The sequence below is a fragment of the Camellia sinensis genome, chromosome 12, assembly GCF_055761805.1.
Source record: "Camellia sinensis isolate YWXY chromosome 12, ASM5576180v1, whole genome shotgun sequence".
In the NCBI taxonomy this organism is placed as follows: domain Eukaryota; kingdom Viridiplantae; phylum Streptophyta; class Magnoliopsida; order Ericales; family Theaceae; genus Camellia; species Camellia sinensis.
This window is the reverse complement of record NC_138972.1, coordinates 130,189,516-130,261,604: the sequence shown is the minus strand read 5'-3', so window position 1 is coordinate 130,261,604 and position 72,089 is coordinate 130,189,516. Positions and strand designations below refer to the sequence as shown.

The window sequence follows — 72,089 nt, the reverse complement described above, 5'->3', positions numbered from 1 at the left end:
GACGACGATTTTTTCTGGGTGTCGGGCAATTACGAAACAGCCGAGGTCCCGGGCTGGTTTATAAACAAGGGCTTCGGTTCTTCGTGTAAGCCACTCAAACTTGCTCGGTTAGCTTAACGTTTTACCTTGTAACTAACCGGTTTTCTTGTTTCCTTTGCAGCAATCCAAGCCTTGCAAGCCAACTAGCAATTTCTCAACGTCGAAGCAATTCGGACCGTGCTTCGGTATCCTCGCCGAGATTACAACGAATTACTTGGCTACACACCGACGTACAGGTATTCTGCCCCGCGCCGGAGTAGAGTAACTGACTTCCTCCGCGCTCCTTCGCCGCCTCCAGATCCTTCCCTTCCTGACGTTCCCTTCATTCACCTGACCGAGGAACAATAAATGGCCAAGCGCAACAGAATCAAGAACCTGCTCACCGCCACATCCGCCGAGGTGCCGAGTGTAGTAACTCGGTCGCCAGCCGCCGGTCAATCTAGTGGCGCTGTGGTCGCCCTTGCCACTCAATCCGCCGGGCAATCCAGTCGAGAACCCTCTGTTCGACGTGCCGGTAAAAGAGCTCGGGCAGACCCATCCGCCGAGCTAATCACCGAGCTAACCACCGAGCATCCAACAGACGCCCCCGCCCCAGTGCCGGCCTGGCGCCCACATTTGAAGCACCGGGGTCAAGATATCCCGGCGACGGCTTCGATCAAGGCTGACAAAGAGCATCTGCTCGCCTTCGAGCTGTCCAAAGCCCTGCTACTACCGAGCGACGTGGTCAGCACTGACCACGTCCCCGACACTCGGTTGGTCAAATCGTCAGTGAAGTCTATGGCCAGGGTAAGTCGATGTTCCTTTGAAAATTTCTCAAGTGTTTGCTCGGTTCCTTTTTTGCTCGGTCTCCTATCTAATCAACGTTGCTTTTGTTTTTGCAGGCCATTCAAAAACAACACCTGGTCTTGGAGCGTATCCACAGACTTAGGCAGAAAGCCAACGACACAGCCAGCCAGGTTGAAAGCCTTCAAGCCGAGCTCGGCCGGGCTAAGTCTTCTCTTGAGATGGCCAACTCCGACAATAACAGACTGCTCGGCCAGCTGGATGCGGCCGAGAAAAAACAAAATGAGCTCGAGACCGAGGTGGCTACCTTGAAGAAATCGAAGAAGAAAGCTTGCCGGGCTGCAAACACCGCCGGCTTTAACGAGGCCGAGGAGAGCTACAAGAAGCAAGTCTTTGCAACGCAAGACATCTACTTCAAAGCAGGCTGGAAGTCTGCCTGCGAACACCTCGGCCAAGGCTCCGACACCGACGTATTTGCCAACTCTCCTCCAGCTTTGCTACCGGTCCACCTTGTGCCTTACGCAAACGACGTATTCAGCGCCCTGCAAGCGGAGGCCTAGGAAGGACTTGAAGATGGAGAGGATGACACAGATTCTGAGGCAGAGGAGGCCGAGGTGCAAGAGCAGCCCGGCAATGCTGAGCCCGGTGCCCAAGACGTCAGTCCTACCATCAACCTTGATGCTGGCGAGGACGAGTTCACCAATCTCTCCCCCTAGTTTAGTTCTCTTTTTCCTTGTTTTTGTATTTTTGCTTCCAACTCTTTTGATGTAACCGGGCTCTGTCCCCACTTTTTGTAATGATCTTCTTTTCAATGAGAAACTCAAATTTTTCTAAGTGTTTGCACGGTAGTAATCAATTCCATCTTCAACAAAATATCTCGGTATAACTCGTCGTTTGAACACTTTGTCGACCGGAATCCATAACACAGTCGAACCACTTCAGCATAACAAAACAAATTCATGAACCGAAATACCCATCTCGGTTGTAACAAAGTTGAACAAATCAACACTTCCAACCGGAGTACATCATCTCGGTTGGGAATCCTAAGTTGGACAAGACCCCAACTCTTCCAACCGGAGTACATCATCTCGGTTGGGAATCCTAAGTTGGACAAGACACCAACTCTTCTAACCGGAGTACATCATCTCGGTTGGGAATGCGAAGTTGGACAAGACACCAACTCTTCCAACTGGAGTACATCATCTCGGTTAGGAATCCTAAGTTGGACAAGACACCAACTCTTCCAACCGGAGTACATCATCTCGGTTGGGAATCCGAAGTTGGACAAGACACCAACTCTTCCAACCGGAGTACATCATCTCGGTTGGGAATCCAAAGTTGGACAAAACACCAACTGTTCCCACCGGAGCACATCATCACGGTCCGTAACATGAAAACAACAGTCCAAGTGCTAAAGCAAAATTACTTTTATAAATTGACAAAAAGAATTACATGCTGTGGTGCAAGCCAAAAAATTTCTTTGCACAAGAAAAGAAAGCAGAAGCTTAAAAATAATACAGTTTCAAGTTGGCCGCATTCCATGGCCGGGGTATTGCTCTTCCCTCTAAATCCTCCAAGTGGTAAGCCTCCTTGCCCGCCAGACCAGTGATCTTGTAGGGTCCTTCCCAATTTGCCCCTAGTTTGCCTTCTCCTGGCACCAGGGTGTTGCCCATAATCTTCCGCAAAACCCAATCACCAACTTTGAACGGTCTGGGGTGCACCGTCTTGTTATACTTCTTTTAGAGCTCCTGTTGGTAGGCGGCCACATGGATGAGGGCCTTCTCCCGACGCTCGTCCACTAGGTCCAGCTCCAAGGCAATAGCCTCGGTGTTCAGCTCGGGCTCAAAACTCTCGCTTCTGAGGGTGGGCATTTCAACTTCCAAGGGTATGACCGCCTCCATGCCGTAAGCCAAAGCAAATGGAGTTTCCCCGGTAGAACGTCGCGGGGTTGTTCGGTATGCCCAAAGGACGCTAGGTAATTCCTCAGCCCATTTGCCCTTGGCCTTTTCCAGCCGTTTTTTCAACCCATCCAGTATAGTCTTGTTCGATGCTTCGGTTTGACCATTGGACTGCGGGTAAGCCGGGGTGGAGTTGTAGAATTCTATCTTCAAATCTTCACAAAATCCTCTGAATAGGCGACCGTCAAACTGGGTGCCATTGTCAGAGATCAAAATCTTGGGGACGCCAAACCGCGTGACCACGTTCTGCCAGACAAATCGCTTCACGTCTTTCTCTTTAATGGTTGCCAAGGGCTCAGCTTCAACCCACTTTGTGAAGTAATCTGTGGCTGCGATGAAGAATTTCCCGTTGCCTGGTGCTGTTGGCAGTGGTCCCACTATATCTAGCCCCCACATGGCGAAGGGCCAAGGACTGGTGAGGGGAAGAAGTTCCCTGGCAGGCTGGTGGATCTGATGGGCGAATTTCTGGCATTTTTCACACTTGCGGACATATTTTTGTGCGTCGGCCTGCATGCACGGCCACCAGTAACCCTGCGAAATAGCACGGTAGGCCAAGGACCTGCCTCCTATGTGGCTGCCACAAATGCCTTCATAAATTTCGTACAAGAGGACCTCCACACTATTCGGGTGCACGCACTTTAAATAAGGACCAGTGAAGGACTTCTTATATAACGCGCCAGATGAAGAGAGCCAAAACCGCTCTGACTTCACCCGGATTTTGTGTGCTTCTTTCTTGTCAGTTGGAAGAGTCCGGTCTCTGAGGAACAAGATCAAGGGGTCCATCCAAGAGGGACCGAGCGTGGCGCAGAGTACATCTGTCTGCCCGGCGTGTTCAATGCTTGACCGCGGAAGAAAGTCAATCAAAAGAGGGTTTGGAAAAGTATTATCCACCATAGAAGCGAGACCGGCCAGTTCGTCAGCTCGGCTGTTTTCTTCCTGGCCAATCTGTTGGACTCTAATTGCCTCAAACTGCTTGATATGTGCCCTGACCAGAGCCTGGTACTTCGTCATCCTTTCGTTCTTTGCTTCATAAATCCCAGAAACTTGGTTAACCACAAGCTGGGAATCACTGTACACCAGGAGCTCGGCAGCCTTCATTTGAATTGCGCTCTTGAGCCCGGCAAGAAGTGCTTCGTACTCAGCCTCGTTGTTAGATGCCAGGAAGCCAAGCGTGATAGAATGTTCAATGGTTAGGCCATCCGGGGAGATAAGAACGATACCTAGGCCGGTACCATGGCGGTTGGACGCTCCATCAACAAAAAGCTTCCACATGTCCCCCACAAAAAGCTTCCAGCAGTCGGATGGGTCCTGAGAGTTGCGAAGGGCAGTGGGATCACAATTGCTCGGCTGTGCGGTGTCAAGTTCGGTGTTGACCGGTTCAAATTCAGTGCCCCTTGGTGATTCGACACCGGACTCAGCAAGTTGTTCTGTAATGCTCAAGTCCGTGGGCGAATCATCAGGTTGCGATGTGAAGCCGGCCGCAGGTTCTGAGCTGTGTGGAACCATTCCTTCCCACCTTGATGATTCGGCACCGGACTCAGCAAGTTGGTTCGGAATGCCCAAGTCCATAGGCGAATCATCAGGTTCTGAGCGGTGTGGTTCAATTTCTTCCCCCCTTGGTGATGCGGGACCGGACAGAGTGGATGGGCTGGTGATACACAACTCCGTCATCGCATCACCGGGTGGTATGACCGTGCAAACTGAGGGAACTTCGATGGTGCGCGCTAACTCCGCGGCGCTACCTCCTTCAATTGGTTGTACCTCGGTTGACATTGCGTGCATCTCATCATCTGCCTCGGTAATGTCGACCGGGCATACCGGATGAATGCCAGGTGAGAACTCGGCGACAAAATCTGCCAAGGTCTGGGCTTTTATAGCAGTGCGCGGCTGGAACTTGACATCAAACTGTCCCAACTCGACCGCCCACTTAAGAATTCGGCCTGAAAAGTCCACCCGTTCAAACAAGGCCTTGAGGGGAAATTCAGTTAGTACGACAATGGTATGGGCGTGGAAATAGTGCGCCAATTTTCTTGAAGCCATCATCAAGGCTAAAGCAAGCTTCTCCAGCGGCAAGTATCTCGACTCTGCCGGTAACAAAGTTTTGCTGACATAAAAAATTGGGAGGTGCTTGATTCCTTCAGCCCGGACCAGCACCGCACTGACTGCGTGCTGGGAGACGGCAAGGTAAAGGTAGAGTTCCTCACCCGATTTTGGTGTAACCAACAGTGGCGGAGAAGACAGATATTCCTTGAGCTCGGCCAAAGCTCGGTCACATTCGTCGTCCCATGAGAACTTTGACTTCAATGCTTGAAAGAAAGGGCGGCAGTGATCTGATGACCGGCTTATAAATCGATTAAGCGCGGCGGCCATACCTGCCAGATGCTGCACATCCTTAGCCGAGCTGGGCTGCTTCAACGCTTGCACGGCTCTGATCTCAGTAGGGTCTGCTTCGATGCCTCGGTTCGTGACTAGGAATCCCAAAAATTTTCTGGATCCCACGCCAAAGGCACACTTTGAGGCGTTCAAGCACAGCTTGTGCTTCTTTAGAATGGCAAACATCTCGGCTAAGTCGGACAAATGGTTTGCCTCATGTCGGCTTTTTACCACCATATCATCAATATAAGCTTCCATTGTCCGACCAAGCAAAGGAGCAAACATTTTGGTCACCATCCTCTGAAAGGTTGCCCCGGCGTTTTTCAAACCAAATGGCATGACTCGGTAGCAGAAGAGTCCCCTTGGAGTCGTGAAAGAGGTGATCTCTTGGTCAGGCCCATGCATGGCGATCTGGTGATAGCCGCGGTACGCATCCAAGAAACTGAGCCTATTGTGTCCAGCCGTCAAGTCCACTAGCTGGTCTATGCGCGGCAAAGGGAAGCTGTCTTTGGGACAAGCTCGGTTGACTGTCTTGTAGTCGACACAAACTCGCCACTTCCTATTCTTCTTAGGCACCACTACTGTGTTGGAAATCCACCGAGGATAGTGCACTTCCTGAATTGCTCGTGCCTCAAGCAGGTTCTTTACCTCCTCAGCAACTACCTCGGCATGATGCAACGCCGATCTCCTTATTCGCTGGATGACTGGCTTTGCTTCAGGGAAAACATTGAGGTGATGGCAGATAAAACTTGGGTCGAGGCCAGGCATGTCGTAAGGCGACCATGCAAAGACTTCGATGTTCGCCATCAAAAACTCAATCATCTCGGTCCTCTCTATGGCCGTGAGACTTGAACCGAGCAGGAAGAACTTGTCCGGCTGCTCGGTATCAATCCGCACTTCAACCAATTCTTCAACAGCCTTATCCTCGGCCTTGGTGCCCACATCATCCAAGACACCTTGGTCCTCCGGTCCCTCGATCATTTGAATGAATCCTTTGGCAGCCCGGCTTCCGTTGACCGCCACGAAGCACTGCTTGGACATGACCTGACCGCCCCAAATCTCCTCGATTGCCCCCATGGCCGAGGGGAATCTCATCACCTGGTGATAAGTCGATGCTACAGCTTGCATGGCGTGTAACCATCCCCTTCCAAGGATAAGGTTGTACGTCGAAGGCACCTATAGCACCCAAAACTCAACTTGTTTGACCACGGATCCCGCTTTGACCGGCAGGATAATCTTTCCCAAAGGCCACTCCGGTTGGGAGTTGAATCCAACTAGTGGCGAAGTTGCCGGAGCCAAGTCTGTCTCCCGGAGTTTAAGCTGCTTGAACGCATCATAGTACATGATTCCGACCGAGCTTCCCTGATCGATCAAGATCCGCTTAACATCAAAGTCCTTGACGCGTAGTGTTACCACTAGGGCGTCGTTGTGCGGCGTCTGGATGCGCTCAAGATCCCTTGAGGTGAAACTAATCACGTATTTTTCTTCAGTCTTCCCCCTTTTGATGGCAGGCTGCACCGACAAAACTTCCCTCATATGCTCTGCCTTTTTTATCATGCCCCGAAGTTCGCAAACTCGCTTCGGTTCCACGATGCCGTGGATGACATTAACAACTCCTTGTGGTGGTGCGTCTCGGTCATCCTGTCCCCTGGGATCGACCGGAGCCTGATTCGGATTTACTCGGCCATCAATGTAAAGGTCTAGATGCCCGGCTGCAACCAGCTCTTCCAAGTGCTGGCGCAATGGAAAACAATCCTCTGTTCGGTGGCAACTCTCCCGGTGGAATGTGCAGCGATACCGCGGATTATAGCCCTTTTGTCCATCGCCCAACTTAGCAGGAAACCGGACATACTCCTCGTCTCGGATTTCACTAAGTATGCGATAAATTGGAATCTTGAAGACTGTGGTGATGCCAGTCCTTGCCTTCATCCTTCTGTTTGCGTCTGCTACGTCATCTCGGGGGTAGTCATCTCAGTCATTCCGACGTCCTCTGCCCCGGTTTTTTCGATTTGAACCACGGTCCGATTCCTCTGCTCGGTCACTTGAGCGGCTGGACTTTTGCCCAACTGCGTGCACTTTGCCTGCTGTCTTCTTGTCTGTTGCTACCGGAGTGGCCTTCATGGTAGAAGCTGATGCGTCATCCTCTACTCGGATGTGTTCGTTGATGCGCTGCATGAGCTGGCCCATGGAGGTCGGCTGGTGCATAGTAAGCGAGTCCCGCAGTCTATGTCCGACCGGGATACCACGCTTGTATTGCGTGATTGCAAGGTTGACCGGGCAGTCCAAGATCTCGTTGAAGGCTTCCCAGTACCTTGAGTTGTATACCTTCAGTGTGTCGCTCGGTTCCATCTTGACACTTAGTAGATGATCAACTTCCTTTGGTGTTTTTGTGTTGGTTTTGAAGTGTGTAACAAACGCCTCGGCCAACTGATGCCACCTTTGTATGCTCCCTTCCGGTAACCGCTCGAACCACTTTAAGCCCAGCTCGCCCAAACTTGACGGGAAGATTAGGCACATAAGTCCGTCATTCCGCCTATGTCCGGCCATAACCTGTCGGAAGTGACTCACATGCATGTAAGGATCGGTTTTCCCATCGTAAAGTGTGAACTTAGGCTGGTGGAAGCCTACCGGAAGTGGTGTTGTTTCTATATCCAGGGAAAATGGGGTGGCGCTCAGCCTGGCCAAGTCCGTATCTTCAAAGAGCGGCACTGCTTGGCGGGGTGGAGGCATTCCGACCTCCTCACTGGCGTGTACCCCATAAGATAACCTCTGGAGCGCCGGTATTCTCTGTGCTTCGCGCCGGCGGGCCCGCTCCTTTAAGACCGCTCGTAAATCCTCTAACTGAGCAGAGTAAGAGTACCTCGACGTCGTCTCCGGACGTGAGGGTTTGTAGGTGCTGTCTTGCGCGCTAGACTTCCCTGCACCCACGTCGGAATCACCAACCTGGTAACTTCTGGTAATGGATATTGACTGAGTACGTCGCTGACTCTGACCGCCTGAACGGCGGGACGGGGTGCGCTCACTGTGGTCTCTTACTCCAACTACACCCTTCCCCTGGACATGCCGCTTGAGATCTTCCATCTCTGCCGCCATTCGCTGGATGACAGCATCTTGATCCCTCAACTTGCTTTCCAGTCGCCTGGCGTGCGAGTCTCTCCTCCGCCGGTGACCGTCTGGACTCCGTGAATGTCTGTGACTTCGTCCGCGCTTGTCTCGCGCGTCTCCAGACTGTCCGCCAGTGGGCGTCCCCAAGTCAGCCATTGGGTGGACAGCAGGAGGTCCCTTTCTCCTTCGGGTATACTCCGGGGTGGCTCCGTCGATGGCGGACAACGGAAACTCGTCGTTGTTCGCCATGGACGGCGATCAGATGAACCTGGAAGACAAGGTTTTGTCTGTCAAGCGTTCCCACAGACGGCGCCAATTGTATAGGGAGCAAATATTCTGGCAAGCCCGTACTCCTTTCTTCCGAGCTCCGTCGATGTCCGATCACCTGCGATCAAGCAACGGTGAGCTACCCGGCGGTGTGTGGCCGGAAAAACACTCCGACGATCAAGTTAGCACACACCTTAGGATGGATAGAGAGAAGGGAGAGAGTGTTTGAGTGTAAGAATTCCTTACAGAGATGTTCGTGTGTCGCATATGGGGGGCGCAGACATGCTTATATTCCTTCTGAGCCCCATATCCACTCCCAGTCATCTCTTAACACGTGGCTCTGCTATCCCATCTGTCAGCGTAAACTTTGCCGATCATCACTTAATCTCAACTGCCAGACTTCACAACTGGAGCTCGGCAGCCGAGCTGCTCTACCACGGCCATGCCATGCTTCATACCCAAGCGCCTAACCGGATAAACACATGGAGGACCGGGCTAGGCGGCATCCCGGCAGTGCCTAGCCGGGGCACCTCCTTTGGTCGGCCTTTCTGCCGGTCAAACAGTCTCCTCGGTCGACCACGCCTTTCCGGGCGCTGGTCACTCAGCTTGTCTGGCTTCAGCCATCCCCTGATCAGGCAGCCCGGTCCAACCAGGCGCTATCTAGCCGAGCTCCATCTTGGGCCGGGGTGACTCACACTTGGCCCAAGTTCTTCCCAACTCAAGTTCTGGCAGCCCACTTCCCGGCGGATGGCCAGTCATCTCGGCCCCATGCACCGTTGGGCTCTCAATCTGCTCGGCCGTTACCTCGGCCCAACTCCTGATCATAAATCACCCTCTCATCATACTATGATAATTATATTATATGTTATTATATAATACATTATTTTCCATTTTCAAATATATTCTATATTGTATTTTGCCAATTCCAATACTATTTTTTTTTGTTTTTATATCACAAATAACAAATATCACTGTGTGTTCATATTAGTACAATTCAATTTCAATTTCTTATTTATCTTTTATAATATATATAACTAAAATTATTTACAATTTTAATAGTTTACTCATAACAAAAACATATTTTGACAAGTTGGCATTTGCGTTTTTGGCATTTGCATTTTTTGATATTTTGTCCAAAAAACATGGCTCTTTATTTTGTTTCCAAAATGGCATACATATATTAGGAAAATATATATATATATATATATTAGGAAAATGAGTAATAATTTCTTTTTGGAGATTCCACAACCTATATATATATATATGTATGCATGGGCTCTTTTGTTGATATATATATTCATCTCTCTCAAGTCTCACTTCACCACATTCATCTCTCTCAAGTCTCACTTCACCACTACGTTTTCTCTAGCACCATTGATTGATGGGCATAGCAGCAAAGTTTTTTCGGGGCCTCTTTGGCCTGAAAAAGGACCACTCGCCGTCGCAATCGGCGGCGAAGCCTCCGAAGAGAAGATGGAGCTTCGTCAAATCTTGTAGAGAAATGGACCGCACACCTACAAAAAACACCATCACCGACGACGCCGTTGATCCGAGCAAGCACGCCATCACGGCGGCGGAGAAGATAACGAGCAGCGGGAGGTCCAATGCCACTACCGCTACATCCGCGGCTTACGTTAGCGAATCAACAGTGATTACGATATAGGCGCACTTCCGTGGCCACCTGGTTTGTTTTGTATTTTCTGCTATTCTGTTACACTAGAGAGCATGAATCCGACACAGTTATTTTAAAAAAAATCAAATAATTAGTAAAGTTTATAAATATTAATAATTAAATTAATAAAATTGTCTAATGATCTATAAATATTTTATAAAAAATTATGTAAATTTTCCAAAAATTTAAGAACTCACTCAAATTTTCAATTAAAAAAAAAATTAACCATTGCCACATGTAAGCTTTTTAGATTAAAAATAAAAAATAATTATAAAACTCTGCCCAATAATTTGATCATCGTCAAGTGGGTGATTGTGATTATTTCTTTAGTAAATTATTTTCATATTTAGTAAATATTTTTTTTCATTTTAAAAAAATTGATACTTGTAAATTATATTTGACTAAGATGAGTTAGAAAAGTACAAAAGATATTGAAAAAAATCACTAAAAAAAATAAGAAGTAAAACATAGGGCTATTTTGGGAAGTTGGCTTTTAGCCACTTTTTTTGGTTTGTAGCAAAAGTCAAAAGTTGGCTTTTTTGTCTTTTTTTTTTTTCATTTGGAAAGTTGGTTTTTAGCTAATGGTGAAATTACAATTTTACCCTCATGGGTCAAAATGTGTTACATAGGTGAACTTGTAAATATTTTTAAAAAATGGGGGTAGTTGGCCATTTTATTATAATTTGACATCATAAACAAATATTAATAAAAAAAAGTCAAAAGTCACTTTTTACCAACTTCCCAAATCATTTGTCTAAAAAAGCCAAAAGCTTCGTTAAAAGCCAAAAAATCACTTTTTACCATCTTTCCAAAATAAGCCATAATTGATTTTTAAAAATATTTTAGCCTTTTAAAATTTTTTGTAATTGTGAAATTAATTTACATTAAATGGACCGAAAAAAGTATAAAAATTGTTAGACACAAGTTAAAGACAAATTTTTTTTTTTTTTAAAAAAAGACTTTTTAAAAATGTCGAACGAGGCTTAAGAATATGTAAATGTTGCGGGCCAACCCAAGCTAAGTGTGCCGAATACGAATTGAGTTATTTTGGGCCTATTTTGGTATGGACTTTTGGGCTAATTATTTGTCCGTATAAATGTGGGCTTGGGCTATGTACATTGGGGTTAACCTTGATAAAGCATCGTAATCCTAATAAATATTTATATTGAGACAAAAAATAATTATATTATATTATATGTTATTATATAATATATTCAGACAAAAAAAAATTATATTATATATTATTATATATTATATCATACTATGATAATTATATTATATGTTATTATATAATATATTATTTTCCATTTTCAAATATATTCTATATTGTATTTTGCCAATTCCAATACTATTTTTTTTTTATATCACAAATAACAAATATCACCATGTGTTCATATTAATATAATTCAATTTCAATTTATTATTTATCTTTTATAATATATATAACTAAAATTATTTATAATTTTAATAGTTTACTCATAACAAAAACATATTTTGACAAGTTGACATTTGCATTTTTTGATGTTTTGTCAAAAAATGTGGCTCTTTATTTTGTTCCCAAAACGGCATACATATATTAGGAAAAAATATATATATATATTAGGAAAATGAGAAATAATTTATTTTTGGAGATTCCACAACCTATATATATATATATATATATATATGTATTCATCTCTCTCAAGTCTCACTTCACCACATTCATCTCTCTCAAGTCTCACTTCACCACTACGTTTTCTTTGGCACCATTGATTGATGGGCAAAGCAACAAAGTTTTTTCGGGGCCTCTTTGGCTTGAAAAAGGACCACTCGCCGTCGCAATCGGTGGCGAAGCCTCCGAAGAGAAGATGGAGCTTCGTCAAATCTTGTAGAGAAAGGGACCGCACACCTACAAAAAACACCATCACCGACGACGCCGTTGATCCGAGCAAGCACGCCATCGCGGCGGCGGAGAAGATAACGAGCAGCCGGAGGTCCAATGCCACTATCGCTACATCCGCGGCTTACGTTAGCGAATTGGCAGTGATTGCGATACAGGCGCACTTCCGTGGCCACCTGGTTTGTTTTGTATTTTTTGCTATTCTGTTACACTAGAGAGTATGAATCCGACACAATTATTTTAAAAAAAATCAAATAATTAGTAAAGTTTATAAATATTAATAATTAAATTAATAACAAAAACATATTTTGACAAGTTGTTTATCAAATTTATGTTATTTAAAAATGTATTTCATTAAAAATATAAAATTCCGATCTTATGTATCAAACTTAAATTGTTAGGTGAAGTTTTATAAAAGCTTAAATTTAAATTTAAAAGTTATATTTTGAAACACAATATTAATAATTTTCACTTTTAATCTTACTAAACTACAAGATGTCATAAATCAAAAATAAATATTATTTCAAAAAATCACAAAGGAAAAATTTAAGATTTATCTGTAAATATATTTATTAACATTTTAAAAAATATTTGTACATTATAGACCTTCCTCGACTACATAAGAACTTGAAATTATATATTTTTAACATAAAAGGGTAATATCACTTATGTGTATAGTTTAAAAAATAGTACAAAATACATTATTTTTTTAGATGGTATAGACGTCCAAATGACATATTTTTTTAAAATTAAATAAGTTAAAATATATAAATTTATAAACTAGAGAATAAAAATAAAGTAATATTTAGAATTCATTTGAAAATTGTCTATTTTTATTAACTTAAAAAAAATATAAAAAAATAAAAAGAGTGATATGATAACTTGATTTTATTTTTTATGCCATGTTTGACAAATGATTTTTTTAGTTAAAAAGTTAAAAAATCATTAAAAAAATAAAAAAACCAATAATCTATACCAAAAAGGTAAAGATTCAATTTTTTTCTATATTTTTTACACATATTTTCTTAAAAAAAAAAACATTCCAAATATATTTTTTTACATTATATTTTAACAAAAAAATATTTAAAAATTATTTAAAAAAATATGTTCCCAAAGAGGCCTTTCCCTATCCAAAAAGCCGCTCTCTAAACAACCATAATCAACCCTAAATTTTATTAAAATTTTAAAAATAAATAAAAAGCGATTTTTGATTTTTTTTGGGTGTGTGTGGGGGTTATTACAAAGAGAGATAATTGCGGTTTTGATGAGCTGAAAGTCACATGGACCAGAAGCTTACAGAAGACGACCCCCACCACCTCTCTCTCTCTCTCTCCTCAAATTCTCTGTGCGCAGCATTCACAGCCAAAAAGTAGTTGAAAAAGAGAAAGCAGTAACTACTAACCTAAACCCACAAAACACATGTTTGGATACACCTAATTTTTTTTACTAAATTTTTTTTATTGAATTTTTAAATATTTTTTTAATTTTTAAATATATTTAATATAAATATACCTAAAAAATATAATATTTATAAAAAAATATTTAAAAAATTCACTAGATACAAAAAATATAAAAAAATAATACAAGAATTCAATATATTTTTCGTATTATTGTGTATTTATTATTTTTTAGATATATCTAAGTAAAATATATTAAAAAAAATTAAAAATATTTATTAAAAATAAAAAATATGAAAAACAAAAAATTTAGGTAGCGTTTGGTAGAGTTTTAGAATTTTGATTTTAGAATAGAGTTGTATTTTGAATTTGTAAGTTTTAGAATAATAATTTAAAAAATTTGTTTAGTTATGAATTTTGAATTAATATGATACTTGATTCAAGAACTTAAAACTCATAACTAAATACACAACATAAAATTCTATTTAAATTTCATAAGTAATTTTTAAAAAAAATTCTGAAATTTTTTTTATTTAAAATATAAAAATAACGTGTGTCAAAAAAGAAAAAAAATATTGTTCCAATCAATCTGTCAAACGTCTGAAGAAATGACCGAATAAATGAGTTTTCAAATGCAGGCGTAGAAATAATTTTTGAAAATTAAAATCAAACGTAACATTTAATTCAGCGGATGAAAAATTGATTACAAAACCCACCAAAAACAACGTTAATTTTTTAAAATTAAAACCAAAAACCCCCCATCATCCTACATACATTGCCACTATCTCTCTACCTAATCTGACCCCAAAAGCAATATACAGACAGAGTGAGAAACTAAAAAGAATGTAGAGAGAGAAAGTAAGAGAGAGAGAGTGGTAGCTCTGGTTGGTGCTTCTTCTCCATCTATCCATTCCGCAAAACCCTAGCCTTCCCAAATCAAACTCCACCCAGATCTCACTCACCTCGCTTTCCGATCTGTTTAGTCTATGTCTGATTCGGAGGACTCTTTTGTCTGAAATGTTTTCTGGGTTTCGCTTTGATTTTGATTTCACTTGGGTTGTTTCCAATTTCAATGTCGTAGTTTCTACAACCACATCGCTTGTGTTCTTGTCTCAAAATGTCGGCTTCTTTGCCTGAGCGCCCCCGAATCGGAGTTTCAAACACGGTCTGTTCTTCTCTCTTTCTGTTTCTTTGTGGGTAAGCTCTGTTTGGTTGCTGTGAAAATGGCGGAGAAATTGAGGAAAGTTTTGATCTTTTTGCTGAACTGAGGGAAGTAGTAGTGTCAGATTAGACTAGTTGAGTGGAAATCCGAGAATTTAAAACTGAACTTTCCCTCTTTGCCTGCATTTTTTTTTTTCAGAAACCAATTGGGAAGTAGTACTGTGAGTGTTGTTTTTCACGATTGATTGAAAGAAAGATCCTCAGTAGTAGTAGTCAATGCATTTTCCTTTTTGCACTACACTGGACTTTGCTGTTAGTGTATTTTTTTCATTAGATGATTTGGGTCTCTATGATTTTGTGTTTGTATTGTTTTGGAGATTTTCACACTAAATTTGGATGATGCTGGTTGGAATTTGTTTTTGTGGTCTCATATTTAATTATTTATCAACTATTTGGAGATACAATTGAAATTGAAACTGAGAGTTGGTTTCCCCTCAGCATAGCTGTAACTTATAAGTCTGTTTGGTTTCCGTGCAAATTGAAAGACAAAAAAGAAAAAAATGAAGAAAATTTTGGATCTTTTTGCTCAACTGGGTGACGGACTAGTGTTAGGTCAATTGAGTAGAAATCTGAGAATTCAAAATTCTGCTTTCCCTCTTTCCCTGCATTTTGTCAGGAACCTATTGGGAAGCACTGTCAGTATTGTTTTCATGATTGAAAGAAAAATCATCATTAGCCGCTACAATATGCTTTGCTGTTAATATGCTTTTGTTTATGGAATGTGACATTTGGTAATTTTTCACATGACGTTTAGGGTCTAAGATTTTGCATTCTTTTTGTTTTTGTGTTTATTGATGGGTTTTGAAGCTGGTTCAATGCTGCTTGTGTTTTTCCAAATTATTGAGAAATATCAATCTAATAGTTTTCTAAAACTCCAAATTATTTCATGACTTGAAATTCATGAAGTACAGTAACAGACCTCAAAAATGAAAAAATTAGGCTAAATTCTGTAATTTTGAGCTCAAATATTCAAAAGCAGATTTTTTTGCGCAATTCATACAGCTTTTAGTGGGTTGAAATGTGGGCATTTATGTTCTTAGGTAGGTCCAAACTAAAATAGATCAAAGAGGAAAAGCAGATAAGCAGGTTTTCTTTGTGAATCCAACTAAAAGCAGTCCGCTTGTAGTTCTCTTCCACCACCCTTGAGCTATAAGCTATATATTGAAGTTTTTTACACCAATGCTTGTGTTTTTTGAATTACTGAGAAGTATGATAGTACTCTATCTGCAAGTATTTGTACTAATATGTTTGTTTCATCCTTTATGCTTACTAATTATGCATTATTCATGGTTTTGACCTTCTGCGATAATTGACAGGTTTTCAAGAGTGGACCACTTTTTATATCTTCAAAAGGTCAGTGGACCTCTCTCTCTCTCTCTTAATTTTTATAGTAATATTTTACCTGTTGCCAAGGTCCTTCACCTTTTTTTTTTGTACATGCTAAGCTAGCTAATTAGGGATGACCATTGGCTCAATGGTAAAACTTTGACCTAATAACCTTGAGGCTAATTATGTATGCTAGGTCACTTCTCATTTTTCTTTCAGTGTAGGCTTTTTTTTACAATAGTTTGGGGCTTTGTGGTAATTTGCTGCTAAAGTTAATGGGGGTATTAAGTAGATGAAAAATCTATAATAGAGTTGAAGAGAAAACTATTGTCAGAAGCTATGTTACATGGACTCGAGTGTGGGTGTGTCAAAATGCCAAACCTTCCTAAACCTAAATATTAGTATGTATTCAAAAGTTGGGTACAAATAAGTATACACATCTTGAACATATAAATATATTGTATATTGTATGATTTTCTCACATAAGATGTAAATTATTAGTAATGTACTTCAAATTAAATGGGATTTAGGGAAAAAGAGAATTTAATATACTTTTCTTTTCTATTTAATATACAAAAAATGTATTTATACAAAATTCCTCAACTTGCTACTTCCATGCATGTACGAATTTTTGTTATTGTCTTTTGTATTCTTTTTGACAGTAGGAGGACATGTCTGCAATAAGTTTTTTAATTTTTTTTTTTCAGTATTAATAATAGAGAAAATAAAAGGTACAAAAAAAATTACAACTGGAAAAGAAGAAGTCCACCAAAACAAATGAAAATACAAAAAATTACATATTACATATGGCATTCCTATGTTGAGAAATCAAAATAAAGAAATCCATTTGAAAGATGGCAACACCTAAGCCCAAAAAGAAAAAGAAGCTAAGTAACTAACTTTGTCCCATAAACCCTGCCTGCTATGTCTTCAAATCTCTCCTCAGAGACTCTAGCATTTGTTTAGCATTCCTTTCCAACATATTAGTTTACGTCAAATATTATCCAATAAAATTAATTGCATGTGAAATTAATTCCAACCGATAAAATTATCTCAAATACAATTAATTGTAATATTTGAATAATTTTATATGTTCATTTGGCCTTAACTGGTGTTTGATCTTTGTCCCACTCATCAATTTTCTCTACTAAGAAAATGACGCCACTCTGTTTAATTTTCATATTTAAAATGAATTACCTTGTTATGCTTCTGCAGGATTAGGTTGGAAGTCTTGGAAAAAGCGTTGGTTTATCCTTACACGCACTTCATTGGTTTTTTTCAAAAATGATCCTGTAAGTACATCTCCATTGTTTCTCTTTCATTTTGAGCTATATTGATGTGGTATCTCTTCTTTTATTGTTCTTAGTATACTGTCAAACTTCATTTCTTAGTATTCCTATCATGAAAACATCCTCTGCTGTAATATTGTTTTCTCAAAATACAATACCAGTGACAGGTGGGATGGGTAAAAATGTTATTTTACTAGTTTTGCATTTGGTTTGCGATCATACTTCTGTATTTGGTTCTCAATCTCAAGTGATGTGTTGGGATAGTTGAAATTTTCATTTCTCGATCTTTGATTCCCCTAAGACACTCATAGCTGACACAATACATAGGTATGATTCCAGATGTAGTGTTTTATGGGATACATGTTGATTGTTTTTCACGCAGAGTGCACTTCCTCAGAGAGGTGGTGAAGTAAATATAACTTTGGGGGGTATTGACTTGAACAATTCAGGGAGGTATGCATGGTTTCTGCTACTCTTTGAAAAGTTCTAGCACACATGGCTTATTTCGTTTCAAGGCCAACACTAGTTGTTTTTTTTGTTATTGCAGTGTTGTTGTTAGAGAAGATAAAAAGCTTTTAACGGTACTGTTTCCTGATGGACGGGATGGACGGGCATTTACCCTTAAGGTGCTTCGTTGACTTAGTGGTTTCTCTCTCTCTCTCTCTTACACACACACACACGCGCGCACGCACACATTTTTTTTAAGTTTCTGTATGCCCTCTTTGAATGCAAGGGACAATTTGCTGTCTTTGTTTTCGAACTTATTGTACTTGAGATTCTGAAACTTTAGGGCCTACATTTTTACTTTTCTCAATTCAGGCGGAGACATCAGAGGACTTGTACGAGTGGAAGACTGCCCTAGAGCATGCTCTTGCACATGCACCAAGTGCTGCCCTTGTGATAGGACACAATGGAATTTTCCGTAATGATGCTAATGATACGATTGAAGCGTCTTTCCATCAATGTTTGTACTCCATATCGCATGCCAATTTCTTTTTGTCATTTTCTTCTATTAATCGTGTTAGATGATTTGTTTTGTGTTTGAGTATATCTGTACTGAAAAATGAACTTTGTTTTGTACTAATTTTTTTTAGATCTTGAATATTTAGGGATGGATAAACGTCCTGTTAAATCTATGGTGGTTGGACGACCAATTTTGCTAGCACTGGAAGATATAGATGGAGGCCCATCTTTCCTCGAGAAGGCTCTTCGATTTCTGGAGAAGTTTGGTAAGTTTTATTTCAATTGTGATTTAGATTCATTGGTCTTGAACATCATTTTCACCTGCAAGTTTTTGTAGATATCCTGAAGCATTGCCCCGTGTCCTACTCTTTGACATTCTTTTTGTTGTTTATTTTGCTTTGATTTTTGCATTGTATTTACTTCTGGCAATATCATATATATGATGTTTTATATGATTGCCAGATGGTGAATAGTTGGGTGTACCACCATTTGATTAGTTTTTCATTTTTTGGTCTTGTAAATGTTTGAATCGTGAAGCCTATAATGAGTTTCCTATTTGGTCTTCCACCAATTTTCTGTTAGTGAAGTTAGTATGTGCTTAAATAAAAAACAATGCCCAAATAATACACATTAATGTGTGTTTGGGAGGGAAAAGATTGAGTACCCACCTAACCTTTGGCATTATGCATAAAGTGGTGGCCTCAAGACTTGAACTCATAACCTCAAGGATATTAAGCCAAGTTTTAACCATTGAACCAATGGTTATTAGTGTGTGCTGTGAATAAATTATTTTATTCTTTTGATAAGTAAAAATGTATGTATTATAATTAAAAAGCAGCACCGACGGGGTGTGCTGCTCATGTACAAAACGCAAGAACAAAAACCTAAGATGCTTTACGAAGTACAAAATTTGATCTAGATGAACCCCATGTGAAAACCAACTATACAAGGTGGTCAAAATTCTACATATCAAAACAAAAAAGAGGGGTCTCCATAAATTCTCATATGGGCTCTCTTCAAATAGTCCACATGAACGCTAATGGGCCCATACCCCAACACCTCTTTCTACTCCATCCAACTCTGGCTCCCCTCCACGTATATAGCAACTCCAAGACAGAAGAAGGGATGACCCAAGGTATATTAGACAGAACAAGGAACACTTATATGAAAGGAAAAAAAGGGAATCCAACTAATAATATGAGAGATGAAAAGTTAGATTCTAGACTCAAAATTTGCCTTCTAGACTCAAAGTTTACCTTTGTGTTTTCTTACTTTAATATGATTTCGTCTTATTGTTTCTTGTCTTTGCAACAGGAACTAAAGTAGAAGGCATTTTGAGACAGGCTGCAGATGTCGAGGAGGTAGATCGCAGAGTTGAAGAATATGAACAAGGTTTGTTTTTCTTTCCACGAACTAAAAACATTATTTGTTGTTGAATTTCATTTCATCAAGTCCCACCCATCCTCTCTTCTCCTTCTTTCTTTCTAGATTAGGCCTTTTTTTCCCTTAAAACAAATGAGGCTGCTCTTTTACTTGGCTATAAATGGTACAAGTCTGAGCTTGGCTTTGTTTCCTGCTGTAGTTGCAGTTGACTCTTTTGCTTGTCTGTTGTCATGCCCGCTCATTTTGGGTGATGATTGATGAATGTGCTTGACAACAGATTAAGAAGACATTATTAGCTTTTGTTATGGTTATCGGGTGTTGTTTTGGTTTGTTTGGACATTTTGTTTTCTTTGTGTTCATGAACAAATACTGAAATGTACATGGCTTACAAATTGAGTTGATCTCTCATTTGTTTATAGGCAAGAATGAATTCGGTCCCGATGAGGATGCTCATGTTGTTGGTGACTGTGTTAAGGTACTTGTTGGTACTAGTGTAACTTTTGGCTATCAAATTATTTCATCTCTTTGATACTGTGTAGATCTGTATTCACTTGAGCTATTTTTTCTGTAGCATGTTCTTCGGGAGCTACCCTCATCTCCAGTTCCTGCATCTTGCTGCACTGCTTTATTGGAGGCATATAGTAAGTTATCTATTAATACATCCATAAAGGCCTATATTGCTGAGCCATACCATGGAATCATGGATATAGTAGGGCAATGGAAAGCTTATTTTCTTCTAATGAGCTTTCCTCATCTGGTGGCTAAGTTCAATTATTTCTTGCTTTTCACGTCATTTGCTTTTTGCGTCATTTTTGGTTTTCTTGTTTTTTGTCCCTCTTTTTGGTTCTTTATGTTATGCAGACTTGGGTAGAACTCAAACTGAAAAGTTAGTTGTTGAGGTGAGGGTACCCTCACACTTATGTACTGCACATTACTTTTGTACCCAGGCAATGTAGGACTTCACTTCACACCCATCTCTCACACGCAGTGCGACATGTCCTACCCATCCTTGGGTACTTCTGGCTTTGATACTGTATAACACAGTCTTGGGTAGAACTGAACACCAAATGCTATTTATTAAGGTGGTGGGGGTGGCCTCACGCTTATATATTGTACCTTACTTTCATACTCAGGTGATGTGGGACTTTGCTTCACACTTTAGAGACTTGAAATAATGAAGTATTGTACATATCTAAACTGAAGTGGTGTACATTGTATGTCTCTAAGCTTGTATGCAGCATTTATTTTGGGGGTTTTCCTTTTTCATTGGGTTTTAGAACTAACATACTTAATTCTATTAAATACTTTGAACTTGTGTTTCAGTCCTGGAATTCCGTCTTTTTTACTTCTTTAACAAAACTCTGATTTTTGTTTGTCAGCCTCATGTATTTAGTGTGTTAGATGTTACATACACTTCAATATTGATGTTTTGCTTTACTTTTGTCTGGAAAGAAATTGATCGGAAGGAAGCTCGTGTGAATGCCATGCGGTCTGCAATACTGGAGACATTCCCTGAGCCAAACAGGCGTTTATTACAGAGGTAATCTCTCTCTCTGTCTCTCCCTCCCAATGATGGGTTCTACTTTCTTTTTCTGGTTCATTTACACCAATAATTTCTGTTAGCATGTTTTTCTTCCCTTCCTTTCCCAGTTAATGACCCTTACATTTCAAGAATTATTTTTCAATTCCCTTTGTATGACTTCCATTTTTTTACTGTATTAAATACATATTGCATTGTGTTTAAATAATTGCTGTACTATGATATGAGTTACTTGGGAATCAAATCTTTCAGTTTTCAGTAATACTGAAATCCACTAAAATGTTCCTCCCAACCTTTGGAATATATGGAAAAACACTTTGTACTTGCTACCACATTGTGCAAGAAAAGAGAGAATTGGTAGAATGCTCCTTGATAGGCTTGAGAGCGTTGCCCTCTTTATGTACTTGATCCTTTTGTGCGCGCTTTATCCAGGAGAGGTAACTTTTTAAAAAGTTTTTCTGCCACTCGAAGAATTTGAATAGAATGGCTGAAACTAGGAAAAGGAATGTGTACTATCTTTAAGATGGCTGGTCTGAACAAATTCTAAAAGGAAACAACTCTGTTTCATTTCCATTGTGAAATCATACTGTAAAGTACACATGCTATACGATAGGAAAGAATCCGAGATAGCAAAGAAAGAATAACAGAAACGAACAGCCCAATCAGAAACGAACTTCCTCTTTGACCTTGGTAGCTTATACTGTAAAGTACACTTCCTCTGTTTCATTTCCATTGTGAAATCACTCTGCTGATTCCTTGTGAGACTGAGGTTCTGAAAAAGAATGAATAACAGACAAAAAAGTACGATAGGAAGCAGAAAAACATGTATTAGACCAACTTAACGTGCTTGGAGGATGACGCGCTCAAGTAGGATATCGGTGTGCAGCAGGATCAGAGTCGTTAGAAGTAAGAGGATCAGGAGTAAGAGTAGATAAAGCTGACATTTTGGCAAGTTTACACCCTTGACATTCATCAATTTGACTAGAAGAAACTTTACCTAATAATCCTGACTGAGTTAAAGACTGTAAGCGGTCAACAAACAAATGACCTAGGCGAGGATGCCATAAGTAAAACTGACTCAACTGAGAATCTAATTGAAATGAGGAAAAAGTAACTGGAGAGGTGGATAGAGGGAGATGCAAGCTTTCTACCACATAGAGATCTTCAACTCTACGGCCGGTCCCAATCTATTTCTTGGACACCCGATCTTTCACACAACAGATAGAAGAAAAAAAGATAACATCAAAATCAGACGTATCAAGTTGACTGATAGATAATAAATTGACAGATAGCTGAGGAACATAAAGAATAGAGGGAATAGTAACAATAGACATGGCAGAGGGTAAAATAGACCCAACAATTAGAATAGACATACCAGACCCATTAGCAGTATTAACAATAATAAGAGAGGGAGGAGGGATATAGTTTTGAAGTAAGGAAAGGTGATGAGTCATATGATGAGAGACACTAGAGTAAAAAAGCCAGACAGAAGAGGAAATACTTGAAAAAGATCCAAACAAACCTGAATGAAGGGAGGTGAGAGCAGAGACAAATGAGGATAGCTGGGAGGTGGACAGGAGATGCTGAAGCTGAGCTATTTGGGCACGCAAGGAAGCCAAGTCAGGATCAAAAGCCGAAGCAGATGCAGTATAAGCAACAGGAGGTCGAAACTGTGTCTGAGGCGGCTAAGAAGATTGAGTAGATGACGTTCCTTCTTGGGACGGTTGTACTTCCAATTGCCCTTCTAATGACAAAAAGCACATTCATCAGAGGCTAGTGGCCCCTTTTTGGGCTTCGCATTGGCTTGAAACTGATGAAGTGGTGGGGTCGACAGCAGAGGAGGCTGAGTAGGAGCCAAGAAGACAGATGGAGACAAGTCTGACTGGCCGTCTTAAGATGGGTTTCCTCCGGAGAGGAGCTCACGAACAAGCATCCACTGAGGGGAGAGGAGACCAATGAAGGTGCCACCACAGATAGCCGCATACTGAGGGGAGAGAACCGTTAAGAACTGCACCTAATGACCTTGCTCCCGAAACTCAACATAAGCGTCTAGTGCCTTGAGGCTAGCTGGTTCCATGAGAGACCTGTTATCCCAGAGACCTGTTATCCCAATGTAGAAGTCCTGAATAGATTGATCCCGCTGACAAGCACTCTGAATAGTTTTTTCCAACTCATATCGCTTGGCAAAGTTGGACTGTTGATACACACCCAATAAATAGTCTCACGCCTCCTTGGCAGTACGGTATTTGGAAAACATTATTCCAATACGGTCATCCACAAAATTATGAAACCGGGTTAGAACTTGGGCATTCTCACAATCCCAAGTGTCACAGGAAATCAGATATCCTTCTTGTTTCGGATCCAATGGACGAGGAATGGAATCAGAAACATAGCCCTATTTTTTCTAACCAAGAATGAAATTTTTCATAACACTAGCCCAATAAGTATAATTGGCACGAGTGAGTTTACATCTGATGGCTTGGATTTTGGTGTTCGTCAATGTAATAAACCAAAGATTAACAGGTGGAAGGATAATACTAAATAACAAGAGGGCCAAACTGTAAATAAATAAATATATATATATATATATTTTAAACCAAATAACAATACTGATAAAGGCAAAAGCACGAACAGAGAGAGAGAGAGAGAGAGAGAGAGAGAGAGGGAGACAAACAGAGCAGCAGACGAAGAACCAGAGGGACCGTGATGATGTATCGACCCAAGAGAGAGATCGAGACCCACGAACCAGAAACAAAGACCAAATCGTTGGTCGAACAGACTTGACGAATCATAATGTGTGTGTTCGAGTATTTGAACCACAGAGAGAGAGTCGAACGACCCCTGAGTTGCGACTTCAGACCAGGCACCTTCGAACAACAGGCGACGACTTTGAACAACAGGCGTGAGCGCCAGACCTAGGGTTTCGGACGTGGCTCTGATACCATGTAAGAATTCTGAATGTTTTTTTGTATATTTAACTTGTATGTAATACATAGATTGCAACCAATATTTATAACAATCCTAAACCTAATCTATAGTAGGAAATAATCCTATACAATCAATCTACAATCAATTGAATATGCACAATTAACCTAATTGATATATTTCCACAATTACATAATATTCTCGCACATACAACTGCAGCGGACTATTTTAACCAATTTTGCACTTTTAAGAATTTTCATTTCATCTGAAAAGGTCATAAAGCAATATGAAAACGATCAATTTTGAAAATGCTGTCAGGCCCCAGTTAAATATTTCATGTAAATTGTTGCTTCACCAAGAAGGTTATGCCTTACGTGATGTCACGTTTCTCAGGAGCACATGTTGATACAATTGACATTGATATTGCTATGGATTAACTTTTTGGAGACTACTATTACTTATTTGTGGATGTGTTGTCATTGTTTGAATTGTTGTTGTTTTTTCTCCAAATTTATTTTTTGAAGATAAATGAGTTTTCCATCATGCTTATATCTTTTTAGCTGATTTTATGGGAATTATTTGCTTATCTCCCAATGTTTTGTTGTATTTTTTGGATGACCCATATTAAGTACATACAAACATCTAAACTTTTTCTTTAAAAAGAGTGTTTGTGCAATATTTAAAAGCCTAGTAGATATGTTCCAGTGCCATATATTTTCGTGCAAGATCCAGGAACACCTGAAAATAAGATTCCTGTGATATATAGCTGAGTTTTTTGTAACTTGGTTCTCCATCTCTTTAATTTACAAAAGGGGTGGGGGTGGTGTTGTCTCCTTAAAATTTTTATACAACATGAAGTCTCATTTGAGAGTTTCAAGTTAGCTTTTAAGAATATGGATTTTTTAGATTATTGGCTAAAAATGCTTTGAATAAGTTGTAAAAATGTTTGGTGCAACATTTTTGGATAATATGTGAAAAAACTGAAAATGTTTGGCAAATAATCCAAAAAGTACCTTTTTGAAGTGTGAGCCCCAAAATGCCCGTAATTTTGTTAAACCTATTTTTTAAAGGGGTACACTCGCAATTATGAAAATATTGGGGGTCCTTTTGTTCAATGTCCAAAAGCTAAAGAAGTTCACATAGAAAAGCACCCCCTGGAAGGCAAATTTTTTGAGTGAAATCCAGTTGAATATTCATCTGTTTTGCTAAATTCCTGGTCAAGTCTACTTATCACTTTGCACCATTCTTTTGCAGAATCCTGAAGATGATGCACACAATTTCTTTACATTCATCTGAGAATAGAATGACTCCATCTGCTGTTGCTGCTTGTATGGCACCATTGCTCTTGCGCCCTCTTTTAGCTGGTGAATGTGAATTGGAGGATGATTTTGATGTCAACGGTGATAATTCTGCCCAGCTTCTTGCAGCCGCAAATGCTGCTAATAATGCTCAAGCCATCATCACAACACTTTTGGAGGAGTATGAGAACATTTTTGATGTAAGTTGCTCTTAATGTGGTTTTTTATTTTGTTTAATAAAGGTGCAGCTGTTTAAGTACCTTCTTTGTGATTTCTATTTCTATTTCTATTTCATACATCATGGGTCTTGGGGCATGTGCATGTGTCCATTTTCTCACTAGTCCCATTTTATATGAGATATATGTGTCGTTTGGTGTAGCTTATAATGCTGTTTATAGTTTTATTTTTTTTTTAGTTATAATTTTTGAAGTTGCCATAGTGTTCACTGCAATTTTTGCTTATAGCCTATAAGGCAAAAGAACTTTTAATATGCGAAAAAAAACTCATAATTTGGAAGCTAGGGAAGGGTGATTTTAGTTTTTTAGTTGCCAAAGGGGCTGTTTGGGAAGTGAGACTCTAGCCTAATTTAGGCTAAAATTTACAAAAAGACAAAATAGGTTAAAATAGCCAATAAGACAAAATGTTACATCAAACCCATAATCATTTCACTTTTTCTCTCACAAACATCGCATCCAACTACAAAAAAAATTCAATTATCTTTCCAAACACACAAATTTTAGCCTACTAAAATAGCCAAAAACTAAAATAGTCTACTAAAATAGCAACTTCCCAAACACCCACTTTATACAAGTCACGATGCATTTAGAATTTTTGGTTGTCATGCTGAACATCTATTGGTGTGGTTGAAGGTGCAAAAATCAACTTTGATGTAGATAAAAGAGGAGCTAGATGGAAAAATCTTGAAATTAAGAAGCTTGTTTGTGCCTTCTTCATTTTCATTTTTATGAGGCAGTTGAGGGAGATCATCAAAATATTAAATATGATGTTGTTGAAAAAGTTAGTGGAGACAAATGGAAATCAATGGTAGAACATGCGAAAGTGTCTTATTTGGAAAGAGGCTTGAAAGAGAATGAGAAAGACACTTTTGTGAAGTTGGTGCAAATTGAACCATAACCTATACTTTTATGGGGTGAAGGTTTTTTTTTGGGAAATAGGGGGGCAGTTGGGTCCATAATTTGTATCTGCTTTTTCTTTCTTTTATTTGATTTTATAAGGATGGTGCCCTCTTGCCACATTCTCTTAATCGATCAAAAAAAAAAAAGAAGAGAAAATATTTTGCTTATTGGGGAGTGAGTTTACACCATGCTACATTCAGTATAGAAGCCAGTATTTGTCTGCCTGTTTTCCTTCTCTTAATTTATGAAATTCATTTGACCCAGTGTAATCAATATCTGTTTGAAGTGGAGGTTGTTTATTCCTGTGACTTGGTTTGCATCTCATTTTCTGGCTTCTCAATTCTGTCCAGTTAGGTTTTGAAATTTTGTTTTCTTCTATATTTTTTCTTTCGTTTTCCCTCTTTTGATTGAGATTTACAATGCCTAAGAGGAAGCCTTACTTCTTTTTACAGATATATGATTAGAATATTCTCCACATCTCAATTAAGAAATCCTGCTTTTGGTTATTTCAATCTATAGTTGAATAATTTTGTGATGGCACTTTTATGCTTGTTGGTTATTGCAATCTTAATTGAATTTAATTTTGTGATGGCACTTCTATGTTTTTATAGCGATCCTTTGTCAACTAGTTTTTATTTGCTGGTGCAACTAGCTTCAAAATTTTGTATTCTATCAGGATCATATTGTTTGCAGTTTCTTCATTTTAGTTTGTTTTGCTGTGCTTAGTTATTGTGGTCTTTTCCCGTTTCAGGATGATAATCTACATAGATGCTCTATTTCAGCTGATTCTCGGATTGAAAACAGTGCCAGTGAAGTTTCATCCGATGATGAAAATCTGGATATCAAGGACAATGGTTACCACGATGCAGAAAATGAAGTAGATCCAGACACTGATGATGATCCAGATTGTATACTCAGCGGAAAGTTGAGTGAGAGCAGCGGTTATGCTGGAAGTGATCTTTACGAGTATAAGGTTCTGTGCGTGTGTGTGTGTGTGCGGGATAAGTTAAAGCAATAGTGAGGAACCTCAAGAAGTAAAAATTTTATGGTGCTCCTATTCAGTGAGGAACCTCAAGAGTCCAAACAGAACAAGTAATAAATAATTGGGTAGAGCTGAAGAAAAAGTAAATGATGAAAAGTTAAATTCTATGTTTATTTCATTACCAAATCATTAATCAAGGATAAAGGGGACAACATTTTGGATTCACTTGGACATAGCCCAGCCACATGTGCTTGTCACACATACACAGTGAGATAGAGAATAAATGTTACTTTAGTTTATAATATACTGAAAACTATGAAACACAAAGTCACCCAAGGAAATGTTCTCAGATTGCTTTTTTAGATTCATTTCTGTACTTCCTTATGTGCTCTGAGACTTGTGATCTGAAACCCATGAAGCTTTGAATGGATATGGATTGAGGTTTTCTGTTCTAAGGCAAGTCTTAATCCTTTAAGCAGATTGTGTTGTTAATAGATTCTCTTTTCATCTGTAAGTTAAAAACTTTCTCTTTAAATTAAGAAACCTTTTTTTGACGTCCTTTACATAGATTGAAAACATAAAAATAAAAATAAGAAAAGAAGAAAAGAAAATAAGAGAATGATGATTTCTTAAGAAATATATTTGAAGGGATGTTGGGGGGTGGGTGGGTGGGGGTTAAGAGTATATCATAAGGTCAAGGGTTGGAGAATTAATTGAACAAAGAAGGAAAGGACTGTTTGGGTCCTTTGAGATGCTGTGAACAGTGCCTTCAGAACAGTACCTTAAGATCAGGTTTGGTTGAGAAACTAAATAAGAGGAAGACTAGGGATTTAGTGCTCACTTTAGAGATTATATGAGCTGAATGATGAGCTGAATAGTTTCACAGATCAAAGAATAGAAACAACAATTATTTAAAGTGTAATAATTTGTTTTAAACATTCGTTTATTTCTTTAAAAAATGTGATTTGTTCTTTATTATTTAGACATTTAACCAGGTCTGACATTGTTATTTCCTCATTATTATGTTTGCTTTTTTGTTCATTTAGGCTTTTGGAGGTGATGATTCAGATGTTGGATCCCCCAGGATTAATCTCACAGCAACAGCAAAATCAAATCCTCCTGTAGATTCTCAGTCACTTAGAGAGTCTGACATTCAATTAAATGAGCAACAAGGCCAACAGAAACCTAGCGTAAATGAGATGGACAGTCCTAGTATTGTACCTGGTAGCGAGTCTCATCGATCAATGGGGGAAATATTATCTGCTATGGATCAAGGCCTACCTCAATCTGTTGGTCCTGAATCATGTGTTGAGAAGTCAATGAACAAACTTACAAACTCCACTCCCAATGTTAAGCGGTCGACGTTTTGGGGTAGAAGCACTGTGAGTAGTTATCTGCTGCCAATGCATCTTGTATCTTATACTGACTGTAGTCTACGCTTTAACTCTTTTTGTTACTGCCTTACCTTATATGTATCATATCGAGCTCTTCAACAAATCAGTCAATTTCTCTTCATGAATAATATTGCTTGTTCTGTATTTATTTATTTATTTTTTGGCTTCAAGTTTTAATCATTATGCCATATTTTTGGTACCCCACCTACCGCTCTTTATCGGAATGATTTGAAGTGCTTTTTTCTTAGTTTACATGGTCCTCACTTGGTGGCTCTTTTAATGGTAAAGCTTTCTGCGAGCCAAAGTAGTTATACACACTTAAACACATATAATATATAGTGTGCTTGAGATATGTACAAGAGAAACTAGTAGGTGATGAAAAATTAATTGATTGATAGTGGAAGGATAATTCAGGGCAAAATCCGATCAACCCTGCTTTGATACCATGTCACTAAAAGACATAAAAAATAAATGTTGATCAATATAGAAGAACCATGGAGGGGGAAGAACAAGAGGTTTACATGCCTTTCTAGGACTATGACGTTTCCCTTCACCTGTCTCCTTATCTATCTTATGTTACATCTGGTCCTTCTTTTATTCTTAAGAATATGCTTTGTTGCTGACTTGGTACTCTCTGTTTTAATTTGGCAATTAAAAATCTCGTGATCCATTACACAATTGGTTGCATTATGTTTTTGATCTTAGGTTTAATTAATTTGGTGATGATATTTTAATTGGATCAGAAGATTTACATAGTTGTAAGTACAACTGTTGTGAATATTTCACAATTAATTAAAATATTATATCAAATAAAAAGGGAAATGTAGGATTGCATGTCCAACATGGGCCCACGTCACTCATCTAGTAGAATTAATATGGGCCACATGTATTCTGTTTTTCTGGTTTTGCATCTTAAAATGGCAATTGCTGTGAACCTGACGCTTTATTATTTCTCACTTTGCAGGCCAGGAAAACACCCTCAATGGAATCAGTTGATTCTTCTGGAGAGGAAGAGTAAGATGTTCATAGTATACCTTTTTATATTGCTCTGTGGTACATGATAAACTTGCCGATTGGTCATTTATACATACACTTGATAGTTATGTTAGAAATAACTTTCCTATTTGTAAGCCGGTGTACCTACTCTAGAATTGATGCTATATGTCCTGTTTCTTTCTTGGAATTCCCCTATTTTGAGGAAGGTATGTTTTGGTTGATCGTGATATCGTGTCCTTGGTTGTTGAACTTGGTGCAGAAGCAGATGTCAGTTAGCTTCTGCAAAACCGAAGAAATTAGTAAAATAATCACTAATTTAAGTTCATTAGTTTAGGCTTTCCAATAGGTCTAGCGGCATGAAAACCTATTTTCCAGATATTAGATTCTTTTCATGATATATGAAAATTAATAATCTTAGTTCATACTTATTTTATTGCTGCAATCTGTCAAAAAGGATTGGGGACCAAATTATTTTAAACATGATTTTATTGCTATGGGTTTGCTATACTCTGATACCTTTTGTTAAACCATCTCTTGAAAACAAATTTGGTGACTTGTTTGCAGAATGGCTATCCAAAGGCTTGAGATTACAAAAAATGATTTGCGGCACAGGATTGCAAAGGAGGTAAAAGTTTACTTTCAGTGTAACAATTTTTTGAGCTGAGTCATGGAAAATAGTCATTTTCCCTAATAGAATTTGGTTTCCATCTATGTTAGGCTAGAGGAAATGCAATTTTACAGGCTAGCTTGGAGAGAAGGAAGCAAGCTTTGCATGAGCGTCGTTTGGCACTTGAACAAGATGTATAATCTTCATCCCTCAGATATGCAATATCCATATTAATTGTTTCTCCTTTTACTTGCTTTCATTTGAATTTTAGTTTCTACCTCATGTTTTTGCTCAAAATGTGTATGTTTGGGCTTGAATTTTAAGCAATGTGTGAATCTTATACAGCGCCTTAGCTAACTGTGCTTAGTTTTCAGACTCCTCTCTCTTTTGAAAGTTGTAATTTGTAACTGCTTTAGTGGTTCATTTGGTTTCTTCAATTTCAGCCAGAGGAGCGCAAGTTCTCTTGCTTTTGTGAACATTCATCTAGTTGCTATGACTCCATGGAATATTCATCTATATAAGAGCACCTTCATTGTCCATATATTTTACTGCAAATAAGATATAATTCTATCGCTTTCACTTGCTTTATACTTCTGTGTTTGTATGTGTGGTGTAATTCTATGAAGTCACTATTATCTAGGTTTTCTCTATGGTCTTTTGTATCTAGCATAGGTGTCAAATGTCAATAGCTAAATAAATGTTCTTATTACAGTTGTATGTGGCTATATTGTTTTATTCTAAAATTTAGCATGCCTTTATTGACTTGTGTATGATTGATTGTTCTGATAGGTTTCAAGACTGCAAGAGCAGCTGCAAGCTGAGAGAGATCTACGTGCTGCTTTGGAGGTTGGGTTGAGCATGTCTTCTGGACAGATGTCGAGTTCTCGTGGTATGGATTCCAAGGTCTGTATTGTTAACAACAAAGTTCATTTTGTCCCCTTTTTGTTCTCTTTCTTGATGTGGGCTCTTATCCTGTGCTCTGTGTAACATGTTCTTATGAGTTTACTTGAATGTGAAGACAAGGGCTGAGCTTGAGGAGATTGCTCTTGCTGAAGCAGATGTGGCCAGGTTGAAGCAGAAAGTTGCAGAACTCCACCATCAACTAAATCAACAACGACAGCATCACTATGGCTCCCTCTCCGATGCATGTGATCGTTATCAACAATTCCAAAATCATAATTCTCAACAGTGAGTTGCAAAAACCCAATTAAAAAAGCAAGGAAACAAGTTTTGTAGCTCGTTCATTGAGGAACTTATTCCCATCATTGAAGATCATTGCTTTCTTGACTTAAATCATTGTTGCTTTCTTCTGCTACTTATTCCCCATGATTGATATTTCTTCTGCAAGTTTCAGTGTGACCTTGCTTTTGGAAAGAATAAACTGAAATAAAGTGGGTCCCAAAATAGCATACGATATATGAAGTTGAAAAAATATATTTTTTTCATTGCATTTATTCGATTCCCTGACAGGAATGATACAGTATGTCAGAAAAAACATGGAAGTGGTTGCAACTATGTGTATTTGAACCTGATTAGATGTTATTGTTATTATGCTGTTTAAATTTTTCTTAATGGTTGCAGGAAATATTTTCAGCAAGATTTTGATACAACCCTTGCTTTTGCTAACCATGAAAGGAAACAAAGAACTGAGGTACTTTCCTTTAGATTATTCTATTGTTTGTCTATCTTTGTTGTTTGAGATGTTTGGATAGGATTTTCAACTATGGTCATTTTTGCATGAAATACCAGATTAACTTGATTTCATGTAAAACTTGCTCTTCTATATCCGATTGTTCTATTTTTGTTGTTTGAGATGTTTTCATAGGATTTCAAACCCTTCTATATCTGGTTCTTATCTACTTCAGCAACAGTTCTAATGTCTTTATACTTATGCTGTGTTTGGATCTTTGATTTGTCTACACACCCTTGACTGTTTGGACTGCAGGAAAGTTTATTGGGGGCAGAGTTGAGGAATATTAAAGGACAAGTGTTAACATCTGGCAGCAGTAGCAGGCAGCCTGCTCGGAAGCAATTCTTGGACTCTGCAAGCTTTAGTGATTCCAAAAGTACTGAGGCATCCACGAGCATATCTATGGATGAGCTTTGTGCTGTTGATTCTGCTTCCATGCCTTCCACTTCAAGGGCAACAGAGGTAAGACTTAGATGTAAAATCTGTGCGAGCTTCTACATATGCTTTGTTTGGATCTTGGATATGTGGAGAGAAAAAATAAGAGAAGAGAACAAAGTAAAAGTTGTCAAACCCCCCCCCCCCCCCCCCCCTCTCCTCTTCTTCTGATTTTTGGTTGTGCTAGGAAAATGAGATGGAAATGAATAAATATTTAGTCAAGAGAAATCCATTTTATGTTTAACCCTTACAACATAAATACATACAAGTAATTTTATTCCCCTTGTATCTTCTTCTCCTTGTCAAATTCACGAACCAAACACAACCTTATCAAGCTGTTTGTTTGAATTAAAAGAAGCTGGAGAATAATACGGAGTTGTGTATATTTCTCTCATTGAACTTTCTCGAGCCTAGTTTTATTGTGTTGAATTGAGTAGCGATCTGCTAAATTGCAATACTGAAATTTCAGGAATAATTTGATAGGAAATTCCTGAAGGCTGACATCTATTACATGCCGGTTTTGATATCAATATTTGATTGTCTGTTTATCTTCTCCTTTTCTTTAGAGTTTTTCATCTTCTATTTTTGTTTTCCCCTTTTTTTGATGCGATAAGTAGTTATTTGACTTGCACTCATTTTCCAAGTAAACCCATAAATCCTGAATTTGTTGCAATGGTTGCAGGTGATAGATTATCCTAGACATCCTTCTGCAGCATCGTCCACTTTGGTAGAATTAACAACACGTCTAGACTTCTTCAAGGAACGGCGCTCTCAGCTGATGGAACAACTTCACAACCTTGATTTAAACTATGGGACGGCATCTCAAGATTTTGAACGGCGCTCTCAGCATCATCTCCTCCATGGAACTGATTGAAGACACGATACTTCTCAAGCCAGTTGAGTGGCTGACTACTTGCCATTTGTACATCCTTTTGCATATAGTTGTGCTTGTGATAACATGCACCCATATTCTCTTTTTTCGTTTTTCATTTATAGTTTTTCTTAATTTTTTGTAATTGAGAACTTGGCTGTTTCGAGAAGGATCTTTTTCCCTCTCCTTTCCCGTCTTTGTTTCTTTTCCCTCCATTTACTCATGCCACGGTTTGTGTAGCCATTGTGTTTTTCTTTTTTTTTTATGAATAATAGTGGTGAGTGTGTTAAATTGCATAAACTACTCAGAAGGAAATACTTTAATTCTGAAACATATGTAATATAGATTTGTTTTATGTAGTAAAATACTACTATCATTGTTATTTAGGGTGTTTTTGAATCGAACTGAAACATAATGATTTATTATTTATTACCTCGAATGTTTCTTACGTTTTTTTACAAATTTTTTGGTGTTTTGAGATTGTCGTTTTGCAAATCTTGAGGTCGAAAGCTTGTAATGCGGCCATAATCATTGGCTTGAACATTCTCGCAACAAGCAAAATCTATCCAAAATGTTTTTAGGACCAAATTGATATGAGTAAATGTTTGTACGGAACACTGAAAGGTTCATTTATGAATTCATATATTTGAACTCCTTCAATTCTAAACATGTATTCTATTTTTTAAAAAAAAAAAAAAAAAAACTACTATAAAGATGTGTACTTTTCTCCTTTCAAATCACCTTAAAAAATAATGTATTTATATAATTTTTATAATAAAGAGGTCAATATATACAAATTTATAGATAATAAAATCAGAGTGATACTCGTTAATAATTGAAGAGATTTTGGTGTAATTAATCCAAGTTGAGAAGTACAAAAAAAAAAAAGTTAATAACTAAAACGTTGCTCTTCCCATTTTTATTTTTGTCTCATAATCTATAAATAAAAATTACACCAAACATATTAATATAGATTTTCAAAATGAAAAATTAAAAACAATTTCAATAAACTATACCAGACAAGGCCGAAATGAAATTTTGATCATGATTAGCTGTATTATGTCAAGAACAAAAAGGGTGTCATTCAAAAAGTTGCAGCAATTCTAAAAACTCAAAGTGAGCATTTATCTCAGTGTTGAAACAAGAAAGCAGCAGATGAGAAACCCCATTTTTTTTCTTCACAATAACTACGCTTTGAGTATTTTTGTAACCAAATGGAAGCTCTGGACTTCATCGAGAAGGTAGGCATTGCCAGAAAGATAAGCTTAAGAGTAAGGGCCATTGTTGCCACAAGGGGTAACACTCGTCGAGTTTATTTCTCTAACACCAGCAAATACATTACAATGACCACCCATTGATCTTGCTTTGATCATAATTAGTCATGCAAAACATCTGTACAAGCAATGAAATTAAACTATAAACTAAATCAAGATCTGTACATAATAATCATCTTTTTTGGTTGACTTTCAGAACTGCTGAAGAAGAGATTCTTTCATTTGATCCATCAAGATGTTCTTCTTCCTCTTTCGTTACCTATGTTTGTATCTATGTATCAAAAAAGGCTGTTGATGTCGGGAATTTTCTATTCAAGTGTCCTCAGTCTGGTACAATGAATATCAAAAATTTTCCAAAAAAATTGCTCCAAGGGGTTGTTACAATTTGTCCCATCCAGGAATGTTAGCAGTGGCTTCATTCACCATCTTTACAAGTCTTGCCTGTAAATATGATAACCCGAGAATGAGAAACTATGAGAGAGAGAACATTATGTGATTAAATCAATGATCTATATTTTTTAGACATGAAAAATGTTTATCAGAGGCATAGGTGTTCTTGAATATAATCATGCATTTAATCATTTACTACAGCAAACACACTGAAACATTTGAAATCAAGTAATACAGAACTAATGAATAGACCTAAAGCTTTACTGGATTAGCAATGTTTGAATTAACAATCTTGTACACACTTCTCAATTCATATCAAGCTCCAAAGCAGCCAACGCAAACCACATTTAACAAAAAAAAAAAAAAAATTCTCTCATTATTTTAGAAGATAAAGTTGCCAGTTAAATCTTATCCAATATCCTTGGCATCATCAGTCATGGAAACATAGTCCTTTGACTGTCAAAAATGTCATTGTCATGTAAACAATTAATCAAGGCGGATGCAGATGAATAGCATCAATGAGCCAAATGTGACTGGGCAGATAGTTTGTAATCGATTCCAAACAGCAATTTCTACCACGAGGAATAGAACTTTAAATATTTGATTATTTGTTCCTTGATAGACATGATGGTCTTACAAGCAAACTAGCTAGAGAAGAACAAATACAAAATAAAATATGATTAAAAAAAAGTTTAAAACCAACTAGATGATAAATTAGATCACCCTATACAAAAGTAATTGAGCATGGGCTTTCGAACTACACGCATGCATGCATTAATAAAAAAACTTGAAAATATTCTGGGGTTGTTTGGGAAACTGGCCTAGGTCAAACAATTATCAAGGTAGCCTCTAAATTGTAAATTGTGTTGATTAAATGCATAGGAGCATGCAAATATAAGAAAGTCAATTTCCATTTTCCTTTATGCAGGAAATTTTTGTAAGGATCAGATTCGGGTTCCACTGAATGCACCATCATATCAATTATGATACTCAATCTTCATAGCCCCAAAATGGGTCAATAATTAATAAAATAAATCACACATACCACACTTTCAGGAACTCCTGGAGGCGGTAATGGGAGGTTCCTTGGTGGAGGACCACGAAGGTATGATCTCTTGTCAAAACGCCATTCCCCAATTTGTCCATATGTCAGTTGGCCCTGAATTATTGCCGACTAGAATTAACTGACTTAGCAAGGATGTCTTAATCAACATAGTACCAGGAACTACAACACTCTAACCAATGAAAACCAAAACAAGCAATGTACAAATTACTACATACTCAATGATTTAACAACAAAATAGTAACAGCAGCAAGGAAAAAAAACCATCTTACTACCTTCATATTGTAATCACATCCATAGGTGTAATGGATGATGAAGTTCTTTCCAACTGCCAAATCCCACGGTGGCTGAGAAAAGTTGCACACATGCAGGTGAATGATCAACGCTTAACTTGAGGACGTGGAGAATACAAAAACTACAATAACTATCATGCAAACCTGTATCATGAAGTCTTTACGAAGAGTATGCCTTACACCATGTAATGCAGATGCTACAGCATATGCATACCTTAGCCAACAAAGAAATGGCAGAAATGTCAAAAGCTATATCAGCATTCAGCAAGTTGGAATGTATTACTATCCGCTGAACAGAATATGACTGCTATAAAATTTTCTAAAATATGACTCACATTTCGAGTACCCATCCAAAAGCTTTATCAGTCTCTGGGTCATCTTTCATCCTCAATGAAATATTCATCCACGTGGGTGCAATATTTTCCAGAATAGACTGCAGTAATTGCATTGGATAAGACCACACTATTAAGGCAATTTCATTTATGCTCCTTTTGTTTTGATGGAAAACATTTTCTACATAAAACTTTTTTCAGAAAATATTTTCTGAAGAAAACTTTTTCCGATTTTGGTTGTGTCCTTGAAACTAATGTACTAATGGTTATATTAGTGGCAGTGGTATTTGTAAGACTTTAGTCCGGAAAACATTTTTCATATGTTAAAAGTGGAGAACATTTGCTGCCCAAATAGACTTGTTTTCCTTTGATCATGGAAAACATTTCCGTCTACTTTTGTTTACGTAGTACCAAATGTCAGAAAATGCAGAAAACATTCCCAAACAAACGGAGCGTTACTAGAGGGGAAAAAAAGGAGAAGAAGAAATGTCAGCCTTGACAATTATCACTAATATTACTTTTTAATGATTTAGGCCTCGTTTGGCAAGAGGCTATTTTAGCCAATTAGCCAAAAAGTTACTAAATTAGCCAAAAAGCCAACAACCCATACCAAAAAGTCAAAGATTCTCTTTTCTCTCTACTTTTTGCACATCTTTTCGTAATTAGCCAAAAAGTCATCCCAAACATACAAGTTTTTTTTACCTACCTTTTTAGCCAAATAGCCAAAAAGTTACTAAATTAGCATGTTCCCAAACGAGGCCTTAATCACAACAAGAATCAGCAGATTTTGCATACTTTCTTACACAAGGAGCATTTAAAATTCCTTAGGAGCTTCTCATGTGAAGAAAATCATTAGAATCAGACCAAATTAATAGTTAAAGCAACATTACAATAAGCTACTCTACCTTCTTGATAATTACTGGAGAATTACCGATTGGATCAATTTCAGTAACCAGTCCCTTTTCTTTGGGATAATATTTCCTTACAATTTTCTCATTCTCAGCTGGTTTTATGTAGAAAAATGGGAATGCAACTGGTTGGTCTCCATATGCCAAGTTTGGCAAAGGATTTACAAATACGTGATCAGGTTCTGCCATCAGAATGTATCTGCATCAGTCATAAATAAGTTCAGTTTCAGATTTTACAAAGAAAGTGTTAAAATTTATCAATAAACCTACCACCACTACCACCTCACCTACTCCACTAAACCTAACCCACTACACCACTACCACCTCACCTACTCCACTAAACCTAACCCACTACACCTACATCTATATAAGGAACCATTTGTAATAGACAGTATATATCAATACATCAATCAATAATACATATATTTTTACATGGTATCAGAGCAAGGTTAAGATCTTAGTATTTCTCGCTTCACCGGCGGGCGACAACCTCGCTTTAGTCGCCCGCCGGACCTCAACCTAGTCCACTAGAATTTTCTACACATACCTTGAAATTTCTTCGAGTCCACCACCTTCAATGAACCCAACTGAGACTACTCTGGCCTCAAGAGGATCTGTCACCAGATGCCCTCTCTCTCCTCTTCCTTCACGGCAGAGACAGGTGAAGGACCAGCCGTCCTCCACATCATCAGCGATCTCGTCTCTCTCCTCTTCTATTTGATGAGCTCAACGGCAACAATGGGGTTTAGACCCGATGTGATGAAATCTGTTGGTAAACTCTGTTGGCAGTGCCTGTGCCCCTCCCAGACACTGCCGTTACGGCAATCTTGGTCCACCTCCGCCGGTCCGTCTGCCACCGTCGTCAACCAGCACCACCATCGCCGTCCTCTATCACGGTATCCCTCACTGCTCAGCAAAGGAGATCAGTACCAGCCCTGTTGTCAACACTCTACGGCTTACTGTGGTGTCGGCTGGACGTCTTTATGGCTGATCGGGTTCTCTCTCTCCCAAGACCCACACATGGGGAGGGATCTGGACATACTTTTCTTTAACAAGTAGGCCATATACCTGCCGATCAGATTGACCACCAACGACCGACCACTCTCTCTCTCTCTGATTTAGCGTCGATGGAAGAAAAGCAGTTGTATTTATTTCAAGGTCCGAACTCCAGAGACACGGACATTCCTACTACTAGTGTCTGTGATTGAAAGAGATATACGCATGTATCTACCCACTTAAAAAAAAAAAAAAAAAAAAAAAAGTGGATCTGACACTCCACTCTCACCCACGGCACTCACAACACCCACGTTCTTTCTCACTTTTCTTTTCTTTTAATATATATATATATTTTTATTATAATATCTTTCCACCAATATATTTCCACCATCCTCTAAAATAATATTTCTTCCCATCCTCCTACTTTGACCCATTCTTTGTATTATTATTATTCTTATTCTTATTATTATATATATATATATCTTTCCAAACAAAAAAATAAAAAATAAAAAATAAAAAAAAAAACATTTTACACATTTGCACAACAGCCCATATTTTATTTCTCTCAGGGATCCACCCCGATCACAATTTTACATCAAAAAAAAAAAAAAAAACAAAACACAACACCAAAAGCTTTGTTTTCTTTTCTGCAGACGGCCACCCACCGACATCACTTTTTCGCCTATTCCGCCGGTCTTTTCTTCTTTTTGCCTCCGTCCTGGGCGGTCATTGCCGGTGTTGCCTCCGTGCTTCCTAGACCGCCGAACACGTTCACTGCCCCCTGCTCCTCCACTGCAGTATATGGCGGACCTCCAAATCGGAACATCACGGTGGCCTTCCGCTTCAGCTCCTTATTTTCTGCTTTCAGCACACTTATCTCTGCTCGCGCATCCTTATACATGCGTTGGAGCAGAGCCAGCTGGGAGGTTAACTGCTGCACCTCATTTGTCCTACTCTGCAGCCGGTTCGACAAGTTTGTGACCGCCGTCATGCTTTCCACGCATGCCTTCAAAGTATACTGGTTGGCCTCCACATCTGACTGCACTGCCATTCTTTGCTCCACCGACCGCATCGGAAAGTTCAACGGAGCAAACTCCGGGGCGCTTGGTTGAGTTTCCAGTGCCACCGCACCAGTTCTCTCTCTCGTTGACTCGTTGAGGTCGGGAAAGAGGGTGAGCAGCCCGCGGGAAGACGATGAAGCCATTTTCTAGGCACCAGAGTGTTACACAGTATCTCTCTCAGAAATCTCTCTCAGAATATCTCTTGCAGGTTTTTTGCCTCAGCCTCAGCCTCTGTCTTATAGCCGAGGCAGCCACGCGCATCGCGCGCCTCTTACCACCAGCCGACAAACGGGCACGCAAGCCAAGGCGCCCACGTGCCTCGCCATCATGTCCGGCACACTTTTTGATGAATTGGGCACGCCTTTTGATGGCACGCCTTTTGACAAAATTGGGCACACCTTTTGAGGGTGCCACTTTTACAAGGGTCCGACAAGACTCTGTAAACTGTCCCGACATTTGATTCCGGTTAGCTTTTTCAAGGGTCCGACAAGACTCTGTAAACTGTCCCGACATTGATTCCGGTTAGCTCCTTTAAGGGTCCGACAAGACTCTGTAAACTGTCCCGACATTAATTCCGGTTAGCTCCTTCATGGGTCCGACAAGACTCTGTAAACTGTCCCGGCATAGATTCCGGTTAGTTTCTACAAGGGTCCGACAAGACTCTGTAAACTGTCCCGACATAGATTCCGGTTAGTTTCTACAAGGGTCCGACAAGACTCTGTAAACTGTCCCGACATTGATTCCGGTTAGTTTCTACAAGGGTCCGACAAGACTCTGTAAACTGTCCCGACATTGATTCCGGTTAGTTTCTACAAGGGTCCAGCAAGACTCCGTAAACTGTCACAACCACTGTCACCACATTGTCTGCTACAACGGTCCGACATGACCCCATAAACTGTCTTCTACAACGGTCCGACATGACCCCATAAACTGTCTTCTACAACGGTCCGACATGACCCCATAAACTGTCTTCTACAGCGGTCTGACACCGCCATACAGTGTCCTCTACAACGTTATGACACCACCATCCAGTGTCTTCACCAATGGTCTGACACGACCATACAGTGTCTCCTATCCTCTTTTATTTTTATGTCTTTTCTTGTTTTGTTCCTCTCTCCAAACTCAAGTTGGTTAGTTTCTATCCTCCTTGAGTTTGCGGGGGGCTGTTAAAATTTATCAATAAACCTACCACCACTACCACCTCACCTACTCCACTAAACCTAACCCACTACACCACTACCACCTCACCTACTCCACTAAACCTAACCCACTACACCTACATCTATATAAGGAACCATTTGTAATAGACAGTATATATCAATACATCAATCAATAATACATATATTTTTACATGGTATCAGAGCAAGTTATATCAATACATCAATCAATAATACAAAATAAATCCAAATTATCAAAAATAAGACTCACTCTTCCTCTATTGTTGCCTTTTCCAGCCATTGCACAAAAGCCCATGGTCTATTTAAGACAATGTAACCCTGGATACAACATGTAAATGCAGTGTAAACCTCTTTTCTTTTTCATTTGTAACTTTAGAAGAAAAAAAAAGAACTTTTCGATATGATATACGTTCACGCCCTCTTTTGCATATCCAATCCATCTTAAATGAGGCCAGCTATAATTTGGACAGAATATACAGTAACCTAATAAACACTACAAGGATTTATTATCACCACTTCTAATATGAATTTTTAAAAGAATACCCTATTTTGGTTTCTGTAAGAAAAAAACTACCATTGTAGCTTCCTACTAAACATTCTTCTAATCCTCCACCCTTGTCTTGGATTGATAATCAGAACCATAATTTATTTTCTTTCTGGACAGTATAGATTTAATTTTAACAGCATTATAGTGCTATTTGTAAATATATATATATATATATATATATATATATATATAAAGTAATTCAAATGTGATGCTGGATGATCTCACATTATGGATAAACCCAGAGCACAAAACTCCCACTAAAGTAGGGTCTGGATATACAACCTTACCCCCCATTATGGATCCGCAAATCAAATATTCTTTGCTGGATGGACAGAATTTATAAAATTGTATGTGTTATTCCATTTGGTTGGACACCCATTTGAGTGAAAGAAGTAGAGATCTTTTTATTGCTAATCATTTCAAGAAGTGTGAGATCTAACAAATTTCAGTCTAGAATTCAATTGGTATTCCTTAAAATCTTTAAATTACAGAGTTATTAAAAGTGCTTTTGACTTTCAATAAAAACTATATCCCAAAGAAACATTTTTAGTCATGAGGTTGTGGATAAGGAAAAAGAGAACACAGGAAAAGGCCCAATCTAAATTAGTTTGAGATTCTAGGTACCACAACCTACTATTTCAGTTAACCAAAAACACCATATAAGACCATTAGAAAGCAATAAAATCATCTCCGTATAAACAAAAACTCACTGGAAGCATTTAAAATCGGGCTCATTTCATTTTGAAATTATAAAATTCAAACCACATGTCAAAAAAAGTAATAACAGTTACTAAAAAAACTAGAGAATGTAAAACAGCAAGTCCTAAGTACTGACGAGAAAAAGATTCTTACCCGATCCAGCCCGTCTGGAAGAGGGTCAACCACAAAAGTTGGAATCTCCTCCATCAAATTGTCTGGATTTCCTGAATGCAAAACCCTAGTGAATCCTCCCAAAGCAGAACCGGGCATGGCTTTAACCTTCTTATACCAATAATACATGATCCGGCACTGCCATTTGCTATAAGGTGCATCTGTGGCTGTAAGGGCAACATGGAATGGTACATTTGAATTCTCCATTCTCTTCACCTGCTCATGCATTCTAATAGTAGGATCAAACCAGTCTAAACCATTTCCTACCCATCTTCCAGAAATGGTGTCTTTGTGATGCATTACCATAGTTATCATATTATATGTTGCAAAGAAAAACCCTAATGACAATAAAACCAAAAGTAGTGGCGAAGCACGGCCCATACTTTTCCTCCCAATTATCTTACAGTAATTTCACTGAATATAATTCCAAAAGCACCCAAAGTCCAAGCAACCCAATTATGATATCTACAAGGACAGTAATGTAGCCATCTGTTTAATTCATCAAAATCTTCCAATCACACTAGTCCAATACTCAGTTGCAGCGACGAATAATATATCAGCATACCCAATTGCCATTCACTAATGCAAAAACAAATCTGCAGTCAAAATTACAAGCAAATGGGAATGAATCAATGTGGTTTGAGTTATAGCAAAAAACTGAACACAGTTAACACCAATAGCAAGAAAAATTGAAAATTAGATAACATAAAATATTCTATAATTATATGCAAGAATAACACATACATGAAAAGCATAAGCACAAATCTGGGGTTAAAAACAAAGTAAAAGGGACTAAGAGAAATGATTGTAAAGAAGAAGATGATGATGACAATGATCGATTGAATTGCGACAGAATGTAGAAGGGGATAATTACCTAATCAGAAGGAGACACAAATATGAGACCGATTGGGACAGTGGATCCAGTAATAACTTTGTTAACTAATTTATGATGATTTGGAATAATAATGTTATATCAATTAAAAAAATTTATAAATTTTTTTCTTATTTTGACATGAGATACAATAATAAAATTTTAGAATTTAAAATGGGAGATATTACAATGATATGATAGATGTTAATTCAATTAGTAAAAAAAAAAAATTGTAAAAATGATTTGTTTGTATAATATTTACTCTTAGAATGATTTTTGGGGGAATTGCTGTTGGCCCACATTTGTTGTCACTAGGTTCATATAATTTTTAAAATTTTTATTACATATTTACTGTTGAGCACAAATATTATTGAAAAATGCTAACCATTACTCATTGGGTGGTTAATGTTAATATATGTATAAAAAGTATACATAAAATTAAAAGTGCATTCAAATTTATAACTTAGCATTATTTGGTTAAGTCCAATGTAATTATTCTAAAATTGGAAGAATTACTCTATTTTCTCTACATCTCAAGGGAGGTTAGTATAATTTAACCCGATAACAAATCAGCAGTTAAAACTACCAGCAAATGGGAATAAATCAATGTGGTTGGAGTCATTGTGAAATACTGAACACAGTTAACATAACACCAACAACAAGAAAAACAGAAAATCAGATAATATGAAATTATTCTATAATACCCAAGAATAACACACACATGAAAAGATTAAGCACAGATCTGGGGTGAAAAACAAAGTAAACCAAATGGGTATTGCAATAAAAACCCAAAACAATAATGAAGGTGAACAAGACGAAGAAGAAGAAGATGTCTACAATGTTTGATTGAATTGCGACAGAAAGTAAAAAGGGCTAATTACCTGATGATGGAGAAGGAGATACAGATACCAGATTCGCAGAGTCCAGAGAGAGAGAGAGAGAGAGAGAGAGAGATGCTGGAATGTTGCCAATTGGAGTGTGGAACCGGTAATAACTTGTTAACTAAAATTTATGATGACTTTGGAAATAATAATAATAATAATCAAATGCTACTATTTAAATTAATAAATAAATTTTATAATTGGCAAACCAGACCAGTGGGCTATTTTCAAAATAGCAGTACAAATTAAAGGAAAAAATAAAATTACAAAAGCATGGTAAGACGGGTCAATAAGACTAAAATACCCTTCTCTCTTCTTAATCTTCCCTTCTTTCTGCAGCTCTGGCTGCCACCACTCGCCGATGGCCAGCCCTCCCCGTCCGCCTCCTCCTTCTATGCCGCCACCGCTAAACTCTCCCAGCTTCCTAGAACCACCATTACCCACCACCACACCATTCTCAAACCACAACCGACAGCACCAACTCCTCTCTTTACTCCGCTATGTCAACTACCAAATTCTCAACTCCATAACCAGTAATCACCACCATGAAACTCCACCACCTACAATGTACATTCTATCACAAAAAATGTATAATTTTATCATTAAATTTTGTAACATCAATCACATAATACATAACTTCAGCATAAATTAGTGTAAAATAATGTCCATAATTTTGTGATTGATGTTGCAAAAATTTATGACTTAATTATGATATTTTTTGTTATATCAATTTGCGATGAGATTAGACATTTTATAATTAATATTACAAAATTTTATAATAAAATTAAAATTTTATAATAGGATACATATAATATAAACCCAATGTTTTAAAAATCGGACCGGTGAATGAACCGGAAAATGGATCGGGTGGACGGGTCACCGGTTCAACCGTCGGGTTGAACCGGAATTGAACCGTGACGTAATAAATATATTAAAATTATATTTAAATAAAAATATAAGTAATAAAATTATAAATTAAAAATATTAAAAATATTAAATTATCTTAAATATTTGTCTTAGTATTTTTTTTACTGAAAAATATAATAATATATTTTGAAATATTATTAATTTCAATTTTGGAAGATGAAATCAAATATTTAATATTCCCTCCATATGATTTTAATTCAAATAATTTGATTGAAAGGAGAGCAAAAATTTTGGAGGGATATCAAAATTTCAATATTCCCTCCAATACATTTGATTGAATCCCACATGGATTTCTTGAGTCTTTTTGAAAGAATTTTTTTCTTATAAATAGGTGAAGACTTTCACAATAATTTCATCAAAACTCTTAATGAGATTCCTCACAAGAGGAGACCCTTAAAAAAGAGTTTCAAATTAAAATTTTCTTATATATATATATAAAATAAGAAAGAAAGAAAGAAAAACTGAAAAAAAAAAAAGAGTAACCGGACTGGTTCGATCAACCCGTGACCGGGTCAACCGGTTCATCTATTTAACCAGTGGGTTCATCGGTTTTCAATAAATAGCCCGATTTTTGCAATTGGCCGGTTTAAGAGGACTAACCGGACCGAAACTCCATCCGATCACCGGTTCAACCGGTTGAACCGGCCGATCCGGTCCGGGTTTTAAAACCTTGTATACACCCACACTATAACATTTCTCTATTAAGAAATGTTGACCGCCATCCAGTGAGAGGTGAAAACGTTAACATATGTAAAAAATTAAAATATGTACTAAAATATATATTTTTTAAAATGTATAAAAATATATGAAATACATATTTTTTTTTTAAAAAAATTTAGTATTTCTTAATTGTTAACAAACGTTCAATAAGCAGTTGCTAACAAGATTCATAATTATTTAGGACAATAATTAAGATTTTTTTTTTTCTCTAAATACACCCATCCACTACCTACTACACCTGTACACTATTAATATTTACTTCACATAATAGTGATGCAATTATAAAAATTGAATAATGCTAGAACCCAAAGTTTCTACCAAATGTTTCACATGAGTGTAAGACTCATACAATGTGGGTCTCATGTGGGTCCTATACTAATGTGAGACATTTGGTAGAACTTTTGAAGTCTCTAGTATTTTTGATAAAAATTTATACCTATCTAGTTAAATGTAAATGCATTAATTGTTGGAAATTTTGTGTGTAAACTAAATAAATTGAACAAATCAAACAAACAAAAATAAATTACTTACAGAATTTATTTACCGAAACAACTTAACAATAAAAACAATCAAGTCGAGTGTGTGACACTCTGTCCTTAAGATTCGCTCCATTCTGGTGCTTACGGATAAATGGCGTCAATCTCCTAAGACATAATGATCTACACAGATTGTAGTAGCACTCCAAACAATCTGTACGGTGAACTAGAACCTGTGTTCTATACTCTCAGAATTTTCTCTTAAAAACTAGTATGAAGAATATATGTATACAAGAGAGCAAAATGGAAGGAAACAAGAAAATTTTGGATGTAGAAATCTGTTGGAATGATCTAGTATTTATAGGCAAGTGGTGTTTGTTCGGGTAGTCCGAATAGGTCTCAAATAAAAACCGAACAGGTTTAATTCAAATTGAATATATACATAATTTAAACTAAACAGGTGCGATGCAGATTTTTAAAATTTGTTTGATTTGCTGGAAAATGTGGAAGGAAATTTTGAACCGGAAGAGGCACAATTTTGGACATAAAATTAGAATTAATTTCGTTTAGAAATTCAAATAATTTTCCCACAAGAATTTTGGAAAAAATTCAAATAAATTTTGTTCAAAAAATTAATATTAGGATCGATCCGACCCACAACCCACACCTGCGCTTGGCACGGCTCAGCTCGGCCGGCTGGCTAGACGGCAGCGGCGGCACGCGCGCGTGTGTGTGGTGGTTTGAGCCAAGGCTCACTTTGTCCATAACTTATCCCTTCTATAAACTTAGGGTGCCTCTTAAGGCCCAACCAAAGTTTGTCCACCTAGAGCTTATAAATACATATAAGTTCTCTTCAAGTTTCAATCTAGGACAATCCATTTCAAGGAAACCCACATTTTACTTTTTTAATTGTCTATTCCACGAATATGAAAACGACGTCAACTTTCTATTCACTCATAAATGGTTTTGACGAACCATTTACACCGTGTGACTTGCCATGCAACAAGGAACACGTCACCTCTTTGGACCCACCTCAAAAGATGTGTGGGACCACTCAAATTTGGCCCAAAATAAGCCTATAAAATGCCATAATTCCAACAATTCCCCACATGAATGAAATTTGATGAAGAGAAAATGCAACAACATGATCTAATTATAGAGAGTACAGAAATCAAAAATATTCTACGAAGGATATGTAGCTTTTGGCTTTGAACCTTCCCTTGTGAGACACTATTGGATTTACTAACTAATCAGTGAACATGATGTCTTGAACTGTTCAGTCGTTTATGTAAACCAAGACAATAGAACTCATACAGTATATTACCAGACCAGTTTAGTTCTCACTATTGTGTTCATTTTTACTTTGAACAACCTGGTCTTTCATGAGTGCTCTAAAGAATCGTAGCTCTTTACAAATCTCATAGAACCGGCCCAGTTCACACTCACATAAGTGATTCTTATGAAGAATATCATGCCATACTTCACTAGGTATTCCCAGATATAAGAATTATTAAAAGTGTTACTTAACTTAAAACGTTGCAGACATCACTATTTTATCATAAAAATGGGCAGGAGTTTGACTCTCTAGTGATCCTTATGAGTCATACACAACTCGGTTATCCCTTTGAACCTAGATTTTGGGATCTCCAATCAACTAAGTTGGATTGCCGTTGTGGCAACTCTTTATTTAATAGGCTTAAGTCTCATTCTCCTTGATGAATTCTCAACTAACTCTCTTGCTAAACCTTTGGTTAGTAGATCCGCTATGTTGTCTTTAGATTTCATGTATTCAATGGAAATAATTCCATTAGAGAGTAGTTGTCTCACGGTGTCATGTCGACGACAAATGTGTCGCGACTTACCGTTATACATATGACTCTATGCTCTACCTGTTACTGATTGACTATCATAATGTATGCATACGAAAGACATCGGTTTCGGCCCCATTGGTATATCTTCAAGTCTATTTGAAAGATTTGACGAAGCCATTCTGCTTTTTTCCCAGCTTTATTTAAGGTTATAAATTCTGATTCCATAGTAAACCTAGCAATGCAAGTCTATTTGAAATATTTCCAAGATACAGCCACCCCACCAAGAGTAAAGACATACTCACTGATGGATTTTGAGTCTCTAGTATCCGATATGTAGTTTACATCACAGTATCCTTCAAGTACTACTAGATATCTAGTATAATTCAGCCTAATGTTACGAGTAAATCGGAGATATCTTAGAACCCTTATAATTGCTTTCTAGTGTTCTACTCTTGGATTACTCGTATATCTACGTAATTTACTTACTACATAAGCTATATTCGAGCGAGTGTAGTTCATCAAGTATATTAAGCTTCCAATAATTTAGGCATATTTTAATTGAGAAATACTTTCTTGTACATTCTTAAAAAGAAACAAATTAACATCCACGGGTGTTCTAGTAAGATGATCATCATCTTTGCTAAATTTGTCAAGTATTTTCTCAATGTAATAAGATTGTGACAAAGCATAACTTTCTGATGTTTTGGTAATTTTCATACCAAGTGTTACATCAGCAATCCCCATATCCTTCATGTCAAAATGTTTATTCAACATTTTCTTGGTAGTTTTAATCATGTCATTATTTCTACCTATGATGAGCATATCATCTATATAAAGGCATACTATAACATAACATTTATTTGTGTTTTTAATATAAACACATTTGTCACATTCATTAATTTTAAATTCATTTGACATCATTTCCTTCTCAAATTTTTCATGCCATTGCTTTGGCGCTTGTTTTAAACCATATAATGATTTAACCAATTTACATACTTTTTTTTTTCTTTTCATGCAACAGAAAATTCTTCTGGTTATTCCATGTAAATTTCTACTCACAATTTAGAAAAGCTGTTTTCACATCCATTTGATGAATTTCTAGATTATTCAAAGATGCAATGGCAATTAGCATTCTAATAGATGCTATTATAATAACCGGTGAGTATGTGTCAAAGTAATCAAGACTTTTTTTTTTTGTCTAAAACCTTTGATCACAAGTCTTGCATTGTATTTGTCAATTGATCCATTCACTTTCATTTTTGTCTTGAAAATCCACTTGTACCTAAGAGGTTTACAACCTGGTGACAAATCCATCAATTTCCAAGTGTGATTTTGCAAGATGGATTCAATTTCGCTATTTACAACCTCTTTCCATAAAGGAGTTTTAGGATTGGACATAGTTTCTTTGAAAGTTAAAGGCTCATTTTCTAACAAAAAAGTTAGAAAATCTGGACCAAAAGATTTTAAGATTCTAGCACGCTTACTACACCTAGGTTCCTCTTTCTCATTTTGATCTAGCTTTTGCTCTTGTTCTTGATCATGACTAGTAAAAGTATCATAAGATCTTTTGTTAGCATTAGTCTCTTGTCTAGTCTAATTAGGAAACACATGTTCAAAGAAAGATGTATTCCGAGATTCAATAATAGTATTTACATGCATTTTGTAATGCCCTCAAAATAATACAAATAACCTAACTCATAAGAGAAATAAATATAACATAATTGGTACACTTTCACAAAACAAAATTCGTATTACAAAAAGAGATTACATGCATCATACATTTATAAATGTTCATTTTGAATCTACAACATGTAATGCAAATTAATAACAACAAATTAAATACCCTACAGGTTTACATCTGTCTAAGACATATCTTAGTTACAATCAAAAGTGAGCTTCACTCATTACATCTTAAGCCATTGGCTTTTCAAAAATATACAATCAAAACGAGAAGTCCTTGTTTCAAAAAGTTTCTCCGACGCTATTGCGTTGGTGGAGGCATGTCATCATTACCTGAAAATGTTATTCCTAAGTAGGGTAAGTCCCAGCCCAGTACAAACCATCTAACACAACACATGAAATTTAGCAAAGGTATAAGTACACTATGCACATACAACGTCAAAGATAAAGGCATCCACATTTTGTATAATTTTAAATTATCAAACTCAATCATTAAGCCATTTATCTTCATTTCATTTAATTACATAAGCTAATTTCATCGTTTCTCAACAACCCAAATGAGATTACAGCTCATTAGTTCATGAACCACATTATCAACATGTAAGCACTTCAAACTTTTCTTTCACGAATATTTCGTCCGCAGACAACCATCAAACGGGACTCATGTATTCTTTCACAGATATTTCGTCCGCGGGCAACCATCAAACGTGACCCATGCAAACGTAGGCTATACAAGCACTACGATTGCCATTTTACGGATATTTCGTCCGCAGGCTAGGCACCCATGTGTAGTTTTAAAATTTTCACCTAGGACACTCCGACCAACTTAATTATAATGGAATCCATCCCCTTTCTCCTCCCAAACAATCATTCATACATATGCAATGTATTTAATCACAAACTCACATCTTCTTTCCACTCCCAAATAACCATACATATATAATGTATAAAATATAGTCATATTCAATGACAAGCACAAGTGATTAGTTTCAATTCACCTAATCCGCATGAAATTTCTACAACAATCATCGCTTTCCTCCACCGATAACCCAATACAGTTATTTCTAAACAGATATAAAATCTCATAACAGGTAGTTTATTCGAAACTATCAAAGAATGGAGTAACACATAACCAATCCCACCATTCGTATCAATACCCTTTCAATTTTACATTTTCAATGTCGATTTCCATTATTTATATAAAATAATAATTTGATTCAATTAGGGCGAATTCCCTCATTTTTTTTCTCCAAATATTAGCCAAGTGCCAAAATCATCAAATCATACACAATACAACAACATCATCAAACCCCTTAAGCATTTATTTCACCTTCATCCAAAAACCTCTTTTTCCATTTTATGCCCAAACACTAGGTTTGCCTTAAACATCCCAAAATCACATCATTGTTACACAAGATACAAATAACTAAACTAAATATCATATGAAAGTGTAAAAAAGATCCCTACCTCAAGCTTAGAAGAGAAAGAAGAGAGAAAAGCCCAAAAGTCAATGGCGACGAAATAACGACTTGCCCGATCAAAACGAAACCCTTAACAAGCTCTACACTTAATCTCAAAGGAGCAAGGTGAGGAGATGCTTCCAAGTGAGTAGATCTAAAGATCTTTGAGCAAAAAGTGATTTTGGATAGAGAGAGAGTGACTCACGGTTTGGAGAAGGAAGAAGAGAAGAAAAAAGTAAAGAAAAGGTTAAATGAGAGACCTATTTATAGTGCTAGGTCAAAGTAAAATGAAGTCCCAAAGTCAACCCAAAAGATCAAGGCAAAATCCCTAAAAAGTAGGGCCCAAACCGGACTGAAATCTGGAAAAAAAAAAAACTCGCAAGGGTCGACCCTTGTAGCAAAGTTGTCGACCCTTCAGACAGAAAAGAAAAAAGTGCAACAGGCAAGGTGTCGACCCTTCCCAAACTGGTGTCGACACCAAATTCCAACAAGCAACTTCCAGATTTAGCAACATGCAAGGGTCGACCCTTCCCAGACTGGTGTCGACCCTTGTGGACAGCAACAAGAAATAGGTGTCGACATCACTAAGGCTGGTGTCGACCCTAAATTCCAGCAACACTTCTAGAACTTCACCAATAGGTAAGGGCCGACCCTTAGGAAGGCTGGTGTCGACCCTAGAATAGAATTTCTAAGTTTCCAAACAACTTTTTAGCGTAAACAAGCGTGAACGAACAATCCCAACATGTTTAAATCGATTTGTACTTCTCCAAAACCAAGACACAACAACACCAAAGATTTCCAAAATAAAATAAAGGATTCAAATACATTTTCCAAAAGCTTTGAAGGATATAAGTGCTACACATTTCTAAATGTTCTGACTTATGAATCAAAAATCGATATGCGTTACTATTCATGGCATAACCAATGAATATGCAATCAGAAGTTTTAGGGTCTATCTTAGTCTTTTTAGGATTAAGAATAACCACTTTAGCCAAACACCCCTACGCTTTTAAGTATTTGTAGGATGATACTCTCCTATGCCACATGTCAAAAGGTGTTTGATTTACTTTCTTTCAGGGTATTGTATTAAGAATATAATTAGCAGAGAGTATTGCTTTCCCCCACAAGTTCTGAGGTAATCCAGAACTTATTAACATGACATTCATCGTTTTTTTTAAAGTCCTATTTTTCCTTTTAGTAATTCCATTTTGTTGAAGTGAGTATGGAGCGGTGGTTTGATGAATTATTCCATGTTCTTTACAAAACTCACCAAAAGGTGATTCATATTCATTACTTTTATCACTTCTTAGTTTTTTAATTTTCTTACCGAGTTGATTTTCAATTTCATTCTTATATTGAATTAAATATACATAACTATATTTAGTATAGTTATCTATGAAAGTGATAACATATTTTTTCCCACCTCTAGTTTGAATTGATTTAAAATCACAAATGTCATTATAAATTAATTCAAGTGGCTTCGTCCTTCGTTCAGTTGCATGAAAAGGAGTTTTACTTAATTTTGCCTCAACACAAATTTCACATTTATGATTTAAATCAATATCAAATTTAAGTAAACATTTCATATTAATTAATCTACGCAAAGATCCATAATTAACATATCCTAATCTACCATGCCATAAATTTGAAGACTTAAGCAAGTAAGAAGAAGATATATTATTATTATTAACAGATGGGACAATAGTCATTACATTTAGTTTGAAAAGGCCATCAGACATGTAACTTTTTCTTACATACATCCCGTTTTTGATAAGTACAAACTTATCACTTTCAAAAACTAGCCTAAACCTATTTTTACTCAATAGAGATCCAGAAACAAGATTCTTGCGAATGTCTGGTGCATGCAGCACATTGTTGAAAGTGAGTTCCTTTTCAGATTTCATCTTTAGAATAATCTTTCCCTGTCCTTCAACTTTAGAAGTCAAGGAGTTGCCCATAAAAAGTTATTTGCTGTTGTCTACCACAGAATAAGATGTGAACATCTTTTTGTCGGCATAGATGTAGCGAGTAGCACCAGTGTCCACCCATCATTCTTTAGGATTTTCGACAATGTTTGCCTCAGAGACAACTATAGAAAGATTTATGTCATCTACACCATTGGAAATTTTGTCCACTTAAGTTATATTGGCTTGAGCAGACTTCTTACTTGATCTTCCTTTGTCTTTTGCACTTGCTACGACAATCTTTGGCCCGATGTCCCTCTTTGTTACAGACGTAACATTTGCCATTAAACTTGTACTTCTTAATTTTCCCTCCTTTAGAGCCTTGTGCGGAACTTTCACCAGAATACTTTCGTTTCTTTGTTTTTGGAGCATGTTCCACCACATTTGCTTTAGACTTTATTGGATGCTTATCAGCCCGCTTCTTAGAATTGCGATTGTCCTCCTCAATCCTCAAACGCACAATCAATTCCTTCAAAGTCATTTCTTTGCACTCGTGTTTGAGGTAGTTCTTGAATTCCTTCCAGTCTTGTAGTAATTTTTCAATTAAAGCAGCAACTTGGAAGGATTCACTGAGAGATATGCCTTCTGCATGAATGTCATGCAGAATGAGTTGGTGATCTTGAACTTGACTGATCACAGTCTTAGAATCAGTCATCACAAAATCCAAAAATTTGCCAATCACAAATTTCTACGAGCCAGTATCTTCTGTTTTGTACGTTTTCTCCAAAGACTCCCAAAGTTTCTTTGTCGTCTTGATAGGGCTATAGACGTTGTACAATGTGTTATCAAGCCCGTTCAAAATGTAGTTTCGACAAAAGAAATCAGCATGTTTCCAGGCATCGACTGCAGCAAGCACTTATCTGTTGGTTTCATCTTTTTTCAGAGTAGGAGCATTATCACGGAGGAAACGCGCCAGGTTAAGAGTAGTAAGATAGAATAACATTTTCTGCTACCATCTTTTAAAACCAATTCCTAAGAACTTCTCTGGCTTTTCACCATAATTGACTGGCACAATCACAACAGGAAAGGGGGTTGGAGCAATTGCAGTCACCATACCAGTATTAGTTTGACTGGTTTCAGTAGCCATGAATTCTAAATTATAAAACAAAATTAGAATTAGAATTTTTATTCTACACAGAAAATTTAAACCATAAATACAGAATTCAATTCTATAAAAATAAAAGAAATAAGAATTGTAACTTTTATTTTCAGTTAATTTGAAAATAAAATTTTATTTAAACAAATTAATTCCACACAGAAAAATATTTATATAACACTTCCAAAATTAAAATATTGAAAACAAAATTTTAATTAATGAAAACTTAGAAATTATTTCTGAAAATCAAAATTAATTTTTGACCAACTTTACAAATGATTATTCTGCAATTGTTAATGATAACCAGTATATTACTACTAGTTGTCAAAGAAAATAAACAGTATACTACTACTATTTGTCAAATAATATATTACTAATATTTATATTTTCTAACTAGAATATTAATTTGTGTAGACACAGAAAATAATTTATGTAAGAAGAAGAAAGGAAGAAAAGAAAACAAACGAAAAATTCTGTATAAATAGAATAATTCAAATATGTCTTAAAATTATTGGAACAATCTTCTATGTAAACTAAATAAATTGAACAAATCAAAAAAATAAAAATAAATTACTTATAGAATTTACTTATCGAAACAACTTAACAATAAAAATGATCAAGTCGAGTGTGTGATACTTTGTTCTTAAGATAGATTCGTCCTGCTCCGATGATTACGGATAAATGACGTCTATCTCCCAAGATACAATGATCTACACAGATTGTAGTAGCACTCCAAACAATCTGTACGGCGAACTAGAACATGTGTTCTATGCTCTCAAAATTTTCTTTAGAAAACTAGTATGAAGAATATATGTATGCAAGAGAGCAAAATTGAATGAAACAAGAAAATTTCAGATGTAGAAATTTGCTGGAATGATACAGTATTTATAGGTTTGAAATAAGAACCGAACATGTTCAATTCAAGTTGAACAGATACATAATTTAAACTGAACATGTGCGGTGCAGATTTTTCAAATCTTTTTGATTTGCTGGAAAATGTGGAAGGAAATTTTGGACCAGAAGAGGCACAATTTTGGAGAGAAAATTTAAATTCAAATTTGGCGCAAAATTTGAATTAATTTCGTTAGAAATTCAAATAATTTTTCCGCAAGAATTTTGGGAAAAAATTCAAGTAAATTAAGGGGGATGTGGTGATAAACCCGTCACTGTCTAATTTGTCTTTCAAAAGGATAAGAATTATATAGGTACTTTCAAAACCCCTTAATATTTTAAAACTTGTTTCTTTTACTATGTTACTTTCATATCTGTCAGCTCTTCTATTAAGCCATCCTCACAGTGTATTTTAGAGTAAAATTTTATTTTGAATCATAGTAAACTTTACTCTGAATCAGAGTAAAGTTTATTATGATTCAAAATAAAATTTTATATCATTAAGCAAATCAACATGTTTTTAACCAGAGTAAAATTTTACTTTGAATCATAGTAAACTTTACTCTGATTTAGAGTAAAATGTTACTCTGAAAGTACAATTTTACTCTGAATCAGAGTAAAGTTTAGTATGATTCAAAGTAAAATTTTATATTGTTAAACAAATCAACATGTTTTTAACAAGAGTAAAATTTTACTGTTACAAAAAATAAAATACATACTAAATGAATGAACCATAGTCAAATTTTACTCTAAGATCTATTAACAAAAAAAAAAAAAACAAGCTAATTGGAAACAACAAGGCGACATCTACAACTCAGATTTATGTTCTCCATATCTATTACAATTTGTCTCATTTTCATCAACATCAACACAAGAAAAAAAAGAAGAAAAAAAAGAGAGAGTATCTGTTGCAATATTCATCATCATCAACAGCAACAAAAAATGATCTAAACTTACATAATAATAATAATTAAAAAAAAGAACTTGAGAAGATCGAAAATAAACAGATCAAATTTTTGAACAAATCACAACCTTTTATCTATACAAATAGTATGATTGAACACCAAACAAAACTGTGAGACCATATTCGGAAGACCGGAAGCTCCCAAGCACAATCTCCCTTTCCAACTTCTTTTCTTCACTTTTTCCATTGGAGATCACATTGCAACAATCAACCACCATAGGTGGCAGAGGATCTTTAATCTATAATAATTATAGAAAACTTGCTCAAATCCACCATTAATGGAAAACAATTTCAAATCTCGAACCCTAAATTCTCGATTTCTTTAGAAATCAACATTCTAATAACAAACCCTAACCCTAGCTCGATTATTTAAAACCCTAATTTCAATAAAATCACAATCAAACATGAAGAACAATACCTTATTATGCATCAAAATTGCGAATAACAAAGGTAAGGAGGAGAGAGAGTAAGTTCTTTACGAGGGCAGTGGGTGAGGTCAGCCGCTCTCGTAGTCGTCGGCCACGGTGGCGGAGAGGCCTGCGAGGTCGTCGGCGTCGATTTTTCTACCAGATTTGGTCACTTCGACCAGATCTCCTTTGAAACCCTAGCCATGGCGTCATCGTCTATGTATAAGCAATAGTTGTATCAGACGAAGCATGAGAGATTGAAATGGTGATTAGGGAAGATTTAGTTGATGGTATAATAGTCTAATAAAATATTTAAATAATAAATTTTGTCCTTTATACATGACTTTATAATTATGAGGGGGTTTTAAAAGTATAATTTTTTTCTTGGTCTTTTTAAGAATAAAAGGAAGATAAGAGGGGTTTATAGCCAAATTTCCCATAATTAATATTAGGACTGACCCAACCTGATCCACACCCGCGCGTGTGTGGTTTGAGCCAAGGCTCACTTTGTCTATAACTCCTCCTTTCTACAAACTTAGGATGCCCCTTGAGGCCCAACCAGTTTGTCCAACTAGAGTTTATAAACACATACAAACTTTTTTCAAACGTGGGACAATCCATTTCAAGAAAACCCACAGTTTACTTGTTTAATTGTCCATTCCACGAATTCGAAAACAACGTCAACTTCTCATTCACTCATAAATGGTTTTGACGAACCATTCGCATTGTGTGACTTGTCATGCGGCAAGGAACACGTCACCTTTTTGGACCCACCCCAAAAGATGTATGGGCCCTACTTAAATTTGGGCTCAAAGTTGGTCCAAAATAAACCTAAAAAAAATCACAATTCCAACATTAATTGCCATTACCTATCAAAGATAGATTTTATGTAAATAGCTTGGGAATTATTTAATAATTAGGAGTCTAGAATTTCAAGAATTCATTAATGGCCTACAAACTTTCAAGTACTTTGCCTTGCAACAACCATATATAGATTAAAAAGTGATTCTATTCATTATAGTTTCCAATTTATATTTGGTAAGGCTTCATTAAAAGATACACTCAATATATAGTTTAATAAATCCACCAACATCATTCAATATATATGCTGATTCTTTAGCTATAAAACCCTAAATCCTACTTTTAGGATAACGCATCCATTTCAAAACTTGATAATTCAAGAAGTTAAAACAACAAAAAGCATGAGGGTTTGGAGTGTGAGGTCAAACATTCACATGCTAATGTTGATCATCACCTTATTGTTGTTGGTTTGTAGCAAGATCATGCCTACTACTATGGCAAGCACCCAACCACCACCATATATTTCAACTGAAGAAACTCATCAACTACCATCGAGATTGGGTTGTTGGGCAGTTGTCAAGAATGCTAAAGGGTGTACAGAAGAGATTCGAAACTCGCTCAAACATAAACATGATGAGTTGGGTACTAGTTGTTGTAAGGTGATTGTAAGATTGACAGATCATTGCTTTAAAGTTGTTTTGAAAACAGATCCATATACAATTTTCTTTGGTCGTGCAATCAAATTATATTGCACCAAAGTTATTGCTAAAAGACCACATTCTCCTCCTAGACACCCACTGCCTCCTAGACAACCTCCGCCTCCTAAAGCCACCTCGCCGAACACCTCTTTCTAGACAACCATCGTCGCAGACAATCTCCTAGACAACTTTTGTCTCCTAAGGCTGTGTTTGGTTTGGAAATTTGTGAAGGAATTTGGAAAGTGAAAGAAAAAAAATTAAGTGAAATGTGAATAAAATACGTACATTTCACATAATTTCATATTCTTTTTTCTTTCTCCTTTTCAAATCTCTCTTGAAGGGGCTAAACGTGAAATGGGTCGGGTCCAAGCCTTGGGCTGGCCCAATCCACTGAAGTCCAAATCCAAGTGGATTGGATGAGTATTTGGGCAAACCAATTAAGCCCAACTTCATGACCAACAGTCCACCCAAGTCCTCAAGCACTTGGGTCCAACCCGCAGTGGAAAGGCCAGTCCAGCCGTGGTGCTGGCCTAGGCCGAGCTGCGAGACTGAATCTACGGGCCGAACAAAAAATAGGCTGAGCCCATGCAAAGTTACCTGAATGGACAAGCCCATCTCCATGAGTGATCTTGTAAAAGGCTGAGACAAGGCATAATGATGCCGAGCTGAGGAACATCGGTACCGAGCTGAGGAAACCTCGCAAGGAAATGTGAAAGCTATGAACGTGTGCATGTGCAGGTTGCCACCTCAGCTGGTCCCCTACACCTAGAATCACGGAAGTTGTTGAGCCAAAAGAATGTTGTTTGTTATCAGCATGACTACAATGAGTATATGCATTTATTGGCAACTAACAAGTGGTCCCTCACCATGAGCAATGCCAAAAGGACACCTGGCAGCATCCAAGCTCCATGAATCCACCTTAAGAAGCAAGCAAGGAACAACATATATATACGACATGAACTTCACATTGAAGGTAACTGAATAGAACTGAACTATTCCAAGCAAAACCATACTCAACTCCCTTCTCCGATCACTAATTCCCACACCAGAGGGGTCATCCGGCCAACCCCGGCCGGGTAGCTCTAACGGTGCCTCTTGTCGTAGGAACTTCAGTCCCTGGATAGTCCAACCGAGTGTGGAGCCCCAATCCACTTTCATCTAGTGCGGAATCCGGTATGCACAATTGGTGCGGTGAGCGTGGACACTTCATCTTTGAGCTTTGCACTCAGTTTCGGCGATGGGGATTGAGGACGTTCCGCCTTCAACACATACTCCACAGACGGAGAAGACGAAGGATAAAGGTTTGGCACTTCCAACAGTCCCGGAGGAACAAACTGGAAACAATAATCGAACCCCTGGATCCGTCGAGCACCGAATACCCTTCCCTGGAGGCTCCTCTCATCACTTTCTTCTGGAAAAGGATTATAGAGATTGCATCATAGACTCTATGGGGATGGAGATAGAGGAGTTGAAAGCCCAACTTAAGAGAGTGCTGGGAGATCCAACAGAAAAGAAGACGAAAGCGGAGCCCTCCCGTTTGCGACGAAGGAGCTCATCCAGAGAGCCACCAGTGAAGAAATTCCCCAGGAATGAGTCTGGGCAACAAAGCCAGCTTATCCTGGTACAGAGTGAGGCAGCAGGCAGTCACACCCGTGGGTCACGCCGGAAAAGGGCCAAGAGACAGAAGACCGTTAGTCAACAGACCAAATATCCTCCTCAGGACCTTCGTACTTGGTTGATTGGCAATAGGCAGAATGAACAACATCGGGATTATCTGGACCGTACTGTTCACCAGAGGGAACATCGAGCGCTGGACAGGCTCGTCGCTTCGCCATTCTCCCCGGAGATCGAGACCATGAGACCTTCAAAGAAATTCACCCCACCAAAGTTCACTTCATACGACGGGAAGTCGGACCTGCTGACACATATTAGCCACTATAAACAGATGATGTCCCTATGGAACCGAGATGAGGCACTGATGTGTAAAGTCTTCCCATCCAGCTTGGGAGAAACCAGACTTCGATGGTTCGATCGTCTCCCCACTGGATCGATCCATAGCTGGAAGCAGCTCTCCAAAGAGTTCCTAGCCAGGTTCGTCTCCAACACTAAGATCCCGAAGGAACCGGATACACTGTTCGGCCTCCGAAAAGAGCAGGAGGAAACACTGCGTAATTATGCTAGGAGGTACTGGGAAGAATACAATGACCTGGAGGAAAATGTGTGCAGCGAGCAGATGGCCGTTATGTCCTTCAAACATGGTCTGCGCCCGGAAAGTAAGCTAAGACAATCACTTACCAAGCGCCCGGCCACAGCTTTGAAAGACTTGCGCGCCAGGATTGAGCAGTACGCTCGTCTCGAAGACGATCAGATCCCCATCGAGGTAGCGTCAGCAGAATAAACAACTCAGCATAAGAAGAGAACAAATCGAGGAGAACACCGAGGGATTGCAGTAAATGAGGTGGATAAGTCCAAATCCCATGAAGCCGTTGTGACTGTATTCAAAGAGCCAATCTATCGAATTCTGAAAAAGATCAAGAGAGAGCCATTCTTTGTTTGGCCGCCGAAAATGTTAGGAGATCCAGCTCGGCACAATCAGAAGCTCAGATGCACTTACCACCAAGACAGGGGGCACATGACTCAGAACTGCATGGCACTAAAGCAACACTTGGAAGACCTAGTGGCAGCTGGACACCTAAGGGATTACATTGATCAGGATAAAGAAATGACCGAACCAGGGAACCCACCACTAGAAGCAAACATTGAGCATCCACCTCGACTGATAATAAATGTGATCCACGGGACAACGATTCAGGAATCTGAGAAGGCACTGAAGGAAGAGATTGTTAAGGCTGTGCAAATTCAGCGGGTCATGTCAGTGGAGCCTGCATCAAAAAAGGTACGTACAGTACCTAAATCCCCCTTGTGCACAGTTTCATTTACTAGCAAAGATTTAGAAGGCATACATTACCCACATACTGATGCATTAATTATAACTGTGGGAATTGGGAAATGATTTGACGTAAAATGAGTCCTAGTAGATCAGGGCAGTGCAGCAGACATACTGTATTACGATTTATTCAGAAAGCTTGGTCTCTTCGAGCAGCACCTCACCCCAGCGGCACCCCCGTTGGTCGGTTTTAATTCATAGCCAGAATGGCCGCTTGGTAGAATAGTGTTGCCAGTCGTGGCGGGGACAAAAACCCACCAGATAGAGTTCTTGGTTATTAATACACCATCCCCTTACAATGCCATACTTGGCCGTTTGTGGATTCATTGAATGGAAGCAGTCCCTTCAACCTATCACCAGCTCATCCGTTTCCCAACGGAACACAGAGTAGAGCAGATTTCAGGGGATCAAGTTGCGTCCAAACATTGCTTCATGGCAGCATTAAAGGCAAAACAGCTCTGCAATCAGGTACAGACGGTAGAAGTGGCCGAACAGCCAGTCTTGGAAGATGTAGGGGAACCCCAGAGGAAAAGATAGTAGAGGATTTTGAGAAAGTCCTGGTAAAAGAAGACGACCCAGAGAAGTGCTTCTTTATCGGTACCTCGCTAGGTACTGATGAGAAACTTCAGCTGATGGAACTGCTGAGGAAAAATATGGAGGTATTCGCATGGTCAGCATATGATACTCCAGGGTTGGACCCAGAATTTGCTTGCCACAAGCTCAACATCAACCCTTCAGCTCGGCCCATTGTGCAAAAAATTCGGAGATCGTCAGTCGAGCACACCGAAACAGTAATTGCCGAAGTCGAAAAACTCCTGGCTTCAGGAGCAATCAGGGAAGTTCAGTACCAGCAATGGCCGTCCAACACGGTTGTAGTCAAGAAAAAGAACAGAAAATGGAGAGTTTGTGTTGATTTCACTTGCTTGAACAAAGCCTGCCCTAAAGATAGCTTTTCGCTGCCTCGCATTGATCAACTAGTGGACTCAGCAGCAGGGCATGAGCGCATGAGCTTTCTGGACGCTTATAGCGGTTATCATCAGATACCACTGTTCGGTCCGGATCAAGAAAAGATAGCATTTATCACTCCAAGGGGAACTTACTGCTACAAAGTAATGCCATTCGGCCTCAAGAACGCCGGGGCAACCTACCAGCGAATGATTACACGAATGTTCAAGGACCAACTGGGAAAAAAAAATGGAAGCATATATAGACGATATGGTAGTAAAAAGCAAGTTCGCTACAGACCATCTTGCAGACTTGAGAGAAGTTTTTGGCATGCTGAAAAACCACCAGCTTCGCCTCAATGCCTCGAAATGCGCCTTCGGAGTAGGAACAAGGAAGTTCTTGGGATACATGGTCACTCACAGGGGAATTGAAGCGAATCCGGATCAGATCAGAGCAATACAGGATCTTGAAGTACCAACAAAGGCTAAGGAACTGTAGAAACTAGCCGGAATGGCGGCCACACTGAATCGGTTTATTAGCAAATCCTCAGATCGGATGAAGCCTTTCTTTCAGCTTTTGAGAAAAAAGGTAGCATTTGAATGTAGTAGCGAATGTACCGAAGCACTGCAGAGTCTTAAAAGATACCTCAGAACACCTCCTCTACTGTCTACTCCAGAGCCGGGAGAAGAGCTGTACCTCTATCTAGCAGTCTCAGATCATGCCGTGAGCGCAGTGTTAGTTCGAGAAGTTGACAAGGAACAGAGGCCTGTCTATTATGTCAGCAAGACTTTACTAGATGCCGAGACACGGTATCTACCGTTAGAAAAGTTAGCATACGCGCTGCTTATCGCCTCAAGAAAGCTGCAACATTACTTCCAAGGGCATACCATTAATGTCCTCACTGAATTTTCCCTCAGATATTCAGCCGAGCCGATTTCTCTGGCAGAACAGCAAAGTGGGCGGTAGAACTTGGTGAGTTTGACATTCGGTATCACCCTAGGACAGCGATCAAGGCCCAGGTCTTAGCGGATTTTGTCGTTGAATTTGCTACAACCTAGAGTACCGAACCGAGGGATCCAAGTTTGACACAGGTGCCATGCACCACCGAACAAGGAAAGCCCTGTGCTTCGGAAGCCTGGAAACTCTTTATTAGAAACATTTGGCAGCTCTATGTTGATAAATCGTCCAATAACCGAGGCTCGGGGGGATGAGTAGTACTTATTTCACCAGAAGGGTTTATCTGGGAACAGGCTCTCAGACTCGGTTGGAAGGCTTCAAATAACGAGGCTGAGTACGAAGCGTTATTGGCTGGCTTACGTAGCGCCGAACATTTCAGTGCAGAACAATTTCTTGTTTTCAACGATTCACAACTAGTGGTCAACCAGCTTTCTGGGGTCTATGAAACACGAGATAAAAGAATGGCTGTGTACGCAGGCAAGGCCAAGGACCTGCTCAGAAAATTTCAATCCATACGAGTAGAATGAATCAGTCGGGACAAAAACAGCCGCGTCGATGCTCTGGCATGCCTCGGCTCATCAGTGGATACAAAGGATGCCAAAAGAGTTTGGGTTGAGTTTGTGCCAGAACCAAGTATTGCATCTCTAGTCCTCTGCAACAACTTAGAGCCGAGCTGGATGGATCCAATATTTGTTTTTCTGAAATCTGGTACACTCCCCGAAGACAAAAGGGAAACTAACAAGGTCAGACACAAGTCAGCTCGGTTCTGGATCTCACCATCTGGGAAGCTTTACAGACGCTTCTATCTTGGCCCCTACCTCCTATGTGTACATCCAAATCTCATCGAGAATGTTCTCTACGAAATTCATGATGGGATTTGTGGATGCCACATTGGCAGAAGGTCACTGGCACACCGAGCCCTCACTCACGGGTATTGGTGGCCACGGATGCAAAAAGATGCACAACAATACATACAGAAGTGTGAAAAATGTCAGAGATTTGCTCCGCTCATCCATCAACCAGCCAAAACTCTCACTCCACTCACCAGCCCATGGCCCTTTGCGCAATGGGGTCTGGATATTGTAGGACCATTGGCGTGAGGCACTGGGAACAGGCGATTCTTCATTGCTGCAACCGACTATTTCACTAAGTGGGTTGAAGTTGAGGCATTGGCCAATATCAAAGAAGCAGATACAAAGCGGTTTGTTATGAGAAATGTGGTGGTGCGTTTCGGCATCCCGCGGGTACTGATTGCGGATAATGGAACACAGTTCGATGGAAAGATCTTTAGAAAGTTTTGCGCCGACCTCAGGATTGAGTACAGGAACTCTTCTCCAGGGTACCCGCAAAGCAATGGACAGGCAGAGGCGTCAAACAAGACCATCATCAATGGAGGCAAGAAACAGCTTGAGCATGCCAAAGGGAAATGGGTTGAAGAGTTACCCCACGTGCTATGGGCATACCGAACCACTGCACGGCGCTCAACAGGGGAAACACCTTACTCCCTAACTTATGGAATGGAGGCCGTCATCCCACTCGAAGTTGACCTCCCAACCCTTTGATCTGAACTGTTTGAGAACACCAGTAATGAGGAAGCTATTGCACAAGCACTGGATATGGCAGAGGGCCGAAGAGAGATAGCGCTGATTAGACTTGTAGCGTATCAGCAGCGGCTCATCAAGAGTTACAACCAAAAGGTTTTCCCAAGGCAATTTATACCAGGAGAACTGGTCTTAAGGAAAGTTATGGATCACAAAAGGGTGCCTGGCGAGGGCAAACTTGGGCCAAACTGGGAAGGTCCCTACAGAGTCATAATCGTCGTTGGAAATGGAGCCTACTACCTCGAGGATTTGAGTGACAGAGCTATACTTCGGCCCTGGAATGTAGCAAATCTCAAGAAATACTATCAATAAGATGGTCCCACTTTCTTTATCAGATTGTAAAGACACTTTTCTCAAATTTATCAAATTCTTGTAATTAGCATTGATGTTTATCAAACGAAATTAGCTTTGGTTCTTACCAAACGGAAATAACTTTGATGTTTATCAAACGGAATTAGCTTTGGTTCTTACCAAATGGAAATAGCTTTGATGTTTATCAAACGGAAATAGCTTTGATGTTTATCAAACGGAATTAGCTTTGGTTCTCACCAAACAGAAATAGCTTTGATGTTTATCAAACGGAATTAGCTTTGGTACTTCCCAAACGGAATCAGCTTTGGCCTTAACCCAAACGGACTTAGTTTCAGAACGACTGAATGAAATTTAAATTTGGTTAGCACTCAAACATGTTAAGTGGTATTGCTTGGTGGAATTATGTTTGGCAACTAAATTGGACTTTAGCCAAATGGAATTGCTTGGTGGAAACCACACAAATATATCTTAAGTAAACATCTCTATTTAGCCAAGTGGAATTACTTGGTGGAAACCGCACTAATGTATCTTAAGTAAACATCTCTATTTAGCCAAGTAGAGTTGCTTGGTGGAAACCACGCTGACATATCTTAAGTAAACATCTTTGCATCCATGGAGCTTCTTAAGTATCAACACGTCAACATGTCAGTACTGACGCGAACAAACAAAGTTGGAACAAACTTGGCCAAGTTCAGCCCAGAGCAGGCCTCCAGCAGTAGTCTTACTTAACTCCAGCTGGGGGCAAACGATTGTTTTTTCAAACCAAGCTGGACCTGAGTAAGACACCTTTTCATGCCTTTACTCCGTTTAGACGCTCTTATGCTATCAAAGTTGAAACAGACTTCAGCAGTTCTACCTCAGAGCATAATCTTCAACGCCGGTCTTACTTAGCTCCAGGTGGGGGCAAACAATTGTTTTCTTTCAAAACCAACCTGGACCTAAGTAAGACCCACTTACGAACTCCAGCACCGCCATACCACATATCCGTTAGCCACACCGAGCACAAGTTCGGCCCTAAGGTCCCAACAGTGCTCGGTCGGGAGCAAACAGTACAGTTCTACACCAAGCATCAGTTCGGCCCTGAGGCCCCAACAACGCTCGGCTGGGGGCAAGCAGTACAGAATTAGACAGAACATTTATTTAAAGGCAATACAGAACCAGACCGAGCATCTATTCGGCCCCATGGTCCCAACAGTGCTCGGCCGGGACAGGCAGTATAGGAAACATTCAAACATAGAAGCCAAACAACATCAGATTGCAAGTTCAAAAAGAAAATTCTATCATCTAACAAAAGGCACAGATGGCCTCATAACCAGTAGCAAAGAAAAGAAAAGAAAAGAAAAATTGTCTTGGCAAATGTAGAAAGAAAACTTGTCATGGAGATTGAGCCACAGTACATCAAAGCAAAAAAAGTTCAAATTCTTTCAACATCAATTTTCATCAATAGCGGGTAACTCAGGAGCAGCATCAGCAATTTTGTCCAGGCCATCTGCGGGAGGAAAAGTAGAGGAAGCTCCAACTTCCTAAGAAGTAGAAGCCTCCTTAACCACATCTCCTGTGGCTTCAGTCTCTGGTGCTTCAATCCCTTCAACATCCACCGTTTCAGCGGTAACATTCTTGTCCTAGGTCTTGTTTGCGGAATCAGCTTCTGGGGAAACTTCGGCCGGTAGAACAGCAGGGGTGGAAACAGTCTTCAAACCCAAGGATCTCGAAGGAACGGGGACATCCTGAAACAGGGAAGAGCCTTCAGGAACCAGCGCAGTAGCCAAGGCACTTGTCCAACCCTTCACAAAGAGCTTATCTCACAGCACTAGCACCTCTTCCTTATAGGCAGCCTCAGCTTCGTTCCAACCCTGTTGCCAGTGTTTGGCTTCCAACGCAGAGCGCTTGGCAGCCATCACAGCAATAACAGCCTCCAGTTCGGCTACTTTCCCCTCGAGTTGAGCCTGTGTCCCGATAGCAGCCTCCTTCGATTTTTCAGCTGAAGCGACAATCTTGTTTAAACGAAATGCTTCCCTCTCCGCAGTTCGGCGTCCCTCTTTCTCTGTCTCCAAGCTTACCGTCAGTCTTTCAGCGTTCATTGCGGCCTCCAGCACGGCCTTTTCTAGCTCTTCAGCACGAGTAATAGACAGATGCATTCTCTGGATACACTGCAAAGGACAACGAAGAACTAAGAAAAAGGAAGACAGCAATGCAACAGTAAAGACAAGTAAAACAGGAAACACTTACAGCGGTCGTCATCTGAAGGGTCCCTTTCAAGATAAGAATATCACGGGGCCCATTGTGGTCGGCCATATCAACCGGCATCAACAAAAACTTAGTCAAATCAAAAGTAAAATCTTGTGAAGCGATAACTGAATTAGAAGTGGAAATAGGCCTGCCTTCATGCAATATTGGCGGCTCCCATTTCTTAAAAGCATCATCCTCAGCAGGATCCTTAGAAGCTTCCCCCACCACTGCCTTGCCAGCCTTTCTTCTCATTTTTTTTGCTCGCGCAACGACTGAAGCTAAGGGCTCGGCAGCAGTCGCAGGGGTTCCAGAAGCTCTAACCTCCATCTTCACCTCCATGAGGCTCTTCACCTTGGTCTTCTCCAGAGGGGTTCGCAAAGCATCTGAGGCTCCGAAGGCCTCTGCCTCTAAATCCACCAACACCCTTCTCTTCGCTACAGACCCGCTCCCTGCGAAACTGGAGGCAGGGGAAGGCACTCTTTCGGAAAGTGCACCCTGACTCCTGCGACGACTTGTGACCAAAGGAGTGAGAGATATGTCAGTCTTGGTATCGAAATCCAGAATGGCAGCATCGAGCCTCGCCTTCTTTGGAATAACGGAGCGATAAGTAGACTGGTAGTCCAATAACTCAGGTGCAGATCTCTTTTTATACCTCAAGGCAGCTTTTATGGCTTCAGTATTCTCTCGGTTCGGCCTTCATTGGAAACGAGAGGACTCTGCAAAAAAGAAAGGACACATCAGAGCAATACCCAAAATAATGTAAGGATTACAAAAGGCATTAGAAGGGAAGACCCGAACCTGGGTGTCACGACCCAAACCCGGCCCTATGGGTTTAGCACCGTAACCGGCCAGTAATCCGATATTACCGAAGGCCTGCTTAACAGTAATACAGTAAAACAGAGTACAGGGCCTGGCGGAAGCCAATACAGTAAATAAATAATGTCCATTGAGCTGTGACAGTCTGTATGCCAAAAAGATTTTTCATACATTTATACATAACAGTACAGAACAGTATGCACGATATTTACAAGCATTCAGATTAGGGACTCGACCCTATATAACGATACAGTAACATACAGTCTATACAGAACGGTAAAACAGTACAGAAGGGGGAATTCTTAAAACACCCCTAAGCCTTAGCAGATAGGCTCGGGACCTCGCAGTGAGGCACAAAGGTTGGCTTGACAAAACTGGAGTTACCCTGACGCTCCTAGCTCCGATCTGGTGCCTGTACACCTACATATATATATGAGCAGTGAGCTAAAGCCCAGTGAATAACATAATGCGTAAAGGGGTTTAGAATGAATGTCCTTACAGTAATGAAAACAGTTCAATTCAATCAGTATTTCAGTTGTTCAGTACAGTAAACAGTCATATGTGGTACATCCATTAGCATAACAGTAACAGTAGGTCTTAAAAGACCGAACAGTAATGATGGCCATCAGTCAGTAAACAGTAGTGGTTCCACGAGGGAACCGGCAGAGAATTCTGTCGCAGTGACAGTAACAGTAAACAGTAAGTACTAAGGATGCCACAGTACAGTTCAGAAATAAAGGACATACATTCATTCAGTAAATAATACCAGTTCAGTAAACAGTTCAGTTCAGTATTCAAAAGATATCAGTTGAACATATCTTTACACAATTGTTACTCACAGAGTTCTGGGCTACAGTATGCTAGAGCGTGTCTCCCCAGTCGCCAACCCTACACAGTTCACAGGTTGAACACACAAAGCTACACAGTTGGGAAATCTCATAACTTAATCCCTAATTTGCCTTGGTGTGTTCTACAATGATATCCTCATCAAGATGCCCTAAACTAGGCCTAAGAATGCCTAGGATGGGATGAGGATGCAAAAATACACTTAGAAAACATTTCCAGGATTTTCAGAAAAACAGAGTCCCGCTCGAGCGCAGGTTTCCCCGCTCGAGCTTACAGGCAAACAAAGGTACACGCTCGAGCGCAAACTTTCCCGCTCGAGCGTACTGTAAAAGTACTGGATGGGTGAAATCACCGCTCGACGCCCGCTCGAGCTTGAGACATGACTCCGCTCGAGCGCCCAATCCTCCGCTCGAGCGGACTGCAAAACAGTGCAGAGAGATGCTGGTTGCTCGGATTCCACGCTCGAGCGTAAATTTTCCCGCTCGAGCGGAAGTGCGAAATCTGGAAAACCCAGATTGCACCTCCAAGCTCAAACTCAAGTTTAAATGCTTCAAAATCGATCCTCTTGGGCTCATTTTCTGGAAAACTCTTATAAACACACGGAGTAACATGATTCAAAGCTCAATTTGAGAAATCAAAGCCCAAGGGTGTTTAATTCAAACCCAATTTCAAACCAATTTCAAATCATTTTCCAAGAACAATCTTCAAACATGACATGCATGATCTTAAATCATTTTCAAAGCTTTAATGCTGTTTCAAGAGAGCTCAAGCCTTCAAAAACAGGATGAACTCATGGAGTATGACCAAAAGATGGACATGCATGAGTTTTAAACCAAATTAAAGCTCCAAAGCTTGATCAAATGAGCTCATTTCTTTTCAAACCAGTTGGAAACATGGTCTATAACAACAATATGAGCATGCATGTACTAATGTCCATGTAATCAACCTCAAAATGCAACATTACTAACATGCATGCAAGAGATGAGCTTCAATCCACCATTAATGAACCAAATCATGACTTAGCTCTACAAATTAACATGAACCATGCAAGAATCAACTTAAAACATGGACAAGAAGACAATGGAGCTACCTTTAGTCTTGTAGTTCAAGAAGGGAGCTCAAATTAACAATCAACCTCAACAATTTCTTCAATTTCCAAGCAATTCCTCAAGATGAAAACCAATTCTCTCTCTCTCTCTCTCTCAGGGCCGGTTAGGCTCAAGAAATGAGCTGATGAAATGCTCTGATAGAAGTGTATACAAGGCTCAAGTGTGTGTATTTGAGATAGTGGCCCACTCAAGGGCAAAACGGTAATTAAGTCCAACTCTTTAATTAGCTTATTTAATCTAATTTAATCATACCTAATCAATTTTCAGATAATTGTACCATAAAATCACATTAATTCTAAGGATCATTAAACATCAATCGATTCCGGATTCGGCCGCCGATAAGGCCTTCAATTAGCAGTCTAAACACATAAGCATGAACAGATATTCATACAGTCAAACAGATAGAATGCAATTTAACTAACATATACTCAATCAATTCGGTTTCCAATTTCAGTCAGTCAGTTCAGTACTTCAATCAGTTCGATTATCAGTCATAATCAATTCGGTTTAACGGTAATTGATGGTTATCGGTAATCAATCAGTCAGTAATCAGTAAACAGTATGAGGGTTGCTACAGTCTCCCCTCCTTATAAAGAGTTTAGTCCTCTAAACTCGAGTTACCTTCATTCTGTAAGAAAACAAGATTCAGTGGAAACAGTTCAGGATATCGTTTGGCCATGTCATCTTCCCTTTCCCAAGTGGCATACACGCCACCATGGTTCTGCCAGTCAACTTTCACTAACGGGATCTCTTTGTTTCTCAGTTTCTTAATTCGTCTGTTTATAATCTGTATAGGCCGTTCCTCGTAAGTGTAGTCATCACTCAACACTATCCGAGTAGGCTCAATCACATGGAAAGGATCCCGAAGGTAGTCTCTCAACATAGAGATGTGGAAGACGTTATGCATATGCTCCATTTCAGGAGGGAGCGCAACTTGATACGCCACCGGATTGATTTTCTCAATAATCTCATACGGTCCGACATACCTCGGCGCTAACTTGCCTTTGACTCCAAAACGAGTCTGGCCTTTCATTGGTGTTACTTTCACAAAAACGTGATCACCCACTTCATACTCTCTGTCCCGTCTTCTGACATCTGCATAACTTTTCTGTCTACTCTGTGCAGTTTTCAATCTTTGCTGTATCAGTTTCACTTTTTCAGTTGTTTCATACACAATCTCGGGCCCAAGCAACGGCCCATCTCCAACTTCTGCCCAGCAAATCGGAGATCTACATTTTCTGCCATACAATGCCTCGAAAGGCGCCATACCAATACTCGAATGGTAGCTATTGTTGTAGGCGAATTCAACTAATGGCAGATGACTTCCCCAGTCTCCCTGAAAATCAAGGACACACATTCTCAGTAAATCCTCCAGAGTCTGGATGGTCCTTTCTGATTGGCCATCTGTCTGAGGATGATAGGCACTACTCAGTCTCAGTTCAGTACCCAATGCAGTCTGTAGACTTTGCCAAAATCTCGATGTAAACTTCGAATCCCTGTCAGAAACAATAGACACAGGCACTCCATGCAGTCTAACAATTTCATCAATATAGATGACAGCCAATTTGTCCGCATTATAAATCGTCTTGACAGGTAAGAAGTGAGCAGATTTGGTTAGTCTATCAACAATAACCCAAATTGAATCCATACCTTTTCTGGAGCGAGGTAATCCGACGATAAAATCCATCGTGATATGCTCCCATTTCCACTCTGGTATGGGTAGGGGTTGCAATAATCCGGCAGGTCGCTGATGTTCAGCTTTGACCTGTTGGCAATGAAGACATTTGGATACAAAATCAGCAATTTCTTTCTTCATTCCCGGCCACCAGAAATTCTGTTTCAGATCTTGGTACATTTTCGTATTCCCTGGATGGATAGACAATTTCGAATTGTGGCCTTCTTGCAGAATTCTTCTTTTCAGTTCAGTATCATTTGGTACACACAGTCTTTCTTGAAATTTCAGTACATTATTCTCAAATTTGAATCCCGGTCTCGGTTTGGATCCTCTTTCCTCGATGATCTTCTTCAAGAAATCATCCAGTTGCTGTTTTTCTTTAATCTCCTCAATCAGCGCCGGTTGAGCAGAAATAGCAGCTAAGGTTCCACCTTGCTCTCTCAAAACAATTTCTATTTCAGATTTTTCAAGGTCACAAAGCAACTCTTTCTGTTCGGTGAGCAAACATGCTAAGTTTCCAATCGATTTCCGGCTCAATGCATCGGCAACGGTATTGGCTTTTCC

The 72,089-nt window shown here is 38.8% G+C and overlaps 2 protein-coding genes across 6 annotated transcripts; one reads left to right on the top strand and one right to left on the bottom strand.

Annotated features, from left to right (window-relative positions):
- The first annotated feature begins 14,210 nt into the window (after nt 1–14,210).
- Nucleotides 14,211–33,768, top strand: LOC114266425 (Rho GTPase activation protein (RhoGAP) with PH domain-containing protein). The gene is given in 23 exon segments (XM_082899856.1): nt 14,211–14,638; nt 16,011–16,047; nt 17,236–17,312; nt 17,692–17,762; nt 17,857–17,935; nt 18,129–18,273; nt 18,419–18,538; nt 19,587–19,664; nt 20,075–20,130; nt 20,227–20,296; nt 21,108–21,195; nt 25,375–25,618; nt 27,306–27,527; nt 28,583–28,918; nt 29,895–29,944; nt 30,491–30,551; nt 30,644–30,727; nt 31,323–31,436; nt 31,552–31,721; nt 32,115–32,184; nt 32,479–32,685; nt 33,341–33,493; nt 33,496–33,768. Coding segments are annotated over 23 exon segments (2,613 nt in total). The 5' UTR covers nt 14,211–14,590; the 3' UTR covers nt 33,529–33,768.
- Nucleotides 33,769–34,813: 1,045 nt separating this feature from the next.
- On the bottom strand, nt 34,814–44,349 carry LOC114276977 (hydroxyproline O-arabinosyltransferase NOD3). Of its 5 annotated transcripts, none has more exons than XR_014347176.1 (9): nt 44,194–44,331; nt 42,424–43,037; nt 41,275–41,342; nt 37,787–37,988; nt 36,885–36,982; nt 36,694–36,763; nt 36,532–36,603; nt 36,239–36,428; nt 34,814–35,244 (listed from the first exon to the last, which is right to left on the bottom strand). XR_014347176.1 is itself a non-coding variant. In XM_082899864.1 (9 exons), exons 2-9 carry the CDS (start codon nt 42,820–42,822, stop codon nt 35,182–35,184), a joined length of 1,086 nt encoding a protein of 361 aa, XP_082755990.1. In that variant the 5' UTR covers nt 42,823–43,037; nt 44,194–44,349; the 3' UTR covers nt 34,814–35,181. The 5 variants fall into 5 exon arrangements, 4 of the variants coding, with proteins under 4 accessions (XP_082755990.1, XP_082755988.1, XP_082755989.1 ...); XM_082899864.1 differs by having other exon boundaries at nt 36,239–36,352; nt 44,194–44,349; XM_082899862.1 differs by having other exon boundaries at nt 36,239–36,367.
- Nucleotides 44,350–72,089: the final 27,740 nt, after the last annotated feature.

What these genes read in the sequence shown, in the direction of transcription:
- LOC114276977 (XM_082899862.1), bottom strand. Translation starts at nt 42,822, where the DNA reads ATGGGCCGTGCTTCGCCACTACTTTTGGTTTTATTGTCATTAGGGTTT. An exon ending in CTCCAGTAATTATCAAGAAG is followed by an intron (nt 36,983 to 37,786) that starts GTAGAGTAGCTT and finishes CAATTACTGCAG; the next exon opens with TCTATTCTGGAAAATATTGC. An exon ending in GTAAAGACTTCATGATACAG is followed by an intron (nt 36,604 to 36,693) that starts GTTTGCATGATA and finishes AACTTTTCTCAG; the next exon opens with CCACCGTGGGATTTGGCAGT.